At 37.5% G+C, this 72,089-nt stretch overlaps 4 protein-coding genes across 4 annotated transcripts; 3 read left to right on the top strand and 1 right to left on the bottom strand.

The window, feature by feature from the left end:
- The first annotated feature begins 2,941 nt into the window (after positions 1 to 2,941).
- On the top strand, positions 2,942 to 3,895 carry LOC121474885 (olfactory receptor 2T27). The gene has a single exon (XM_041728036.1). It carries the CDS (start codon positions 2,942 to 2,944, stop codon positions 3,893 to 3,895), a length of 954 nt encoding a protein of 317 aa, XP_041583970.1.
- A 12,227-nt stretch (positions 3,896 to 16,122) lies between these two features.
- On the top strand, positions 16,123 to 17,097 carry LOC121474978 (olfactory receptor 2T2). The gene has a single exon (XM_041728127.1). The coding sequence runs from the start codon at positions 16,123 to 16,125 to the stop codon at positions 17,095 to 17,097; it is 975 nt and encodes a 324-aa protein (XP_041584061.1).
- Positions 17,098 to 50,962: 33,865 nt separating this feature from the next.
- Positions 50,963 to 51,922, top strand: LOC121474828 (olfactory receptor 2T11). The gene has a single exon (XM_041727954.1). The coding sequence runs from the start codon at positions 50,963 to 50,965 to the stop codon at positions 51,920 to 51,922; it is 960 nt and encodes a 319-aa protein (XP_041583888.1).
- Positions 51,923 to 61,392: 9,470 nt separating this feature from the next.
- Positions 61,393 to 69,741, bottom strand: LOC121474829 (olfactory receptor 2T29-like). The gene is made up of 2 exons (XM_041727955.1): positions 69,711 to 69,741; positions 61,393 to 62,357 (listed from the first exon to the last, which is right to left on the bottom strand). The coding sequence occupies exon 2, from the start codon at positions 62,353 to 62,355 to the stop codon at positions 61,393 to 61,395; it is 963 nt and encodes a 320-aa protein (XP_041583889.1). The 5' UTR covers positions 62,356 to 62,357; positions 69,711 to 69,741.
- Positions 69,742 to 72,089: the final 2,348 nt, after the last annotated feature.

The raw sequence follows: 72,089 nt of genomic DNA, 5'->3' as shown, positions 1-72,089 counted from the left end.
TTTCTTATATACTGTTCCACTTAATGTTTTGTTCAGTTCTTTATAATTTGCAGTGTATCCAATTCTGGGTGACTCAATCAGACAGAAATACTTAGAGCCACCATATTCTGGGAAAAGGAAAGTACTCTCCAGCAGAAATCTGAAAGAAGCCACAGAGGTAATTAATTTTTTTTTTACTTAAATTCCAGTTAGTTAACATACTGTGTAATATTAGTTGCAGGAGTAGGATTTAGTGATTCAACACTTCTATATGACACGTGATGCTCAACAGTTTAGTCACCATCATCTATTTCACCCATCTCCCTCCCCCCACCCCTGTAACCACCCTTCCCTCTGGTAACCATCAGTTTGTTCTCTGTAGCTAAGAGTCTATTTCTTAATTTGCCTCTCTTTATTTTCCTCTCCTCATTAGTTTTGCACCTTAAATTCTATATATGAATGAAATCATACGGTATTTGTCTTTCTCTGACTGACTTATATCACCTAGCATAATACTGTCTAGCACAGAGATAATTTTACATTTTCTAGTAGCCGTATCAAAAATACAAAAAGAAACACGTGAAATTAGACTTAGTCTATGCTATTGTACTGAATACATCCAAAATATTTTCATTTCAGCACATATCCAATATAGTATTTTTAACGAGATATATTGCATTTTTTTCCATATGAATCTTAAATTCTTAATGTAATTTGTACTCTCAGAATATCTCCATTCATAACACCCATATTGCCGATCTTCAATAGCCTCCTGTAGTTTGTGTCTATCATACTGGACAGGGAAGATCTATATGATGCTAATAGAAACTGTCCAAAAAGCCTACCTGTTCATAAATATGGTAAACTATTATTTAACTGAAATAGCTATATATACATAATTAAACTTTAGGTTTGAGCAGAAAAATCTCTCTTTGGGAGACAATGATCTCTAGTATTATTTAAAATAATTATAGGTTTTTTTCCTCTTTTTTTTCTTTTTTCTTTTGTATATTTTTTTTTACTGGAGTTCGATTTGCCAACATATAGCATACCACCTAGTGCTCATCCCATCATGTGCCCCCTTCAGTCCCCTTCACCCAGTCACCCCATCCCCCTGCCGACCTCCCCTTCCACTACCCCTTGTTCATTTCCCAGAGTTAGGAGTCTCTCATGTTTTGTCACCCTCTCTGATTTTTCCCACTCATTTTCTCTTCTTTCCCCAAAATCCCTTTCACTATTTCTCATATTCCCAGTATGAGTGAAACCATATAATGTTTGTCCTTCTCCAACTGACTTACTTTCACTCAGCATAATACCCTCCAGTTCCATCCACGTTGAAGCAAATGGTGGGTATTTGTCCTTTCTAATGGCTGAACAATAGTCCATTGTATACATAAACCACATCTTCTTTATCCATTCATCTTTCAAAGGACACTGAGGCTCCTTCCACAGTTTGGCTATTGTGGACATTGCTGCTATGAACATTAGGGTGCAGGTGTCTCTGTCTTTCACTGCATCTGTATCTTTGGGGTATATCCCCAGTAGTGCAATGACTGGATCATAGGGTAGCTCTATTTTTAACTCTTTGGGGAACCTCCACACAGTTTTCCAGAGTGGTTGTACCAGTTCACATTCCCACCAACAGTGCAAGAGCGTTCCTTTTTCTCCACATCCTCACCAACATTTGTTTCCTATCTTGTTACTTTTCACCATTCTCACTGGTGTGAGGTGGGATCTCATTGTGGTTTTGATTTGTATTTCCCTGATGGCCAGTGATGCAGAGCATTTTCTCATGTGGTTGTTGGCCATGTATATGTCTTCTTTGTTATTCAATAGTTATTGCTCCCATTTCATTAGTCATGTTAATAAGTGATAGGTATTAATCAGTACTTTTCTGCTAGAAGGAAAATGAATACTACTTGACCCTAAACATTTTCCCTTTGATTATCTTTTTTCTAATAATTCTTAGATTGTTTCTTAGAGTTCAGAGCTTTTATTTTTAGTTCAACATAGAATCATTATTTGCAAATACCCAAGACCTAATAAATATCAGCTAAGCACTCTAAATCTTCAATGTACAAATGCTTCAAGAATAGTATAAATTAGTGCTTATAGCAGCATTATTTACAATAGACCAATTATGGAAACAGACCAAGTGTCTATCCATAGATGAGTGGATAGTGGAATTAGATTTTTTTTTAAAAAAGAATAGTGTAAATTAGGTAAAATAGGTCAAAGTGTTTACCCTTTCATAGGCAAATTATATTCTCTTAATCAATGGTTTTCAAAATGAATTTTGACTGTGAAAACTAGACCCTAATGTAGGGAGATAAATATAATATACATACATATTATATATATAATATATATATATATATATATATATATATATATATATATATATATATATAGTGGGAATTTTGTCCTTTCTTTTCCCACTGCTCCATTCTTATTAAATCAGACAAGTCTAAATTTTTCTCTTGTATATGTATTTTCCTCACTGTAAGATTATGTTTTAGCAAAAATAAAGGCAAAAATATGTTTTTCTTAAATAAATGAAGGAATTAATTAATTCATATTCTTGAGCCAAAGAACATAAAATTGTTTCACCATGACCTCTAAGTTTAAAAGTAATGGTGAATCAAGTCTATCATCCTTGAGGGAGTGGTTGTATGGTGTGGCATACATAATTCTTCAGAGAATGTTCTTCCAGGAAGTTGAAATTTTTGAGCTTCATGAATGGGATAGATCAATCTTAGGGCTCAAAGGTAAAGACTACTATCTCAAAGCAACCCATGGTCCCAAATATTAGGAAAAGGGGGAAATTACAAGATGAGATGTGATGATTTGTCTTGATTTTGTCCATGGATACATCATAATGTTTTAAATAAACCAACTATTTATCTTCTGTGCCCAAATTTCTCTACCATATCCATGTCATCTTAGTATAATTCACAGAGCCATGGAGCTGGGCAACTATTCCATGTATGCTGACTTTGTTCTCCTGGGCTTGTTCAGCAACACCCGTTTTCCCTGGCTTCTCTTTGCCCTCATCCTCTTGGTCTTTGTCATCTCCATAGCCAGCAACACCATCATGATCATTCTCATCCACATGGACTCCCACCTCCACACCCCCATGTACTACTTGCTCAGCCAGCTCTCCCTTATGGATATCTTGTACATTTCTACCATTGTGCCAAAGATGCTGGTTGACCAGATAGTGGGCCAGCGGGCCATATCCTTTGCAGGATGCACTTCCCAGCACTTCATTTACTTGACCTTGGCAGGGGCTGAGTTTTTCCTCTTAGGATTAATGTCCTATGACCGCTATGTAGCCATCTGCAACCCTCTGCGCTACCCTGTCCTTATGAGTCGAAAAGTCTGCTTGTTAATTGTGGTGGCAGCCTGGCTGGGAGGGTCCATAGATGGCTTCCTGCTCACTCCAGTGACCATGCAGTTCCCTTTCTGTGCCTCTCGAGAAATCAATCACTTCTTCTGTGAGGTCCCTGCTCTTCTGAAGCTCTCCTGTACTGACACATCAACCTATGAAACAGCCATGTATGTCTGCTGCATCATGATGCTCCTCATCCCTTTCTCTGTTATCTCAGCCTCCTATACAAGGATTCTCATCACTGTTTATAGAATGAATGAAGCAGAAGGAAGGCGAAAGGCGGTGGCCACTTGCTCCTCACACATGGTGGTTGTCAGCCTCTTTTATGGTGCTGCCATGTACACCTATGTGTTGCCTCACTCTTACCATACCCCTGAGAAGGACAAGGCCGTATCTGCCTTCTACACTATCCTCACACCCTTGCTCAACCCACTCATCTATAGCCTCAGGAACAAGGATGTTAGCCGGGCTTTAAAGAAAACTCTGGGCAAGTGTTTGTCCTCAGGAAGTGTATCTACCTTCTAAAGAAATTTCATTTGCCTCATGCAATTTAAAGAAAAGAATACAAAACATTATCATTACCTCAAGATTTACATATTGGAAACTTAACAAGTCATTCACATGCCAGCAAGCAAAAGTGGGGTATTCTTGGGATTTGAAAAGCTGACTGCAGGATTTTGAGAAGTTAGCCATTTTGGGGGGGGGGGGAGTATAAGTGTTCTGAACAGTGGATAGCTTGAGTTGGAGTTGGAATAAAGTTGAGTTTTCGATAGCCACTGTCTGCTTTCCACAAAGCATGCATGCCATTGGAAATTATGAAGTTGCCTGTTTCTTGCAACGGTCAGTAATGGCAAAGGAAATGCTTATCTTCAGCTATTCCTTTGACTTTCCCACCAGTCTCTCTCTTAGACAATTTACAAATTGACCATTTCAAAAAAAAATCAACTGTCCAAATATTGTTTTTACTGTATTTCAAATGTTATTTCAATCTCTACAAACGATGTTGTTGTTATTCCACATTTAATTCAATCAAGTCAATATTGGCATTATTTGTTGAAAACAACGGTTTGGTTCTATGTTATTAACTTTCTCAACTGAATCTCATAAATAGGCCTGTAAACACAATAGCACACATCAACTTTTGGAGGAGGCCAGCAATTTTAATTCTTTCTCCTTAAAGTTTTACTAAAATCATCCTAGAATAATGAATTCAGTATTTTAAAAGTGTGGTTTTGAAGCATTGGTAAACAGGTATTGCTCCTATATTTTCTACCCCTCCTTGCCTCCGACTCTTAATGATACCATTTTAAAGGAGCAACCAGGGAAATTTGAAATAACATCTTTCTCACTGCATTTAAGTTGTCTGATGGTCTAACTTTTTATTTCTAACAATTCTTATGAAAAATAATAGGACTCTTTTGAGAGCTAAAGGTTGATTATTCTTTTGGAAATTAACATATTTATTATTCAATTATTGTTACTCACTTTTTAATATTCTCATATTCTTAAATTTAGCCTTATTTATTTATTTTAATAACTGTATTTTAACCAGTATTCTTTGGAGGTAGAGAAAATTATTTGTTTCTCTTCTGTTTTTCATGCTTTTTCTTACTTGACAAAATTCATTCTATTTTAGTTTCTCTGCCTTTCTAACATCCTGCTTTCTTATCTTAGAGCTTACTTACATTCCATTATCTATGAAGAAAATATTTTGCAACATAAAAAACAACATGTGTTTATATAAAACCTTATTTGAAAAATCTGTATTAGGGTGGCTTAAATGTGTATAGGCAAGTTCACTGGGAGTTATTATATGTTTTCAAAATTACATTGTTTTCATACTTTGAAAAAGAAAATGAGAAACATCTCATTATAGAGCTTTCAAAGACAACTCATTTTTCTATTTTGGATTTCCACAGATTACAGTTGGATGATGGCACTGTTTCTTATCCTTAAATGTAGGCATCTGTCCTACATTTTCATCAATAACACTCAAATTGGAACCAATCCACTATAATCTGATATCCTAGGATTCCTCAACCTAGTTCTTCACTCTCTTTGAACTTTATTTTCTAACATTTGTGTCATGAAGAGAATGATTTGGATGAGGATTAGTCAGTTTAGGCCATTTTCTGTTTTGGAAATAGTGGGTATGCATTATAAGTGAATTCTTGTAGGAAAGAATTAGAGAGGTTAGGAAAATTATATTCTCATTATGGACAAATTTTACCATTGTAACCCTTGTAAAATTCTAATTATAGATAAGTTTAGTATATAAAATTGAACAAAATAATTTATTGAATAGTTTCTGAATTATTAAATTAGGATATTCTAACCTATTTCTTTTTTAAAAAATATTTTATTTCTTTATTAATGAGAGACAGACCCAGAGAGAGAGAGAGAGAGAGAGAGAGAGAGAGAGAGCGGTGGAGACATGGACAGATGGAGAAGTAGGCTCCATGCAGGGAGCCCTATGTGGGACTCAATCCCGGGACCCTGGGATCATGCCCTGAGCCAAAGGCAGATGCTAATCCACTGAGTCACCCAGGAGTCCCTTCTAACCTATTCCTTACCTCATAATAAATAAATCTAGAGAATATGAGATTACCGGTGCAAAGCAATTTTGGCTTTGGAAGGTGCTATATGCCATGATGTATTATTATGACTAATTCATCACTATAGATCAGGGACAGTGAAACTTGCTTCCCTCAACCACTTCTATTCCAGTCTTGTTTCTTGACATTGCACTTAAAGCGTAATTCTTTCTTGCAGAAATCAGATTCCTTCTAATTCCCACATAAGACCTCTAATAAAATATACAGAAAATCTTTTAAGGACTGTTATTAGTCTGAGTGGTCATTACACATACTTCTGATAGAATAAGTCATTGCCTCTAGTATATCTTGAGGGCTGATGTCCTGAGGTCCCTTTACATTGATTTTCACCTGTCCTCAGAAATTAAAGAACCCAAGCAAAAACTCCTCGACATGAAAATAGTTTTTTGGGGGGAGAAAGCTACTCAAACAACTGTGTAGTGTTTTACTCCTTATTTTCCCAACCTAATGAATCACAAAGGGCTACATTCCTCCAGACACATTTGTCATGTATGTTTCCTTTTTTTTTCAGTTTAGTTTTGGACATATACTTGGTACTCAAAATTAGTAAATTGAAAGAATGAAATAAATGTCAAATGTTCTATAATACAGTTCCTTTCAACATTAGTCTATTTTCTCCCTTCTAGAGTAGTAGTAGCATATTTGCCATTAGTGAGCTCTATCTTTCCTCAATGTAAGCCTTTTTATTTCCTCTCTCTTTTTCTTATACTCCTTCTTCTCTTCCTTGATTTATATCCCTTTCTCTTCCATTCCTGACTAACATGTCCTACCTCCTAACCTTTTTTTCACTTTTCTTTTTCTCACCCTTTGCTCTTGCACTTTTTCCATTTCTACTTTTTCTGTTATGTTGACTATACTCCAGCATCCCCTGGAGGTGGTGTATCTGAAGTGTCACTGCACTTCTGCAGTGGTGGATGAGATTTTAACTAGCCTAGATTAGCAGGATATCCAGGAACAAAGGAGTTTCATCGTCTTTTGAAATGGGCTTCTAAACTGTATTAGCAATGATGTGATGGGGAAAGGTGATTTAGCTAATGTAGAGAAATTTGTAATAGAAACTTATTTAACACAGATGCACTTGTCTTGGTTAGGTGCTTTTATTTTTTTTTTTATTTTTTTTTATTTTTTATTTTTTTTGGTTAGGTGCTTTTAATTGTAGCAAGAGGTTTATGTAAAAGAAAACAGAGGCAAATCTGTATCTGCTCCTTCTATAGTATGCTCAGTAGTGTTCTCTGGTTCTGATATATCAATATAAATATTTTTAGTCTAAAATAAATGAAAATTCACCCAATAGTCCAGAATCTACTGTTCCATAATAAGAGATAACTATAGAGAATTTTGTTTCCCACCATGGGAAGGAATCTGATTCTCAACCTGTGACTGCATTCTCTGACTTGGGTGTCAGATCCATCATGAGTGCTCTGGTTAGGCTCTTTCATCTGCTTGTGACTTCTTATGACATTTTGCTTTAGAATGTAGACATCAATTTTAGTGATTCCCAGTCTTTGTTTATAGGTATCCCAGAGTACCTTCAATAATCTCAGGAGAAATGCTCTGAATATGATTGTCTTCACTTAGTTACTTGTAGGAAATAAATATATTAAGCTGACTTTGGTAATAGTTATAGGATTATTGTAGGTGAAGTAAAAATCATTAAGCAATAAGAATTAAGACAATTATTTTGTTTATTTATTGGAAACATCACTGCAATACTGTATCATGGAATATTGGAACTTGAAGTAACCCTGCAGATGGTTGTGTCAAAACTTTTTATTTAATGGAAGAAACAAACAAATATCTGAGAATGGAAATCAATACCTAATTACACATGAGAAATAGCAAAACTTTAGCTGTAATCCCAGTATCCTTATCCCAAGTACAGGAATCTTTGGCATTTCTTCTGAGTCTTTCAACTTAAATCATTTCTCAGAAAATATGGTTGAAGTCTATAATTTCTGAGCCATTGTTAAGATCCAATATTCTACCAGCTGTGAAATTTCCCTTTCCCAGTTCTCTGAATGTCTTCATGCTTGATTCTTCTGAATTTCCATTTAGGAAACCTTTGTCTTTGTCTTCCAGGGACAAGAATAGAACTAAAATCTTTAGAAATTCAGAAAGGACATTCTAAAAAGATACATTATTGTAGGTCTTATCATAATAAATAGCAGAGTTTTAATCAAACAGAATTCACTGCAAATGCCAGGTAGCCCATTGCAGTGGTGTCAGTGGACAAAATTACTTGAACTCAAACCAAACACTGGGAATATAAATAACCCAGACTTTGGGAATTGATGTTTTGGACTATAAAGACCGTGTCTATACCTCTATGCAAGGCATATTACTGGAAATCTGGAAATTCCTGAAGGCGTGGAAATGAGGAAGGGGAGAGCTAAAAAAAAACAAAGATGAGTGAAGAACATGAAAAGCAAGGTTGAGAGGTCACAAAATATCTATCATCTATAAATAATTTGGGATCTTGTATTTTTACAAAATAACTAAGTTCAACACTAGGTGAAAAATTGTGATATTCACAGGCTGTGCTGCTTACCTTAGCAAATTAGATGCTAATAATAATAGACACCTGACTTAATTGTTATATCAACACTTCCCAATCATTCTCACAACATGGGTATCAAAATAAATGATAGAGTGCTTGGGGTTCTCAGTCAGTTAAATGTCTAACTCTTGGTTTCAGCTTAAGTTATAATCTTGGGGTCCTGGAATAAAGCCTCTCATTGGGCTCTGCACTCAGTAGGGAGTTTGCTTGAGATTCTCTCTCTCCCTCTCTCTGCCCACTCCCCAGCTTGTGTTCTGTCACTCAAATAAATAAGTGAATCTTTAAAAAGAAATAGATAAATACATACATACTAGTCATGTGGCAAACTGGTGGCTGTTGACAACCAGATCAACTCCCTGCTGGCTGTAGTCAGTGTGGGTGCCACAGACCAATCAGAGCTAAGAGGGTCAATATGTGGTTGTACCCCATTGGAGGCTCTATAGTAAGCCACATCACAGTAAAGGGAGGATCCTATTCAAATTGACTGAGCATCTCACTGAGGAAATTTTGTATTTATTGGAGACATAAGAATTATTCTTCAAGAATAATTAGTTTTTAAATAGCATTCTAAATGGCTAGAAACGTGTGTGTGTTTTAATCTGTAATGTAGAGGATGTGAGACTTAAGGTCTAGGCCTAATACATTTGTGAGGATTAGAAATCATGATAGGAATGTGCCCATCACCAGGTGTAGTGCATACAAAGCATTCTATCATGATATTTGTTATCATTATTATTATTGCTATTATTTCATTAGTAATACTTAAGTTGTCCACCTCCCCAAACAAGACCACCTTTTTATTTACTCTCTAGATAAATAAAATGAATTTCATTTTTAGAAACTTCTATTTATTTCACATTTAAGTTTATTAATATATTTATGCAAAGTAATTTTAGAAAATGTATGACTTCTGTTTTACTTCATCTCTTATTCATTTTTCTTTCCTTCCCCTTCCACTCTCTCTTTATTTCCATTAATACATTCTTCTCTTCTATTTTCTTGTCTCTTTACCATGTCTCCTTTATTTCATACTGAATTTCAATTCCTTCTCCACTAATCACTAAATAAATAATTATAAAAAACAACCTCTGTCAAATGCATATTTTTACATAATTTTATTCAAACAAAATAGGCCAGTGACATGAGAGAGAGAAATTTTTAGTTTGCCATAGCTTCTTTTAAATATATTGTTTTCATTTTATTTTTTTTATAAATTTATTTTTTATTGGTGTTCAGTTTGCCAACATACAGAATAACACCCAGTGCTCATCCCGTCAAGTGCCCACCTCAGTGCCCCTCACCCAGTCACCCCCACCTCTGGCCCACCTCCACTTTCACCACCCCTAGTTCGTTTCCCAGAGTTAGGAGTCTTTCATGTTCGGTCTCCTTTTCTGATATTTCCCACTCATTTTTTTCTCCTTTCCCCTTTATTCCCTTTCACTATTTTTTATATTCCCCAAATCAATGAGACCATATAATGTTTGTCCACCATTTGCTTCGACGTGGATGGAACTGGAGGGTATTATGCTGAGTGAAATAAATCAGTCAGAGAAGAACAAACATTGTTTTCATTTTAAATTTAAATGAGATTTGGACAGGGATCCCTGGGTGGCGCAGCGGTTTGGCGCCTGCCTTTGGCCCGGGGCGCGATCCTGGAGACCCGGGATCGAATCCCACATCAGGCTCCCGGTGCATGGAGCCTGCTTCTCCCTCTGCCTGTGTCTCTGCGCCTCTCTCTCTCTCTCTCTGTGACTATCATAAATAAATAAAAATTTAAAAAAAAAAAAATGCCTCTGACTTCTAGGCATTGATAAAAAAAAAAAAAAAATGAGATTTGGACAGCCTTGGGTGGCTCAGTGGTTTAGCGCCACCTCGGCCCAGGGCGAGATCCTGGAGACCCACATCAGGCTCCCTGCATGGAGCCTGCTTCTCCCTCAGCCTGTGTCTCTGCCTCTCTCTCTCTTTCTCTCTGTCGCTCATGAATAAATAAATAAAATATTTAAAAATAAATAAATAAATGAGCCTTACTTTTACTCCTAGGCCACATTTCTTTTATAATTATTCTAAAATGACGCCAGGGTAAGGTAAGTAATTCAATGACAAAATTTCAAGAAATAATTACAGTCTTACTTGAGAAAAGAATTCATACTCTAGAAAGATGGGTTTTGGTTGACCTTCCTTATATTGCACGAAGTAAACCTTGTAAATTTAGATTAATTGCTAACCTGGGGATTCCTCCTGCAAGATGCTGAAATCCATTATTAATTTAAAAAATCTGACCTAGCCCCACCTCCATATCCAAGCATTTAAGAAGTCTTATTTTCCACTGTCACCCTACTAAGGCTTGGACTCCGCTATTCTGAGGTAAGACCTTAAATTTTCATGGAAACCAAATAATATATTCCCCAGAGAGTGAGATACTTTCTTTAGGCATCACTCTGTGACGATTAGAAAGTCTCCTCAAGATTAAAAATGATGAATTTATGCATTCACTTTTTTTACAATTAGATTATTGGAAAAAGGGATATTTTAGTTTAAAATATGGGACACTAAGGGGAACCTGGTATAGTTTGTAAGGATGTGCATGGATTCACTGAAAAGGAAAGGGCTTAAAAGAGCTGACTGGTTGAAAGAAGGTGCTTAGTATTTATTATGAGGAGTTTTCAGGCATTAATGTGTAGGTGTCAAATATAAGTTACCCAGGGAGAAGCATGGATTTCCTTCTGAATATTTTTGAGACAAGGATTACCTTCTTTATAAGTAGATAGGTATAGTTGAAGTCTTTCTGCATGCTTGGGACAAAGCTGAGATATGTTCATTGTCTGCCAGGGAACCACAAGAAGAGACAGAGGCAAGGCTCAGAAAGAAAAAAAGAAAAGAAAGAGAAAAGAAAGAAAGAAAGAAAGAAAGAAAGAAAGAAAGAAAGGAAGGAAGAAAGAAAGAAAGAAAGAAAGAAAGAAAGAAAGAAAGAAAGAAAGAAGAAAAAAAGAAAGAAAGAAAGAAAGAAAGAAAGAAAGAAAGAAAGAAAGAAAGCAAGCTGTATTATACTTACAGGTCTTAGAGACAGGAAGCATGGCACAACACCAAGAGCTAAATGGAAAAATTACCAAGATGGTCAGGAGGCAGAAGGCAGGAGTGAGGCCATAGCTTTTATAAGACAAGGTATGGGAAACAGGTTAGGATTGGCTCCTTTAAGTAATTTTGTCTGGCTTTACTGTGATCTCTAGTTGCCTGGTACCTAGCTCTGGAATGATTAAGGCAGAGAAGTATTTCCTCTAAGGGTGCACGTGCCAGATAGAGGAGGTCTGGGTCTGAATAGGTTAGTTTTCATATCAAAGACATGGCTCTAGCTGAGCCTTTTGCTATCTCTGAAAATTTGGCTAGCCCTGGAAGTGGCAGACCTTCCATGGTTAGAAAGGTTTTTAAGATGGACAAAACATTATAACATGCAGAAAACTGAAAATATATGCATACAGGGTATCAGAAAGGATTGTTCCAAAACTTCTCATTCTTAGACAGCACTTCTTCCTGATAAAATATTGCCTAATTTCACTTGGAATTCTCTTCTTTCAAGAAGCTATGAAGGTTACAAATTACCTGGGTTTCTGTGGCTTTTCCCAGAACAACTGCAGGTCTGTTGTCTTGAAATGTGACACTTCTACCAACTGGCACCCTACACAGGGCTCCTCCTACATCTCTTTACTTTCCTTCATTTAGAAGACCACAGGCAGAATCAACACCCCTTACAAATCTCACTCTTCCTTTCCACACTTTGACTGGATCTCCTCCACTCCCATGTCCTAGCAAGGCTGGGTAGTTAATACTGAACAGTCTATGTGTCAGGGTATTCTGTGACTCAAACAGCAGAAAGGCCTGAGTCTGAGGTCATGCACATATTTTTTTTTTCTTTCTTAGAAAAAAAGAAAACCAAACCAAAAACTCAAATTTGGGAGGAGAATGAGAAAAAAAAAAAAGCGAGGAGCCTTGAATAGAGAAAAATGGTAGTAGGGGAAAGTTTATTTTCCTTGCATTTGTAAATAAGCCAAATAACACATTACCTTAAGCAAGAATGTGAACACTGATATTAAAATTAGATCCTAGGAGCTGATGCAAACAGAAGTTAATCGTTAAAAAATCATTGTAGATATTATCACTGCTTAATTGCCATTCCAAATATCCTACAATACAAATTAATCATGCACTTTGACCATGGTCACATTAGTTTTTATATATTTGATTCATTGACAAAGTAAACATATGTTCCTTTGTGCTGTCTCTTAATGTGCTACTCCCTTAGCAGGGTCTGTTCCCTATATACACATTCTTTCTTCTCTCTCTGTGCCACACACACACACACACACACACACATACACACACACCTAGATGCATTTTAATGCAATGAGTCTACGGTTAATTTTTGAAATAAAAAAAATTGATTTAGAATTATATCTTTCAAAAAAATAAATAAAATTATATCTTTCCCTCAACTTTCATAATCTATCTTTCTAGAATATACACTAAGAAAGGATCCAAATGTTAGAAAAATTTTCATTCCTTAATCAAGGAAATTTGAAGCAATAAGAGTGATTTACATCTATGTAAATCTCTGTAGAGTCTAGTATGAGTGTTCCTATAAAATAAAATAATGTGGCCTATATTTTGATTCAAAAGTAATTAGTTATTTTCTTAGGCAATTTTCAGATTGTTTGGTCATATTCTTTGTTATATCAGTTCTTCACTGTACTTTTAAAGGGATGATTGGGAGCTGATTTGATATTCTTAGTAAATGAAATAAAAAATCCTCAATGTAAAAAAAAAAAAAAAAAAAAATCCTCAATGTACCTCAAAGTGAAAAAATGATGGTTGGTCAAGATAAAATTATTGCCTGCTAGCATGAATATTTTAATATCCAACCAGTTATTGTGGAGACCTATAAACACAATTTCAGTTATAATATCTCAAATTCTCTCTTTGTATACAAGTCAGACCTGTGCCTGTCACAAGAAAATCTTTTGCATATTAAATAAAGCAGAAGTAGCTGACTTTCTTTTTTATTTTTTTTAGTTTCTGATGTAATGTTCAAAAATTCCTCAGTTGCCTATAACACCCAGTGCTCACTTCATGTGCCATCCTTAATGCCCATCACCCAGTTACCCCATCCCCCCATCCACCTCCCCTCCAGTGACCCACAGTTTGTTTCCGAGAGTTGAGTCTCTCATGGTTTGTCTCCCTCTCTGATTTCTTCCCATTGAATTTCCCCTCCTTTCCCCTGTGACCCTCTGTGCCGTTTCTTATATTCCTCATATTAGTGAAATCATATAATAAATATCTTTCTCCAATTGACTTAATTCACTTAGAATAATACTCCCAGTTCCATCCATGTGAATGTAGATGGTAAGATTTCATTCATTCTTTCTGATAGCTGAGTAATATTCCATTTTATATGCCACATATTCTTTGTTCATTCATCTGTCGATGGAAATCTCACTTCCTTCCACAGCTTGGTTTTGTGGACCTTAGAAGTCACTGATTTTCATCAAATTTGTTGAGAGTTAGAGCTGATATCCAGGTATGATTTATTGATTATCCAGACATTTGTTTTTATCCTGCTTAGCTGATAAGGTATAATAAATATAAATTCAACACAGAATATATTTTATATTCCCCCTCTGGATCTCACTTATTTATTTTGAATATTACTCATAGTATAAATCCATCTTTGATGAACATTTAGAAAGAAAAATAAGTCTCTCTATTGTTCTGATTGGTTTTAGTTTCACATAAAAGGATAATTATTCCTTTGCAATGCTTCAGAGACTACATATTTCATTATTATGGAACAAAAAATATCTGGGTATCTTTGCAGTATTTGTAGCCAACATATTTCATAGAAATAAAGCTCTTTAATAATTCTGTCACTGAAAAGGAGAAGAGAAACAATACAATATAATAATAATAATAAACTAATTCCTCAATATCCATGAACATATTCAAAAGATGCACATTTACATTCCTCAAGAATAAAAAGTATGAGAATTGATTCCATCTAGTTCAAGGGAGTTTTAACAGTATTGTATCTTTTTCCTTTTAAATCCATCTGGAGTTATCTTTACTTATAAATATGAAGGACCAGTAAGACAGTACAAAAATAGGGATCCCTGGGTGGCGCAGCGGTTTGGCGCCTGCCTTTGGCCCAGGGCGTGATCCTGGAGACCCCGGGATCGAATCCCACATCGGGCTCCCGGTGCATGGAGCCTGCTTCTCCCTCTGCCTGTGTCTCTGCCTCTCTCTCTCTCTCTCTCTGTGTGACTATCATAAATAAATAAAAATTTAAAAAAATAAGTAAATAAATAAATGTTAAGGAATGAAAAAAAAACTAACAATGGATTCCTAAGATAATATAACATTTTAATAGAATCAGAATGCCTCCCTATCAGAAAAGCTATGTTAATGTTTTGGCTGACCAATAATTTAAGAAAAGTTTAGGTCACTGTAGAATAAAATGATCCAGCATTAAGTCCTAAAATTTCAACCTACTCCACAGTGGCAACCAAAAAGCCTGCCTTGATGAACTTGAACCTCTCCTTGTGGAATGGCTATCCTCATTAGAGAGTTATCATCCCAAATTATCCCATAAGAACAGAGACCGAACTATTTAAAATTCCTATATCAAAAAAGGCAAACTTCTTTTGCAGCATACCTCACAATAGCAGAGCAGACTCTGATCCTCAATTTAAGTTAGTAGCATTTCCCTGCTAACCCCTAACGTTGCAACCATTCAAAAAGCTGTTTACGAATAACGGCAACCCCAGGATGCCTGGGTAGCTCAGTTGGTTAAGTGTCTGACTCTTGATTTCAGCTCAGGTGATGATCTCAGAGGTGTCAGATCAAGCCCCACATTAGACTGTATACTGGGTATGGAACCAGCTTGTGATTTTCTCTCCTTCTCTCTCTCTCTCTTTCTGCCTGTCCCTCCATCTCTCTCTCAACAATAATAAATAATAATAACAATAACAACAAAAACAGTCCCAAATACTAAATTTATTAGATTATTGAGTCTATGTTTATTTTCTATCAATTTATGAAATCCTAAATGTATATATATGGTTTTAACAATGTAATCATCTTAAGAGCAGAGAACAACTTAAATTCAATCAACCCTTGAATATTGGTTGCAAGCATCATGGAGAGGAGGGCACAGTTATCAACCTCAGGAAATATTTAATCTAAAGTAATAAGATTATGAAGAATATAAAGAAGTAGTTCAAAATAAAATAAAGCAAATTCTGAAAGTGAGTCTGTATGAAATATTTACATCACATGTCCAGCCTACAGAAATACAGACCAACAATAACCCTTCACAGATAATGAAATTGTTAATTTATAGATTAATTTATCTGTCCAATATCACATGACCATTAATATTGAAGCTAGAATTCACAATGATTCTGATGTCTATATTCTATCCTTTATCCCATGTTGCTTCTGATACATTGTACATGGTGGGCCCTGCCTAAATATAGATTATCAATTAACTCAGCAATATTTTGCCTTTGGAGCCCTAGGAGCTACCATGTGACATGAGCATGGAGGCCATTCTCCAGAACTCCACTGATTTTATCCTTCTGGGCCTTATCACCCATCCTGCATTTCCTGGGATTATCTTTGCAGTGGTTTTCTCCATTTTTTTGGTGGCTGTCACAGCCAATGTGGTCATGATTCTACTCATCCATGTTGACTCTCGCCTCCATACACCCATGTACTTTTTACTCAGCCAGCTTTCCATCATGGACACTGTTTACATTTGCATCACTGTTCCCAAGATGCTTCAAGACCTTCTGTCCAAGGAAAAGATAATCTCCTTCTTGGGATGTTCCCTTCAGATCTTCCTCTACCTGACTCTAATTGGAGGTGAATTTTTCCTGCTAGGCCTCATGGCCTATGACCGGTATGTAGCTGTGTGCAAACCCCTGCGATACCCTCTCCTCATGAACCGCAGAATTTGCTTATTCATGGTGGTGGGTTCCTGGGTTGGTGGGTCCTTAGATGGATTCATGCTGACACCCTTTACTATGAGTTTCCCCTACTGTGGGTCCCGAGAAATCAATCACTTTTTCTGTGAAATCCCAGCTGTACTGAAACTGTCATGTGTTGACACATCACTCTATGAGACTCTGATGTATGCCTGCTGTGTGCTAATGCTGCTCATTCCCATATCCATTATCTCTATTTCCTACACACACATCCTACTCACTGTCCATCGAATGAACTCTGCTGAGGGCCGGCATAAAGCCTTTGCTACCTGTTCTTCCCACATTATAGTGGTGAGCATTTTCTATGGAGCAGCCTTCTACACTAATGTGCTGCCCCATTCCTACCACACACCAGAGAAAGACAAGGTTGTATCCGCCTTCTATACCATCCTCACCCCAATGCTCAACCCACTCATCTACAGCTTGAGAAACAAAGATGTGGCCACAGCTCTAAGAAAAGTGCTGGGGAGATGCCCCTCTTCTCAGAGAATAAGAGTGGTGGATTTGTCCAGGAAATACTAGAGGGGGCCAAGTACAAACATTGTTTGTGCTTTGACAACTGGCACACAGTTATTCCAGAAAATATGCTTTTGAACCTGAAAAAAAATATTTACTGTGATTTTAATAATCCAGAATTATCGATAGGCAAAATCATCCCTTTCCAACCAACATTTTGGAACAAGAGTTGTAGCCTATAAGAAACAATTAGCCAGTTTGGTAGTCTGGATTCACTAGAAAATATTTTCCAGACAGCATCCTCTTCCAATAACACCATAAATAATCCCAAATAGGCCAAATGCCCCTTTGAACGGTACTGAATAAATATTTTTATGTTAAATGTGTTCATGTTTTTCTGTCTATATTATTGACCAACTTCTGAATAGAAGTTGCAAGGAGCAGTCACCATGTCCTTGAGGATTTAATGTCAAAGATCCAATAAAAATTAAACATTTTCTAATGATAATAATGTAGTAGCTTTATTTAGGAAAATTTTATGAAGACAATTTAATTGTATTTTGGTTTCTGTATTCTTAGTTATCTTTTATGAACTTTTGTATTCTCTAACCACTGAAGTTAAACTGTGGGTAGTTATGCTGTTATTCACATAGAGTCTTATATGTGCCTAGAAATCAATAAACATTTACTAGTTGAATAAAAATTAACCTCTGTCATAAAGATAACAACATGGCTAAAATCTTTCAAAAATTTACATTCATGCCCTGCTAGGGTGGCTGGTGATGTGGGTGGTAAAGAATTGCTAAAAGAGTAGAACCACAAGCAGGCAGAATTTATTCACTCTCCAAGGGAGGAGAGGGCCCAGAGGTCAAGAGAGATATTAGCCCTGAGTTTCTGTCATGCTGGGTTTTTTAAGGGTTTTTGAAGGATGTGAGAAGTCACTCCTGTGTCCACGGGTGGCTGGCAGGTGGCATGGAGATTGACTTTTGTCTAGATAGAGCAGGAGGTGGCAAGTTTTTGAAGGGCTCTGTCTGGGGCTTGTCCAGGATTTGGGTTGTAGTCTGGCTAGAGAAAATTTTGTGGACTCTTTTCTGAGAATGTGGGACACTATGCCATAGAAAAATGAAAAGTTGGGATCAATTACAGACATCTGTGAGTTTTGTCTGTATGTTTGGCTGGGGAAGGGACTTTAAATAGAATCTTTTTATGGGGGAATCCCTGGGTGGTGCAGTGGTTTAGCGCCTGCCTTTGGCCCAGGGCATGCTCCTGGAGACCCAGGATCGAAACCCACGTCAGGCTCCCGGTGCATGGAGCCTGCTTCTCCCTCCGCCTGTGTCTCTGCCTCTCTCTCTCTCTCTCTCTCTCTCTCTCTGTGACTATCATAAATAAATAAAAAAATTTTTAAAAAGAATCTTTTTATGTCCTCCTCTCTTTATTTGAAATTATTCTTGATTGGGAAAATGGGAAAAGGTCATTCTTCTGTAACTACTTCCCGCTGAGTAGGGTCAAAGACTTGTCCCTACCTAGCTGCAATAGAAACAAGAGTGAGGGACATGCTAGTAGCAGACTGCTCTGATAGTCAGGGATTCCCACATGTGTGACAGATTGTTGATTAAGATGAGTTTTGGAGAGGAACATTATAACCTTTGTAATTTTGGAAGGTGAGGAGAGAGGTGGAGCAGAAATAGAAGTGGGAAAAGAGTGCTAAGAGAAGTTCATCTACATATTGGATAGGATACTATTTGGAGGGAGAGGTTACAGAGATCTGCTACCAGAGCTTGTCCAAAGAGTTGAGGGCTATCCCTGAAACACTATAGGAGAATGGTCCAAGTTAACTGCTGGGAACATCAGGTGTTGGGGTCTGTCCAAGTGAAGCGAAAAGGTCTTGGGATTATGGGGAGATGAAAATAGTGGAAAAAAATGTATCTTTAAGATCTAATAAACTGAAGTACATATTGGGGGGGGTGGAATGATGCAGAGAAAGATTACAAATTGGGAACAATGGAATGGATGGATACAACTGCCTCATTGGTAATTCTGGGATCCTAAACTAGTCTATTAAAAAGAAAATCTGGCTTTTTTTACTATAAGGATTGGGAGTATGATAAGGAAAGTCAGTAGGTTTTAATTTTGAGGTAAAGAATTTGGAAATGACCAATCTTCCCAAGCAGAAAGGCGCTAGCAGGGAGTTAGAGCAGGACCCCCTGGCTCCCTGGGACACTAACAGAAATCTGCGCCCCCGGAGAGTGCGCCGAGCTCCCTAAGGGCTGCAGCGCGCACGGCGGGACCCGGAGGAGCTCAGAGGGGCTCGGGCGGCGGCTCTGCGGAGGGGGCTGCGGGGCGGGAGCGCGAATCCAACAGCGCAGGCTCCGGGAGCACAGGGCGCCGGGACACAGCCCAGGATCCGGCCTCACCCGGGACAGGCAGAGGCCAGGAGGGCCCAGGACAGCGAGGACGCTCCTGCCCCGAGCTAAGCAGATCAGCGGCCCCGCCCGGAGCCTCCAGGCCCTGCAGACGGAGAGCCCCGGAGCTACTGCGGGGGCTGACTCCAGGGCTGCAGAGCTGGCCCCGCCACTGCGGTTGTTCCTCCTGGGGCCTCACGGGGTAAACAACCCCCAGTAGGCCTCACAGTGGCATCACAGGATAAACACCTTCAACATCTTTCACTGAGCCCTGCACCAGGCAGGAGGCTGAGCACCTCCCCCAAGTGCTAAACCTGAAAATCAGCACAGCAGGCCCCTCCCTCCCCAGAAGACCAACTAGACAGACAAGTTCCAGGGGACGTCAAGGCACTTAAAGCATACAGAATCAGAAGATACTCCCCAGTGTTTTTTGTTTTTTTGTTTGTTTGTTTTTTCTTTTTTTTTGTTTTTGTTTTTTTTCCTATTTGTTTCCCCCATCCTTTTCTTCTTTTCTTTCTTTTTCTTTCTCTTTTTGTTCTCATTTTTTCCTCCTTTTTTCTTTTTTCTTTTTCTCTATTCTTTCCTTCCTTCTCTCCTCTCTTTTTCTCCTTTTCCCAATACAACTTGTTTTTGGCCACTCTGCACTGAGAAAAATGACAAGAAGGAAAACCTCACCTCAAAAGAAAGAATCAAAAACAGTCCTCTCTCCCACAGAGTAACAAAGTTTGGATTACAATTCAATGTCAGAAAGCCAATTCAGAAGCACTATTTAAAAGCTACTGGTGGCTCTAGAAAAAAGCATAAAGGACTCAAGAGACTTCATGACTGCAGAATTTAGATCTAATCAGGGAGAAACTAAAAATCAATTGAATGAGATGCAATCCAAACCAAAAGTCCTGATGATGAGGAACGAGATGGAAGAACAAGTGAGTAATATAGAAGACAAGTTGAAGGCAAAGAGGGAAACTGAAGAAAAAAGAGACAAACAATTAAAAGACCGTGAGGATAGATTAAGGGAAATAGATGACAGCCGAAGGAAGAAAAACCTACGTTTAACTGGGGTTTCCAAGGGAGCCGAAACGGACAGAGGTCCAGGATATGTATTTGAACAAATCATAGCTGAAAACTTTCCTAATCTGGGAAGGGAAACAGCATTCAGATCCAGGAAATAGAGAGATCACCCCCTAAAATCAATAAAAACTGTTCAACACCTTGACATTTAATAGTTAAGCTTGCAAATTCCAAAGATAAAGAGAAGATCCTTAAAGCAGCAAGAGACAAGAAATCCCTGACTTTTATGGGGAGGAGTATTAGGGTAACAGCAGACCTCTACACAGAGACCTGGCAGGCCATAAAGGGCTGGCAGGATATATTCAGGGTCCTAAATAAGAAGAACATGCAACCAAGAATACTTTATCCAGCAAGGCTCTCATTCAAAATGGAAGGAGAGATAAAGAGCTTCCAAGACAGGCAGGAACTGAAAGAATATGTGACCTCCAACCAGCTCTGCAAGAAATTTTAAGGGGAACTCTTAAAATTCCCCTTTAAGAAGAAGTCCAGTGGAGAAATCCACAAAAACAAGGACTGAATAGATATCATGATGACACTAAACTGATATCTTTTATAGTAACTCTGAATGTGAACGGGATGACTGACCCCCATCAAAAGGCGCAGGGTTTCAGACTGGATAAAAAAGCAGGACCCATCTACTTGCTGTCTACAGGAGACTCATTTTAGACAGAAGGACCATACAGCCAGAAAATAAAAGGTTGGAGAACCAAGTACCATTCAAATGGTCCTCAAAAGAAAGCAGGGGTAGCCATCCTTATATCATATAAATTAAAATTTATTCTGAAGACTGTAGTGAGAGAAGAAGAGGGACAGTATATCATACTTAAAGGATCTATCCAACAAGAGGACTTAACAATCCTCAATATATATGCCTTGAATGTGGGAGCTGCCAGATATATCAATCAATTAATAACCACAGTTAAGACATATTCAGATAATAATACACTTGGTGACTTCAATCTAACTCAAAATGGATGAAAGATTTAAATGTGTCTACCTCGATAGGTCTTCTAAGCACAACATCTCCAAAGAAACGAGAGCTTTAAATGATACACTGGACCAGATGGATTTCACTGGTATCTACAGAACTTTACATCCAAACTCAACTGAATACACATTCTTCTCAAGTGCACATGGAACTTTGTCCAGAATAGACCACATACTGCGTCACAAATCAGGTCTGAACCGATACCAAAAGATTGGGATCATCCCCTGCTTATTCTCAGAACATAATGCCTTGAAATTAGACATAAATCACAACAAGAAGTTTGGAAGGACTTCAAACATGTGAGGTTAAGGACCATCCTGCTAAAAGATGAAAGGGTCAACCAGGAAACTAAGGAAGAATTAAAAAGATTCATGGAAACTAATGAGAATGAAGATACAACCATTCAAAATCTTTGGGATGCAGCAAAAGCAGTCTTGAGGGGGACATTGCAATAAAAGCATCCATCCAAAAACTGGAAAGAAGTCCCAATAGTTCATTTCCGCCTTTATTTCCCTTGCCTTCGTGGATGTATCCTGCAAGAAGTTACTGTGGCCAAGTTCAAAAAGGGTGTTGCCTGTGTTCTCCTCTAGGATTTTGGCGGAATCTTGTCTCACATTTAGATCTCTCATCCACCTTGAGTTTATCTTTGTGTATGGTGAAAGAGAGTGGTCTAGTTTCATTCTTCTGCATGTGGATGTCCAATTTTCCCAGCACCATTTATTGAAGAGACTTTCTTCCAATAGATAGTCTTTCCTCCTTTATCGAATATTAGTTGACCATAAAGTTTAGGGTCCACTTCTGGGTTCTCTATTCTGTTCCCTTGATCTATGTGTCTGTTTTTCTGCCAGTACCACACTGTCTTGATGACCACAGCTTTGTAGTACAACCTGAACTTGGCATTGTGATGCCCCCAGCTATGGTTCTTTTTTAAAATTCCCCTGGCTATTCAGGGTCTTTACTGATTCCACACAAATCTTAATGATTTGTTCCAACTCTCTGAAGAAAGTCCATGGTATTTTGATAGGAATTGCATTAAATGTGTAAATTGCCCTGGGTAACATTGACATTATCACAATATTAATTCTGCCAATCATTGAGCATGGAATATTTTTCCCTCTCTTTGTGTCTTCCTCAATGTCTTTCAGAAGTGTTCTGTAGTTTTTAGGGTATAGATCCTTTACCTCTCTGGTTAGGTTTATTCCTAGGTATCTGATCCTTTGGGTGCAATTGTAAATGGGATTGACTCTTTAATTTCTCTTTCTTCAGTCTCATTGTTAGTGTATAGAAATGCCATTGATTTCTGGGCATTGATTTTGTATCCTGCCACGCTGCCAAATTGCTGTATGAGTTCTAGCAATCTTGGGGTGGAGGCTTTTGGGTTCTCTATGTAGAGTATCATGTCATCGGCGAAGAGGGAGAGTTTGACTTCTTCTTTGCCAATTTGAATGCCTTTAATGTCTTTTTGTTGTCTGATTGCTGAGGCAAGGACTTCAGGCAGAAATGGACTATTGGATCTTCATCAAGTCAAAAAGCCTTTGCACAGCAAAGGATACAGTCAACAAAACTAAAAGACAACCTACAGAATGGGAGAAGATATTTGAAAATGACATATCAGATAAAGGGCTAGTTTCCAAAATCTATAACGAACTTATTCAACTCAACACCAAAGAAACAAACAATCCAATCATGAAATGGGCAAGAGGCATGAACAGAAATCTAACAGAGGAAGACATGGACATGGCGAACATGCACATGAGAAAACGCTCCGCATCACTTGCCATCAGGGAAATACAAATCAAAACCACAATGAGATACCACCTCACACCAGTGAGAATGGGGAAAATTAACAAGGCAGGAAACCACAAATGTTGGAGAGGATGCGGAGAAAAGGGAACCCTCTTGCACTGTTGGTGGGCATGTGAACTGGTGCAGCCACTCTGGAAAACTGTGTGGAGGTTCCTCAAAGAGTTAAAAATAGACCTGCCCTACGACCCAGCAATTGCACTGTTGGGGATTTACCCCAAAGATTCAGATGCAATGAAATGCCAGGATACCTACACACCGATGTTTCTAGCAGCAATATCCACGATAGCCAAACTGTAGAAGGAGCCTTGGTGCCCATCGAAAGAAGAATGGATGAAGAAGATGTGGTCTATGTATACAATGGAATATCACTCAGCCATTATAAATGACAAATACCCACCATTTGCTTCAACGTCGATGGAACTGGAGGGTATTATGCTGAGTGAAGTATCTCAATCCGAGAAGGACAAACAGTGTATGTTCTCATTCATTTGGGGAATATAAATAATAGTGAAAGGGAATATAAAGGAAGGGAGAAGAAAAGTGTGGGAAATATCAGAAAGGGAGACAGAACATAAAGACTCCTAACTCTGGGAAATGAACTAGGGGTGGTGGAAGGAGAGGAGGGCGGGGGGTGGGGGTGAATGGGTGACGGGCCCTGAGGGGGACACTTGGCGGGATGACCACTGGGTGTTATACTGTATGTTGGTAAATTGAATACCAATAAAAATTAATTTATTAAAAAAAAAAAGATTTGTGTGGAATCAGAAAAGACCCCGAATAGCCAAGGGAATTTTAAAAAAGAAAACCATAGCTGGGGGCATCACACTGCCAAGTTTCAGGTTGTACTACAAAGCTGTGGTCATCAAGACAGTGTGCTACTGGCAGAAAAACAGACACATAGATCAAGGGAACAGAATAGAGAATCCAGAAATGGACCCTCAACTTTATGGTCAACTAATATTCGACAAAGCAGGAAAGACTATCCTTTGGAAAAAAGACAGTCTCTTTAATAAATGGTGCTGAGAAAATTGGACATCCACATGCAGAAGAATTAAACTAGACCACTCTCTTGCACCATACACAAAGATAAACTCAAAATGGATGAAAGATCTAAATGTGAGACAAGATTCCATCAAAATCCTAGAGGAGAACACAGGCAACACCCTTTTTGAACTTGGCCACAGTAACTTCTTGCAGGATTCATCCACGAAGACAAAAGAAACAATGGCAATAATGAATTATTGGGACTTCATCAAGATAAGAAGCGTTTGCACAGCAAAGGATACAGTCAACAAAACTCAAAGACAACCTACAGAATGGGAGAAGAAATTTGCAAATGACGTATCAGATAAAGGGCTAGTATCCCAGGTCTATATAGAACTTATTAAACTCAACAGCAAAGAAAGAAACAATCCAATCATGAAATGGGCAAAAGACATGAACAGAAATCTCACAGAAGAAGACATAGACATGGCCAACACACACATGAGAAAATGCTCTGCATCACTTGCCATCACGGAAATACAAATCAAAACCACAATGAGATACCACCTCACACCAGTGAGAATGGGGAAAATTAACAAGGCAGGAAACCACAAATGTTGGAGAGGATGCGGAGAAAAGGGAACCCTCTTGCACTGTTGGTGGGCATGTGAACTGGTGCAGCCACTCTGGAAAACTGTGTGGAGGTTCCTCAAAGAGTTAAAAATAGACCTGCCCTACGACCCAGCAATTGCACTGCTGGGGATTTACCCCAAAGATTCAGATGCAATGAAACGCCAGGACACCTGCACCCCGATGTTTCTAGCAGCAATGTCCACAATAGCCAAACTGTGGAAGGAGCCTCGGTGTCCATCGAAAGATGAATGTAAAAAAAATAAAAAAATAAAAAAGAAAGATGAATGTATCAAGAAGATGTGGTTTATGTATACAATGGAATATTACTCAGCCATTATAAATGACAAATACCCACCATTTGCTTCAACATGGATGGAAGTGGAGGGTATTATGCTGAGTGAAATAAATGAATCGGAGAAGGACAAACGTTATATGTTCTCAGTCATTGGGGAAAATAAATAATAGTGAAAGGGAATATAAGGGAAGGGAGAAGAAATGTGTGGGAAATATCAGAAAGGGAGACAGAACATAAAGACTTCTAACTCTGGGAAATGAACTAGGGGTGATGGAAGTGGAGGAGGGCAGGGGGTGGGGGTGAATGGGTGACGGGCCCTGAGGGGGGCACTTGATGGGATGAGCACTGGGTGTTATTCTGTATGTTGGCAAATTGAACACCAGTAAAAAATAAATTTATTATTAAAATAAAAAAGAATTTGGAAATGAGGGTTTGTATGCCTCACATGTCTCAGGCTTGAGAAGATGCTGAATTTTATAAGGGAAACAAGTAGAATCCTTAAGGCATATGTTCTTGGTGGTGAGTTGAGTAATCTTAACTGGTTTGGAGGTGTCCCACATGGGTGAGGAAATCAAAGTCAAAACTGAAGAGAGTGAAGTGGGGACAGGATATATTGGTTCAGCAAGGAGTCCCATGATTTGGAATTGGGGATGTCTAGGGGGTGGAGATGAAGGTGAGTCCCTAGTTTGGTCATAATATCTCATCCCAGGAAGGGCACAGGACAACATATCCGAAAAAAGAAAGGAATGGCTAAAGATTTGTTCTCCCAAGGCACAAGAGAAAAGCAGGGTAACTAAGGTTTGAGAAAAAAACCTCTGTCAATCAGGACACAGATATGGAGGAAGAAAAGGAGGGCCTGGAAATTTCTGAGAGAATGTTGTAGGTTGGTCCAGTGTTGATAAGAAATGATACGTTCTTACCTTCAACAGATAGTTACCCTGGTTTTGGCCATGGAAATGATATATATGAGAGACTTTGCAGATCCTGGTGGTCAGTCCCTATCCTAAAGAAGTCCCAAGAGATCTGACACTAGAAATATGACTAATGCCCCCAGTTTGGGTCCTAAAGATAGGTTTTGGGAGGTGCCCCCCTCCTTACTGTGAGGGTGAGGCAGTCAGTCTTCCAGTGGCCAACCTGATTACAGGAGAGGAAAGGGGTTTTAAGTGGTGGTTTTTATCAGGACATTGTTTAGACTGGTGATCAAGCTTACTACAGGTGTAGCAAGCTATCAAAGGAGGCTTGTGGAATGTTTGAGTTGAGGTAACAGGGTAAGTCTTTTCCTCAATAGCTCCATTAAAGGCAGTGTGAGGAGCTGGTAAGCCTAAGATCATTTTTTATCTCTTTGTCTCTTTTTCTATATGATTTCCTCATCTCTGCTGTTAAAAATCTTGAAGGCTAGGTTTAGTAGTTCAGATTGAGGGGTTTGAGGGCCTTTATATAGTTTTCAAAGTTTTTTTCCTAATGTCTGATGCTGACTGGGAGATAAAATGCATAGCCAGAATAGATTTTCCTTTATAAGAGTTAGGATCAGAGTTGGTGAATTTTTGGAGAGCCTCAGTCAGGTGAGTGAGAATAAGGGCAGAGTTTTCATCTCATCTCTGAGTCATCTTCCATAACTTTTAATAAATGACCTGTTTAGAAGATGCCCATTTCATGCCTTATATAAGGCGAGTGGCCACGTGGTTGTGTTTGACCTTGTTTCCAGAAAAGGGCTGATAATTTCCATTGGGCTCAGCCAAGGGAACCATTGCCTTGCCAGAAGCATACTGTTCAGGCTGTATTCATTTCAAATCACCAGCATATTCAGTATCCTTGGACAAAATTCTGGTCTTTTCCTCTGGAGTGGTACAAATGGAAAGAATAACAAAGAAGTCTCTCCAGGATAAATCATAGGAAAAGGTTAGATACTCAAATTGCTTAGTGAAACTGGAGGGATTTTTTGAGAAAGAGCCAAGCTTGGATTCTATAGGAGAAAGATCTGGCAGTGAGAAGGCAATATGGACTTGAACAATGCCCTCTGCTCCAGCAACCTCACAAAGAGGGAATTCAGTGGCAGGAGCATCAGGAAGTTGGGATGAGTGGTCTGAATGAGTGTGTATGGGATAAAGGTCAAAATGTGGAGGGAAGATCTGAAGGAGAGGGTAATGGGTGCCAACAGGTCTTGAAGGGAAGGAGGGGAAGTGGGAGGTTGTAGAGGTGCCAAAGTAGGATCAACCATGGGCAAGTGTAAAGGCAGAAATTGGTCATGAGGGTCGAAGTCTGAGTTGGAAGAATCAGGGAGAGGGGTCTTTTGAGGCGATAGAAGGAGCATATGCCAAGCAGAGTGAAGGTCAGGATAACGATTGAGTTCAAAGAAATATTTGACATAAGGAAACTCACATCATTTTCAGAGGTGATGACAACATAAACTCAGCTGGAGAAGAATATTGTGGTTAAGAGAATCATTCTCTGGGGACACCTGGGTGGCCCAGTGGTTGAGTGTCTGTCTTTGGCTTAAGTCATGATCCTGGAGTCCTGGGATTGAGTCCCACATCGGCTCCCTGCCTGTTCTCTCTCTGCCTATGTCTCTGCCTCTCTCTGTGTATGTCTCTCATTAATAAATAAATAAAATATTTTTTTAAAAAGAGAGAGTCATTCTTTAGCCTCCAGAGCCATCTAATTTATATTGGAGCCATGCTGTATTACAGTAGAAAGTAAGACATTTGGGATGAATATCTTGTTTCAATTAGAGGTTTTGAGATTTTTAAGGAGACATCCCAGAGGGGAGTCCTTGGGAGGGGTGAGCAAGGTATTGCCCATCTGGAAATCTAGGAAAAGGTGAGGGGATATTTTGAGAACTGGAACAAAGGGAAAAAACATGAAGGCAGACATCTTAATCCAGCATCCCAAGAAGATGAAACCCGGAGCCTCACTGAGCCCAAGAGAAAGGGACATCCCCCAAACTCAGAGATCCATGTGCGGGGAAGGGATTGAGTATACCAAGACATGGAAAGGCCCAGAGGAGGCATCTCTCCAATGGTCAATACATTGATTGTTGACTAAGCCCAATACTGGAGCTTGAACCTGCTATAGGGAATCAGCCAACGCGTGATGACTGATCCCAATGCTCAAAATCTCAAAGAGCCCTCCTGAAAAATGAAACTTTTGACACACCCGAGATTGGTTGACAAGGAGATCTTGATGAGATGGATCTTGATGAGATGGATCCTGGTAAGCAGGTGATGGCCAACCCCCATATGTAGGGCCACCAAAATGTTGGGGTGTCCTGGTAATGGGGATGACAAACCGTTGCACAAAGAGTAGAGCCACCAGCAGTACAGAGATGATTCGCTTTCCAAGGGAGGAGAGAAACCAGACATCAAGTGAGATGTTGGCCCTTAGTTTCTGTCAGGCTGAGCCTTTTAAGGGGTTTGAAAGATATGTGAGGATTGCCCTGTGCCCTGTGGGGTGTGAGGAAGGAGTTGACTGTTGGCCAGATAAAGCAGCAGGTGGCAGGTTTTCTGAGGTACTTTACCCAAGGGCTCATCCAGGATGTGGATTGTGATCCAGCTAGAGAATATGTTTTATAGCTGTGTCCATTTTCTGAGAATGTAGGTCACTATAACCTAGAAAAATAGAATTAGGGCCAACTACAAGAACCTTTGAATTTTGTCTATAAGCTTGACTGGGGAGGAGTCTTTAAATAGAATCTTTTTTATGCCCTAATAATATGGTATAGATAAACATAGAATAAATCAAGACATTCATGAGTTAAGTCAGTTCTCTTGGTCAATCCTCCTATTCTCAACTTCTTGATCTGAAATACTGGTAGACAAATATTTCTGCTTTTAATTAGCTTTTGGTTAAGTGTGATGTTTTGCTAGATGCCAGACTTTGGTAGACTATTAACTAAACAACCTACCGCCCCTGACTGAACTGTCTTCATCCATTTATCTAATTTTAACTTCCTAAGAAATATATGGTTCTAAAATATGACAAATTTAAAAAAAAGAAGTTTTGATTCATCTGGTGTTTCTTTTCTCTATCAGTAGAAGGCTTAGAAAATGTTGGATCTGTGTTTTAGAGGTTTTATAGTTGACAAATACTAAACAGTTACTTAGCCTTATGTTAATCTAACATCAACATAGAGGGGGAAATGTTTCCCCTATCAATGTTGATGCAAGTAAAACATTCATCAACAAGATTCTTAAGGTTAGTTTTGCCTTGGAAGGTTCCTAATAACTTGATCATACCCAGAAATCAAACAAATAAAAGAGAAATGGAGGAAATTGCTTGGACAGATAAATCTCTTCAAGTGAAGAAACTGACTAGGATTGATCTATGAAATATACTCAGTGTTGTTTCAGTTAAGTTTCCTTCCCTTTTATTCCCTTGAGTCTTTACACCGATACTTCCTATTTTTTCCTGCCTTTGTTACCACCTCTCCTGGTCTTTCCCTTCTCAAAATCTTTTACTTCACAGTTCCCATTTCCCCTCTACTTTGGGTATTTGTGTTTCTTATTTCCTCAGAGTCCTACCTAGACCTGGATTGCTATATATTAATATTGAATAGGCCTTTTGTTTTTAATTTCCAAGACAAATCATTTGCTCCTTTAAGAAGAGTATTTAAGGGCTCAGCAGTTTGGTGCCGCTTTCAGTTCAGGGCATGATCCCGGAGACCCAGAATCAAGTCTTACATCAGGCTCCCTGAATGGAGCCTGCTTCTCCCTCTGCCTCTCCCTCTCTCTCTCTCTCTCTAATAAATAAATAAAATACTTTTAAAAAATCATATTAAAGCAACAGAGTACACATTCTTATTGAATGCACATGGAACATTCTCTAGAACAGATGACATACTGGATGACAAATCAGCTTTCAACTGGCACCAAAAGATTGGGATTACTTCTTGCATGTTTTCAGGCCACAATGTTTTGCAGCTTGAACTCAATCACAAGATGAAATTTGGAAGGAAATCAAACATTTGCAGGTTACAGAGCATCCTACTAAAAGAATGTATGAGTCAACCAGGAAATTAAAGTGGAATTTAAAAAATTCTAAGAAACAAATGAAAATTAAACACAACTATTCAAAACCTTAGGGATTCAGCAAGTGCAGACCTAACGGGGAAGTACACAGCAATACAAGTCTTTTCAAGAAACCAGAAAAATCTAAAATACCAAAGCTACCCTTATAAAGGGGTTGGACCAAGAACAACAAATAGAGCTTAAACCAAACAGGAGATGAGAAATAATTAAGATTAGAGCAGAAATCAAAGAAATAAAAACAGAAAGAATAGTGAAACAGATCATTTAAAATGGAAGCTGGATCTTGAAAGAATTAGTAAGATTGGCAAACCCCTAGACAGGCTTATCAAAAGAAAAGGGTAGAGACGTAAATTAATAAAATCATGAATGAAAGAGGAGAGATCATGAACTACATCGAAAAATACAAACAACTTAAGAACATATATTATGAGCAACGATATGCAAACAAATTAGGCAATCTGGAAGAAAGGGATGTATTCCTGAAAATTTATAAACTACCAAAACTGAAACAGGAAGAAACGGAAACTCTGAACATAGCCATAACCCACAAGGAAATTGAAGCAGTCATCAAAAATCTCCCAAGAAACAAGAGTCCAGGGCCATATGGCTTTCCAGGGGAATTATACCAAACATTTAAGAACTAATACCTATTTTTCTGAAACTGTCTCAAAAAATACAAATGGAAGGAAAACTTCCAAACTCTTTTTATGAGGTCATCATTATTACCTTGATCCCAAAACCAGGCAAAGACCCCATCAAAAAGGAGAATTACAGACTAATATCCCTGATTAAACTAGATGCCAACATTCTCACCAAGATACTAGCCCAATAGCATATTAAAAAGATTATTCACCTTGGCCAAATGGAATTTATTCCTGAGCTGCAACAGAGGTTCCACATTAGCAAATCAATCAACGTGATAAATCACAATAATAAGAGAAAGGACAGAACCATTTGATCCTCTCAGTTGATGCTGAAAAATCATTTGACAAAATACAGCGTCGTGTCTTAATTAAAACTCTTCAAAATGTAGTGATACTGGGAACATGCCTCAATATTATAAAAGCCATCTATGAAAAGCCCACAGCAAATGTCATTCTCAATGGGGAAAAACTGAGAGCTTTCCCTCTAAGGTCAGGAACACAACAGGGATGTCCACTCTCACCACTGCTATTCAACATAGTACTAGAAGTCCTAGCTTCAACAGACAATAAAAAGAAATAAAAGGCATTCAAATTGGCAAAGAAGGCTCCAACTCTTCACACATGACATGATTCTTTATGTGGAAAACCCAAAAGACACCACCTCAAAATTGCTAGAAATCAGACAGCAATTCAGTAATGTGATAGGATATAAAATCAATCCACAGAAATAAGTTGCATTTATATACACTAAAGATGGGACCATAGAAAGAGAAATTAGAAAATTGATCCTATTTACAATTACACCAAAACCCATGATATCTAGGAAGAAATCTGACAAAGAGGATCCGCACTCAAAAACTATAGAACACTTATGAAAGAAATTGAAGAAGACACAGAGAAATGGAAACACATTCCATGTTCATGGATTAGAAAAATAAGTATTATGAAAATGTCTATACTACCCAGAGAAATCTACACATTCTAGGAACCCCTATCAAATATCATGGACACTTTTCACAGTTTTGGAACAAATAATCCTAAAATTTACATAGAATCAGAAAAGATTCCAAATAGCCAGAAGAATGTTGAAAAAGAAAACCAATGCTGGTGGCATCACAATGCCTGACTTCAAGCTATATTACAAATCTGTAATCATCAAGACAGTATGGTATTGGCACTAAAACAGACACATGGATCAATGGAACAGAATAGAGAACCCAGAAATGGACCCTCAATTCTATGGTCAACTAATCTTTAATAAAGCAGGAAAGAAAATCCAGTGGGAAAAGGACAGTCTCTTCAACAAATAATGTTGGGAAATTGGACAGTGACTTGCAGAAGAATAAAGATGGACAATTTTCTTAAACTATACATGAAGATAAACCTAAAATGGATGAAAGACATAAATTTAAGAAAGGAATCCATCAAAATCCTATAAGAGAACACAGGCAGCATTGTCTTTGACTGCAGGCCCAGCAAGTTCTTGCTAGACACATCTCCAAAGGTTAGGGAAACAAAAGCAAAAATGAACTATTGGGACTTCTTCAAGATAAAGACTTCTTCCCAGCAAAGGAAATAGTCAACAAAACCAAAAGACAACCAACAGAATTGGAGATGTTTGCAAATGTCTTATTAGATAATGGGCTAGTCATATTCCCCAAATGAATGAGAACATACACTGTTTGTCCTTCTCCGATTGACTTATTTCACTCAGAATAATAGTGAAAGGGAATATAAAGGAAGGGAAAAGAAATGTTGGGAAATATCAGAAAGGGAGACAGAACATAAAGACTTCTAACTCGGGGAAACGAACTAGGGGTGGTGGAAGGGGAGGAGGGCGGGTGTTGGAGGGGAATGTGTGACGGGCACTGAGGCAGACACTTGACGGGATGAGCACTGGGTGTTTTTCTGTATGTTGGTAAATTGAACACCAATAAAAATTAATTAAAAAAAACAACCCCCCCCAAAAAAAAAAGATAATGGGCTAGTATCCAAAATCTATAAAGAACTTATCAAATTCAACACCTAAAAACCAAACAATCCAGTAAAGAAATGGGCAGAAGACATGAACAAACATTTCTCCAAAGAAGATATACAAATGACCAACAGAAACATGAAAGAAAAATATTCCATATAACTTGGCATCAGGAAAATACAAATCAATGAGATACCACTTTTCAGTAGTGAGGATAGCTAAAATTAATAAGTAAGGAAACAGCAAATGTTGGTGAGGATGCAGAGAAAGGGAAACCCTCTTACACTGTTGGTGGGAATGCAAACCTGTGCAGCCACTCTGGAGAATAGTATAGAGGTGCCTCAAGAAGTTAAAAATGGAGCTACCCTATGACCCAGCAAGTTCACTACTCAGTATTTACCCCAAAGATACATATATTGCGATTGGAAGGGGTATCTGCATCACCAGGATTCAAAGCAGCAATGTCCACAATAGCCAAACTGAGGTTGAGATGCCTATTGACACATGAATGGATAAAGAAGATGTGGCCTCTATATACAATGGAATATTACTCAACCATCAGAAAGGAGGAATACCCACCATTCATATTGACGTGGATGGAACTGGAGGGTATTACGCTGAGCTAAATAAGTTAATCAGAGAAAGACAATTATATGGTTTCACTCGTATGTGCAATATAAGAGAGAGTGCAGAGGATCAAAGGGGGAAAGAGGGAAAACTGAATGGGAAGTCATCAGAGAGGGAGACAAACCATGAGAAACTCTTAAATATAGGAAACAAACTGAGAGTTGGTGGAGGGGAGGGGGTGAAGAGATGGAGTTATTCTGTGATGAGCATTAAGGAGAACATGTGATATGATGAGCACCGGGTGTTATATGCAATTGATGGATTATTGAACTCTCCATCTGAAACTAGTGATGTACTGTATGTTGGCTAATTGAATTGAAATTCAAGAGTGGTTTTTTTTTTTTCAGACTTGTAGTTTTGGGGACACAGATCTAGTAATTTTCAAAGTTAGATGTTTTGCAATTTGTATCTCAATTTTATGTCTAAAAACTTGGAATGTTTGATATGGGATTTGAACCTTTTGCTCTTCAGGGAGAAACTCTGGGTTTTGAGTTCCCTCCAGTTGTGGAACACTGCATTAGAGATAGGTTTTATGAGACGCTGTTCCCTTTCCTATATACTTTGGTGTGGTTTTCTTCTCCTTTGTCCAATATGCAGTCATCACTCAATCAGCCTCTATGTATTTTTCAGAAAAAAAATTTCCATACATAACTATATACTTAGTGTGTCCATAGGAGGAGGAGAGTTTAGGATTTTTCAATGTTGGCATTTTGATCCAGAGTCTATAGCTTTATAATATACCTTTGAAATCAATAAGTGTGATCATTCTGACTTTGTTCTTTTTTAAAGATTGATTGATTGATTGATTGATTGATTGATTGATTTGAGTGACAATGCACCTGAGTGGGGGCAGAGCCAGAGGGAGAGAATCTCCAAGCAAACTCCCCACTGAGTGTGGAGCTTGACCCCAGGCTCTTTCCCATGACCCATGAGATCATGACCTGAGCTGAAACCAAGAGCCAGATGCTTTACCAACTGAACCATCCAGATGTTCCTTGACTTTGTTCTTTCTCAGGACTGCTTGGCTATATGTGGTGTTTTCTGGTCCTACACAAATTTTAGGATAACTTTTGTGTACCTTTGTAAAATTAACATTGACATTTTGATAAAGTTGACATTGAGTGTACTGATAAGTTTGGATAGCATGGGCATTTTAAGAGTATTATTCTTCCAATTCATAAATAATGAGATCAGTGGTTGAGTGCTGCTGCTGAGAACAGTTGGGTAGGATTGGATCCCTGTTTAGCGAGGCTGTAGAAGGTTCAGTAGTGGTCTTGGTTTCTGATAAGCTTTACTGGATTTAGGAACTTGCTACTATTTTCAGCAATAGTCAGGACTGTGATTAGGTGGCAAAACACAGAAATGGAAGCCAGAGCCTCCATGGTGGTTGGTTGAAGACTGTACACCAAAATTTCTGGTAGGTAGAACTTACGGTTTTGTCTTGCAGATGGTGAAAGCCACAGGCTGTGTTCTGAGTTCCATTGGTACTCTAAGCAAGGCTATTGGTGGGCTAAGCAACTTTCTATGTAGTTTGCTTAAGTTCTCTGATTAGGTGGACTGACATTTCTTTTTGGAAGTAGGTTGGGCTTTAAATTAAATTCCTAAACAGGTAAAGCAGGAAAACTGCTTCCAAGACCACCAAGGCTCTTTGTTGTCTTGGCTAAAGGTGATCCATGCCTCCAAGTACCCTGATCAAGTGGGACCACTGAATTTGTCATCAGTATAATCATCTCTTCTTAGTACACTCTCTGCTCAAATATTTTGGGTTACACAGTTTGCCAGGTGTTCCATCCAACCTTTCTGTTTTGGGTGAATCCTGGAGCTACATTCATTGGCGAGTGGGACTAGATTTAGTTCCTCTGCAAGAGCAGAATGGGAAGATCAGGCCCAAGTGGCCTCCTAAATGTTCCCAGTCAGGCTGTCTGATCTAGAGGTGTATAGGGCTATATTTATCAATGGGTGAGACTATAAATTACTTCCCCTCACTGGCCAGGGGGAAAGAACTGACTTATTTGTTTGTGATCTTGACTCAAGCCAAATCACTCTCCAAGTTCTTTGGTTAAATGATGCTACTGGCTTTACTATGTGACTATCAGTTCTGCCTACCATACTCTCTGCTTGAATGTTGCTGAGCTACAGTTTCAAAGTGTTCCAGCCTTTCTGGTTACGTAGGGCCAGGAGCTATACTCATAAGTGCGCCTGGCTATGACTCAGCAGACCAGGCCCTAGATCTAAAAAGGCTATTGTTTGAGGTCCTGAATCAGGGAGACCTGTACCCCAGTTAGTTCACCAGTTAGACTGCACCACCATTCTATCTCTCCAGATGCACATAACTGGTGGTTGGGCACAGCAGGTAGGAAATTGATATGCTAGTATCTGAGTACTGGCTGTTGTTAGTCCCCCACTCTTCTCCATCACAATCAGATTTTCAGTAATCAAGTCCCATTATTTCCCCTACAATCCCTGTGGTGCAAGGCTAAGGTGAAGGATCCCAAAAAATGACCCACAAGACTGGAGAGCTGGATGTCAGTCCTGCACTCTTTTCTTTCTGGAGGACAATAGATTCAGGGGAGCTCTCTCAGTGAGGTGCTCTACATGCCTGGGTGAGGGGCAATGCAGTCAGAATGTAACTGCTTCTCTTACCCTTCTAATGAACTTTTCTCTCTCTATGCGTGGTACAGGGGGATGCTTCAGCCTCCTCTCCATGTTGTAAGGCTTTCTTAATGGTGTCCTCCCCATGAATAACTGTCCATTGTTTTTGTGAAAGGGAGTGAATTGGAAATAACCTGTGTTGCCATCTTATTTTTGTCATTCTCTATAATGTTTTAATAGATATATTTATTGCTATAAACATTCCCTTACATTTCTTTTACAGAATCCCATAGGTTTAGGAATGTTGTACTTCCATTTTCATTTGTTTTGAGATATTCTTTGATTTCACATTTGATTTCTTCTTTTATTCATTATTGATTATAAGCATGCTGTTTAGCTTTCACATATTTGTAGATTTTCCAGTTTCCCCCCATGTTGTTGATTTTCATATCATAATGGTCAGAAATAATACTTGTCAAGATTTTACTCTTCTTAAATTTGGTAAGACTCATTTACAAATTCATATATGATATAACTTAGAAAATGTTTTGTGTGTGTTTTCAGAAGAATGTTTATTTTGCTACTGTGGATAGATTGTGATAGATTTTTCTACTGTTATTTTATTCTAAAGCACAGTTTAAGCCCAATATTTCCATAGTGATTTTCTGTCTTGATGGTGTTTCTATTATTTAGTGGCTTATTGAAGTCTATTACTATTATTGTATTATTGTCTATTTCTCCCTTTATCTCTTAGAATTTACTTAATATATTTTGATTGCTCCAATGTTAAGTGCATATATCTTTCCCATTGTTATATAGCATTGATGGGTTATTTTCCTGTATATTTTATGTTGACATTTTGTGTGTCTTTATAGTTTTGACTTAGAATCTGCTTTAATAATATGATTAGCAACCCATAGTCTCTTTTGGTTTCCATTTGCATGAAATAACTTTTTCCTTCCATTCACATTGAATCAACATTTTTCTTAAAGCTGAAATAAGTCTTTTGTGGACAGCATTATAGCTTAATCTTTTTTCTTGTGCACTTAGCCACTCCATACTTTTTTATCAGACAATATAATCACTTATATCTAAAATAATTATTTTAGTTAAGGACTTACTGATGCTATCTTATTAATTGCTTTCTCACGATTTGTGTTTTCTTTGTACATTCTTCTCTTTCTCTCTTCCTTTATGAAGGATAATTTTCCATAGAGGTATACTTTGGTTCATTTTTCTTTGTTTTTTTGTTCATCAACTGTAATTTTTGCTTTGCATTTACCTTGAGGCTTACATACAACATCCTACAGTTGTATCAGCCTGTGTTAAGGTTATAACAACTTGGGACGCCTGGGTGCCTCAGCAGTTGAGCGTCTGCCTTCGGGCTCAGGGCGTGATCCCAGAGCCCAGGGATTGAGTCCCACACTGGGCTTCCTGCATGGAGCCTGCTTCTCCGTCTGCTTGTGTCTCTGCCTCTCTGTCTCTAATGAATAAATAAATAAAATATTTAAAATAAAAAGGTAGTAACAATTTATCTTGGATTACAAAGAAACACTCTACCTTTTATTCTCATTTACCATATATTTTGTATTTGGTATCACAATATACCTTTTTATATTTTGTATTTATTATCAAATTATAGTAGATTTATTCATTTTAAATATTTTCTTTAACTTTATACTAGAGTTAATTGATAACACACCATCATATTACAATATTAGAGTACTTTGGCTTTGAATATGCAATCGTCTTTATTTTTTAAAGATTTATTTTATTTATTTATTTTAAGTTTTTTTTTTTCATGGAGACACAGAGAGAGAATCAGAGACAGAGGAAGAGGGAGAAGTAGGCTCCCTGAGGAGAGCCTGATGCATGACTCAATCTCAGGACCCCAGGATCACAACCTGAGCCAAAGGTAGAGCTCAACCACGAAGCCACCCAGGTACTCCAAGATTTATTTATTTTAGAGAGAGAGTGAGAGAGAGAGAGAGAGCACATGCACACATGCACACACAACTGGGGGTGGGAGGGAGCAGAAAGAGAGGGAAAGGAAGAAAATCTCAAGCTGACACCTCACTGAACACAGAGCCCAAAACAAGCCAATCTCCTGACCCTGAGATCATAACCCTGAGATCATGAGCTGAGCTGAAACCAAGAGTTGGTCACCCAACCAACTGAGCCACCCAAGAGCCCCTTCAATTGTCTTTAGAACTGACTTTTATATTTCCAAATGTTTTCAAGTTTTTTATTAGTGTTCTTTTTTAAATTTGAAGATATCCTTTCAGCTTTTCTTGTAAGGCAGGGCTAGTGATAATGAACACCCTGTACTTTATTCTCTTAAGTATTTATCTCTCCAACATTTTTGAAAAACACATGTAGTGGTTAAAGTATTCTTGGTTGGCAGGAGGTTTTGGGTTTTTTGTTGTTGCTGTTGTTTGTAGTGGTGGTTGTTTTTTCCTTTTATCACTTTGGACATATTACATTTTCTGGACTGCAAGTTTTTTTGCTGAAATATACACTGATATCTTTATGAGGATTCCTTATATGTGTATTTTTCTTTCTCTTCCAACTTTTACTCTGTGTTTGATTTTAAGGTTTTTATTACAAGTTAAGCAATCAGTTATTATTTAAGTTACTAAATATTAAGATTGCGGACTCAAGAATTTCATGAACTTAGATTAAGTCTCCTTCCCTTCTATCTTTATTTTAATTCTGGGCTCCAAAATTGCATAGATTATTTCTCTTGGTGATTTCTTATAACTCACAGAGAGTGTCTTAATTTTTGTCATTTTTTTCTATTCTGGATGGGTAATTTCAAATAATCTGTCTTTGGCTCATAAATTCTTTCTCTGTTTGATCAAGTCTGCTATTAACTTTCTTTTTTGAATTTTTAATTTTACTTATTGTATTCTTTAGATCCACAATTTTTCTTTGATTCTTTTGTATCTTTAAAGAATTGCCTTTGTGTATTGGCTTCCTGATTTTATTGAATCATCTTTCTATGTTTCTTTTAACTCACTCAGCCTTTACAAGAATAGTTTTGAATTATTTATTGGGTAAATCAGAATCTCCATTTCTTGAAGTTGTGCTGGAAAACCTATATTCCTATTGTTGTATGATGATTCCATGAACCTTTGTGTTTCAAGATGTCTACATGTGACATCTTCATATTTGGGGTACTAGACATTTCTAGTCTTTACCACATTGCCACTTCAATGAGTCTAACCTTAGGTTAAGACTAAGACTTAGACTACTAAGACTTAGTACTACTTTCTTAAATGATGTACTGAGGCTTTCCTGAGGCTACAACCTCACCTAAGTAGTGACTACATTTCTGTGCTTATTCTGTAATGAGTTACTAATTTTTGCCCTTTTATGTTGTATGATGTTTTAATATAATTTGAATTAAAAATTAGTTTATACATATGGTGAGTATTCCTTCCTCTCACTTAAAAGGGATGCTCAGGGATGTTACTCCATAATGTTAACAAATTCCTATATTAGATAATTTGTGGTAATTAGATTTTTCTCTTTATTAAAAATATGTTGTATTAATTTGGGAAATAAAATTAGAAATTACAATAATTTTAAATTAATTTTAAATTGGATGGCTGGGTGGCTCAGCAGTTCAGGTCTGCCTTTGGCTCAGGGCATGATCCTGGAGTCCCAGGATTGAGTCCCACATTGGGCTCCCTGCATGGAGCCTGCTTCTCCCTCTACCTGTGTCTCTGCCTCTCTCTCTCTCTCTCTCTCTCTCTCTGTCCCTCATGAAAAAATAAATAAAAAATCTTTTTAAATGTAATTAATTTGCTAATTAATTTTAAATTACTAATTGTATACTTGCACATACCAGATATTGTCTTAAATGTTTTTTATTTTATTGTTTTAAGCCATATTTGTGTTAAAAATGAAGAAAAATCCTCCAAATTTTAAATCTATTTAAATATATTATCTGGTTTTGATTGTGATTTGCCCAAAGTCCTACCAGTATTATCAGTTAATTAGCCCCACGTGAGTTGGGGAAGCTTATGTTCAGAGCAAAGAAAGTATTGCCTCTTCCTAGCAAGAGGCAGATAGGATCCTCAGAACTATGTCCTCTGAGTTTTTTCTTTTGTTTTTGTGCCAAATCTTGCCATTAATTGATAATGATTTCCAAAGAAGAGAAGCATATAGCACAATGAGCAGCTTCCAGCTTATTAATCCTTATCATAAACTGGGGAAAAATTCCTCTGAGAGTGATATGCTGATAAAACCCATGTTCATTTTCTGCTGGACACCAGCTGGGCTGGTCTACCAAGGAAGTGATGATGCATGTTGAAGGGCAGTCATGACCTCTCTGGTGTCTTTCTACAGGTGAGAGATATGGACATGAAATTAATTGAACTCTTGCTTCCACATAGTTATTTTATTTATACAAAAATTAAAATTTATATTTATATAATGTAAGAATTGAAATAATGGGTGGTGTAAAGTTTAACTATTAAGTGCTTTATTAAACACCTAGGAGTTTTTTAGACATAAAGGAGTGATGAGAAAAACTAAAAAGTGGCAGTAAAGCCTTGCCAACTTAAATTCCTCACTTCAGAAAAAATCCTTCTTATAGGTCTGATAGCAGGGTGAAAACAAAGTGTTTGAAACTTCAGATACTGACTATACAGAAGCTATTTTCATGAGACAGGACTACAATTGTGAATAATTTCATGGCATTGAAACGTTATTTAACTAAAACAAAAGGCTGACTAATAATATACAGTTAGTATTTTTTAAAGTTGGAATTGTGTTAAGTATAGATTGTGTTAAACCTGCATGCCTATCATGGTCTTGCCAAATATTTAGCAAACATCTCAGTGAGTTCGCCTTTCAAAATCACAATTTTGAAATCACAGTCACGTTCTACTATATATCCCTGGTTTGCACAATTAATAAAGAACCTAAAGGTGATAAATATATAGCATCAACTCTTGATTATCCTACATTACTTTATTTCATTTTATTTGATTAGATTTTAAGTTTATTCTATATATAAATTGTATTCATTACATAAGCAAAGGCAGAGACCTTCATTTTAATCCATAATGTATCCCAAGTTCCAAGAAGTATCCCTGATATAGTAAAGGTGCTAAAAATAGTTGAATAAATGAACACTCTTTTACTTAAAAATGATTAGTACTCAGGGATCCCTGGGTGGCTCAGTGGTTTGGTGCCTGTCTTTGGCCCAGGGCATGATCCTGGAGTCCCGAGATCGAGTTCCGCATCGGGCGCCCAGCATGGAGCCTGCTTCTCCCTCTGCCTGTATCTCTGCCTCTCTCTCTCTTTCTCTGTCTGTCATAAATAAAATCTTTAAAAAAATGATCAGTACTCAAAAATACTTGGGTTTGGGGGCACCTGGCTGGCTCAATTGGAGGATTATGTAACTCTTGATCTTGTGGTCATAAATTTGAGCCCCATAATGGCTGAAGAGATTGCTTAGATAAAAAATTTAAAAAATAATACTTGGGGGTTTTTTATATATAATTTTTCCCTTTCTCCTGGGAATCCCAAGCTTGAAGAGTTGTAGTAGAAATTGTATATCAATAGAATTAGGTGTGTTTTATAAGCTCAGGTCTCATGACATGTTGAGGGGAAGGTGTCACCAAAAGATTCACACCTAAATTTTTTCCAACTTCACTGATTCTGATGTTGTTTCTATTTAACTGTTTTAAAATTGTAGCCTCAGCAAAGAAACATAGCTGGATTTTGCTAAATTTCTAAGAGATAACCATTTTCTTTTTGAGCAAGTAGGGGGTATGTGTCATAGATATTTGCTCAGCCGTGGAGACAAAAAGGTGTTTTCTTCCATATTAATTGAAAACTTAGATGTTAAAATGAGGTTTAAGAAAGAGAAATTAAGGAGTCAATCCCATTTACCATTGCACCCAAAAGCATAAGATACCTAGGAATAAACCTAACCAAAGAGGTAAAGGATCTATACCCTAAAAACTACAGAACACTTCTGAAAGAAATTGAGGAAGACACAAAGAGAGGGAAAAATATTTCATGCTCATGGATTGGCAGAATTAATGTTGTGAAAATGACAATGCTACCCAGGGCAATTTACACATTTAATGCAATCCCTATCAAAATACCATGGACTTTCTTCAGAGTGTTGGAGCTCATTATCTGAAGAGATCTGTGGAATCTGAAAAGACCTCGAATAACCAGGGGAATTCTAAAAAAGAAAACCATAGCTGGGGGCATCACAATGCCAGATTTCAGGTTGTACTACAAAGCTGTGGTCATCAAGACAGTGTGGTACTGGCACAAAAACAGACACATAGATCAATGGAACAGAATAGAGAATCCAGAAGTGGACCCTCAACTTTATGGTCAACTAATATTTGACAAAGGAGGAAAGACTATCCACTGGAAAAAAGACAGTCTCTTCAATAAATGGTGCTGGTAAAATTGGACATCCACATGCAGAAGAATGAAACTAGACCACTCTCTTACACCAGACACAAAGATAAACTGAAATTGGATGAAAGATCTAAATGTGAGACAAGATTCCATCAGAATCCTAGAGGAGAACACAGGCAACACCCTTTTTGAACTTGACCACAGTAACTTCTTGCAAGATTCATCATGAAGGCAAGAAAAACAAAAGCAAAAATGAACTATTGGGACTTCATCAAGATAAGAAGCTTCTGCACAACAACAGAAACAGTCAACAAAACTAAAAGACAACCTACAGAATGGGAGAAGATATTTGCAAATGACCTATCAGATAAAGGGCTAGTTTCCAAGATCTATAAAGAACTTATTAAACTCAACACCAAAGAAACAAACAATCCAATCATGAAATGGGCAAAAGACATGAAGAGAAATCTCACAGAGGAAGACCTAGACATGGCCAACAAGTACATGAGAAAATGCTCCGCATCACCGGCCATCAGGGAAATACAAATCTAAACCACAATGAGATCCCACCTCACACCAGTGAGAATGGGGAAATTAACAAGGCAGGAAACCACAAATGGAGAGGATGCGGAGAAAAGGGAACCCTCTTACACTGTTGGTGGGCATGTGAACTGGTTCAGCCACTCTGGAAAACTGTGTGGAGGTTCCTCAAAGAGTTAAAAATAGACCTGCCCTATGACCCAGCAATTGCACTGCTGGGGATTTACCCCAAAGATACAGATGCAGTGAAACGCCGGGACACCTGCACCCCAATGTTTCTAGCAGCAATGTCCACAATAGCCAAACTGTGGAAGGAGCCTCGGTGTCCATCGAAAGATGAATGTATCAAGAAGATGTGGTTTATGTATACAATGGAATATTCCTCAGCCATTAGAAACGACAAATACCCACCATTTGCTTCGACGTGGATGGAACTGGAGGGTATTATGCTGAGTGAAGTAAGTCAATCGGAGAAGGACAAACATTATATGTTCTCATTCATTTGGGGAATATAAAAAATAGTGAAAGGGAATAAAGGGGAAAGGAGAAAAAATGAGTGGGAAATATCAGAAAGGGAGACAGAACATGAGAGACTCCTAACTCTGGGAAATGAACAAGGGGCGGTTGAAGGGGAGGAGGGCGGGGGGTGGGGGTGACTGGGTGACGGGCACTGAAGGGGACAATTGGCGGGATGAGTACAGGGTGTTATGCTATATGTTGGCAAATTGAACTCCAATAAAAAATAAATTTAAAAAAAGATTTAAAAAAAGAATTTAAAAAGGGGGGGAGGGGGGATGAGCAGCCCTGATGGCTCAGGGGTTTAGCGCCGCCTTCAGCCCAGGGCATGATCCTGGAGACCCGGAATCGAGTCCCATATTAAGCTCCCTGCATGGAGCCTGCTTCTCCCTGTGCCTGTGTCTCTGCCTCTCTTGCTCTCTCTGTGTCGTGAATAAATAAATAAAATCTTTAAAATCTTTAAAAAATAAAATGAGGTTTAAGATTATATATTTCAGGTGATATCAAAATTGTTCTTCTCCTAAATTTCCAGCATTTAACTGCAATGAATAGCGATTTTAAGAACTATCCAACAAACTTGGGAAGAAAAAGCCAGGAAGCACGCTTGAAGATAGTTAAATCCATGTCTCTGGAACTTAGCTTCTAGAGAAATGATGAATCAGCAGTAAAGACAGTACTTCCTTACCTCCCTAGATAAACTGGGGGAAACTTCTTTCATGAGAAAAAATAATAATAATATAAATGTAGCCAAACTCAGAGCCACCTGCACATAATGATTCTTTCTAATTTGAAAGACTGTAAAAATCTGTGAGTATTTTTAAGAACAAGATTATATGCTGAGCATATATTAAGTGGTACGACCAGTACCAATAGACAGAACGGCTCCCGATGCTATTGTTTTATTAAAAATAAATGCTTTTGCAATCTTGAACTTATAATCTAACATTAATATGATTAATAATCACTTTTACTATCATGTCTACCTTAAATATAGAGAAAATTAGAGTAAAGGGATTTAAGTGACTAAAACAAATTGCCAGTTACATCCTGGAAATTTTAAAATTCAGAAATTAATATTGTTTTCTTACTCTGAGGCTTGTTCTCTCTCCACAATTACCCAAACTGGAGAGCTACTTGTTTTCAATAAGGAGTTGTTCCTACAATATATAGTCAATACTTTGGTAACATTGTTAGGTGCCTAGTACTGTTCTAAGAGCCTTACACAGACTCCGTGATAATCCTGAGGACAGGGGCTATTCTCATACCCTTTTGGCCAGTGAGAAACTTGAGGAGGAGTGACTTCCCTGGTATCATATGGCTAATGAGTGGCAGACCCTGGATTTTCACCCAGGCCATTGAGGTAAAGTTTCTGTCTAAGGATCAGATTAAATTGCATCACGAGTAATAAAGTGTCATCTTGGAGTTTGAAGTGATTTTAGAAAACTGGGAAATTTGAACTAGCAAATTGCAGTTGTTTATACCAATGTTAAGTCTCAATTATTTGGGGGCAATTTTGGTATGTATTTCTCTTTTCTTTGATAACTATTTTAATTTTCTAATACATTATGTATTTAAAATTTTATATTATCTGACTTTTTGATATGTGTATGTTAGCAAGTCCCTCTGAATTTAGCTTACAATGACTTATGTGCATATTTAAAGACCTTAAAGATGTATTTCAGATGGCATCTTGTAGTACAAGGTTTAACAGTTGGGAGGAATCTGATGAATTTTGTTTTCAAATTTGAGAGCAGATGTGGGCAGTGTTCTGATGTGACTTCATGTCAGCTCAGTCATTCTCCTAATTTTTAAAGACTGAGATGTGAAAACTTACATGTATTAATTGCCCAAGTTTTTAATAAGATTATCCTTTGACTTAAAGTAATTTCTTTTTACATATATAATCTATTCTTATAGGATGACCAGAAAATATGATCCAGAAGAAACTAATATCACTTGAATCTCTACCATCAGTGAAAACTTGGATTTTTTCATAATTTAATATATGCATATGTATGTTTATATATATAAAACTATATCATTATATATGTATATATAGATGTATTTCTATTTATTATATATAGTTGATATATATATATATGATAAGGAAATTGTAAATGTGCCATTTTTTTCACTTAATACAACAAAACTGTCATACCATGCTCATGATTATAGATCCACCTTACATCACAGTAGTTGCTTGAAATTCTATTATGAAATCTAATATTAAGACAAATTTTTTAAAGATTTATTTATTTATTCATGAGAGACACAGAGAGAGAGAGAGAGAGAGAGAGAGATAGGCAGAGGGAGAAGCAGGCTCCCTGCAGAGAGCCTGATGAGGGACTTGATCCAGAATCCCGGGATCATGCCCTGAACTGAAGGCAGATGCTCAACTGCTAAGCCACCCACATGTCCTTAAAACATAAATTATTTCTATGTGTCCAATTGCAGATGCTTAAATTTATTTTGCTTTGCAACTATTGCAAACAACACCAAGGTGAAATTTTAGAATGTTGCTCACTTATCCCTGGTTTCTGTACAAAATTTCCTACAAGCAGAAGTTTATACATATTATTTTTAGGACCCTGATATTGGATTGGTGCTCTCTCAAACATAAAATAATACACACTCCCATTCTCATCAGCAATTTGTGAGCACCTTCCCTTCCTATGATACTCAGTATTGGTACAACCCAGCTGTCAACTAGAGGTTCAAGTTAAGATTGGCAGCTAAAACTGCATTTCTACAATCTGAGGCCTTTGCAATAGAGAGAAAATAACCAGCACCTAGGCTGTTGAGGAAGCTTTCTTGTGCTTGTACTATAGGGAAGTCAGAGTGAGTCAAGCTTAAGTTCCAACCATTTAACTTTGGGCATCCAATGCCCAGCTGTCCACTGTCAGACCAACAACTTCACATTGTATAGCCTTACACAACACGTGTGTTAGAGGAATGTAGCACCAAGTGCAATTCACAGGTATTCCGGCATTTCACTTGGGATAAATTTCACTTTCATTTATCTTTGGGGTAAATCCACAAGTGCAATTGCTGGCTCATTGGGCAGATCTATTTTTAACTCTTTGAGGAACCTCCACACAGTTTTCCAGAGTGGCTGCACCAGTTCACATTCCCACCAACAGTACATCCTCTCCAACATTTGTGGTTTCCTGTATAGTTCATTTTATAATGTTTAGATATAATCAGGGAAGGAAGTAGTGGGAGCCATTTTTATGGATTTACCAACAAAATCTAGTGAGGACCACCTGGTTGGAAACAGGCCAAGAACACCTTGATTTTCCAATGATATTAAACCTAATATCTAACTCTGATCATACCCAAGTAAGGAATAATCATATTGAAAAATATGTTTTTTATGGAACCAATGATCTAGGTAAAGTGTGGGGAAGCTCTCAAAGTACCTCCATCTGTAGAGAGATTTTGATTTAAGACTGTGATGTATTATGTTAGACATAACCATAACAGTATTGAGGTCTGATCACAGAGCTAGCATTTTACTTTGTCTTTTTTTTTTAATCTTGTTTTACTTTTTAAAATTTTTTACAATTTTTTTAAGTAGGCTCCACATCCAATGTGGGGCTCAACTCATGACCCCGAAAGCAAGAGTCATATGCCCCATAAACGAAGCCATCCAGGAACCCCTAAAATGTTAAAGAATTATCATTCCTCCCAATTTAGGAATATCTATATCTAATATATGTATATATATTAGCAAGATATATATATATATATAGCAAGAGAGCAGGAGAAACTGTTTTAAAAACTTGATAATTTAACTCATGATTTTAGATTTATAAATCATTAATAAAATTTCTCTAGTGACATTTGAGTTTATGCCACAGTGAGTTAATTTTCACACCTTCATGTAATTTTTGAAATATCTTTGAATATCTTTGTTGTTTATTCTTCATTCAGTTTTAATAGTCTTGTCCTTATGAGTCATTTATTTAGGAGTTAACTCTACTACTTCCCCCTGACATACACAATGGAGGATTTCTTTCAAATGTGGATCTTCAAAAGGAAATATGATGTCATCTTTACAGAGCTGCATATATAATGATGGTTATACTAGTGAAAGACTGGGAATAGGAGTATTGGGTGGGCATTATTATGTCTGCTTGGAGATAAGAAGTTGTCCTCAGCAGTCAATATTCAGTAGTGAGATTTGTGAGTCTGGTGTTTGGAGGATCTTTCCCAGATTACATTTGATAAGGACTTTTTTTTCCCCCTGTGGACATCAAAATAGGAAATCGGACGGCTACAGGCCAAAATGTGATACTTAGAGAGGTTAGAGAGCACTTCGTATTTCTGGAAATAATGAAATTCATATTTTACTTTGTAACTTTGTTGACAACTTTGACCAGAAATCCTAAATTTTTTAAATGTGATTATGGTTTTGTATTCTGTTTTGATTTGACTTGTCTTAGACAAATGTAAATTTAAAAGATGTTTAAAAGGATATTGTACATTTAGGGTCAGTTGAATGTAACTGTGGAGAGTATGAGAAACAAAGTCCAGCTCCTTGAACCAGGCCCAGATCTACCACTTGCCCTCCCTGTGCCTCAGTTTCTCCAACTGAAAAATAGTGATAATTATAGTAACTGACCTCATAGAGATACTGTGAAAAGTGACTATATCACAACACTAGGCCTGTGGAGTGATGAGTGGCACAGAGTAAGCATTGCAGGGATACTGACTAATCTGTTATTAGCAACATACGTCAATTATACTTACGTTTAAAAGCTGATAAAAATATTTGTTTGTGTGGCTGCTGTACCAAATTACCACTATCTTAATGGCTTTAAATGATACAAATTTATTATCTTACAATTCTGGAGGTCACAAGTCAAAAATTGGTCACATTAGCCTAAAATCAAGGAAGGCTACACTCATTTCTGAAGGTCTTAAAGGAGGGTCCATTGTTTTGAAAGCATTTTTCAGATTCTAGAGTCCACTCAATTCCTTGCATCATGGTCCTCTTCATCTTTAATATCAGTGTTTGAATAATTTCACATATATCACATCTCCTCTGATTTTTGCCTCCCTCTTATAAAAACCCTTGTATTTACACTGAGCCCAATAGGACATTCCAAAATAATCTCTCTTTTTTTTAAGTAGGCTCCACACAATTTTATTGTGGTTTGAAGACAAATACAACGGCCTACTATTTATTTTTTTAAATTTTCCTTTAGCACCTTTTATAGATCATATTCACATGGATTTTAAAGAAATTCTACAAGAAATGAATCATTTAAAGAGTAAAAAGGCAATTTTCATTTCAGTAAATATTTAACAATCATTTATTTAAATATTCAACAAATATTTACCATATGCTAGCCATTCTTTTGTATTCTGGAAGCACACAGTGAACAAAATAGGCAAACTGTCTTACTCATATGAGACTTCTGTCAGTGACAGGAGACAAATACAAAATTAGATGAGTGTGTTAAATGGTCTGAAGGAATATGAAAACAATAGTCATCAAGAGCTATAAAAAAAAATAGGCCCCTCTGAGAAGGTGGATTTGAAGGAAAGCCCTGAAAGACATGCCAGTCACACAAGTGGGCAGGAGACCCAGGCCTGGATCAGAGCAAAGACAAAAGCAACATACTGGAGGCTCTACCAGAGCAGGGACAAAGGATTAGCATGGAAGTCATATGGGATTTGCAGCACCAGGGCAAATGCACTGGAGGATGCAGAAAATGATTTCAAAGGATGAATGTATTACAATATGATGGGCTTTGAAGTGAAATATAAAGTTTTGTAGTAGAGCTTTGAGCAGGAGTTTACCTAAATGAAAATGGCTATGTAGATGTCTTTTGTTATTCATAAAAAGGCCCTCCTACTACACCTGAATTTATGCTAATGAGGTAACTTCTTGAAATCTCCTAAGAATCAGGGCTGGTTACCATGAAACTAATCATAATTAAAGGTATGCAATTTTTAAACCTCTACCTCTCAGATCTCCAAGGAGAGGAGAAGGTCTAGAGGTTTCATTAATCACTGATAGCCAATGATTTGATCATTCATGTCTAAATAATCAAGCATCCATAAAAATCCAAAAGGCAGGATCATTCATGTCTAAATAATCAAGCATCCATAAAAATCCAAAAGTTCAGAGAGCTTCTGAATATATGAAGTTGCCAAGAGGATGGTATACCCAGAGAGGGCAATGATGCTTCTGGCCTTTTCCTTATGTATGTCTTCTACTTAGTGATTCTTTAGTTATATACTAGTCAATCTAGTAATTAAAATATTCTGTACTCTAGAAAATTAATTAAACTGAGGGATAGGGTCATGAAAACCTTCTATTTACAGCCAGTGGTTCAGAAGCCTAAGTGATAAGCTCTATTTGGCAATTGATATCTGCTTTGGGGGATAGTCTTGTAGGACTAAGCCCTTAGCCAGTGAGATATTAAGCTATCTCCATGTAGATAGTGTGGATATTGTATTAAATTGTAGGACACCCAACTGGTTGTCTGGAAAGTTGGACATTACTAATTATGGGGAATAAACCGTCACAAATTTGGTGACTGCCAAGTGTCAGAGATGAAATAATGAGAATAGAGGAGACACATAGAAAATGCTTCTTTCTTTACAGTCTACACTTCCTAAATTATTCGTTTTGCTCACCTTTTGGCCATTCAAATACCCAGGGGATCAATGAGACTTTACACCAACTAGTATTGACTTAGCTCTCCTATAGACTGGACAACATTCTGGCTGCCAGAAATGCAGAGAGTGAATAGGAAAGATATAGTTAAACTCTAACCCAAGTATGGCAAATGCCAATTTTACGGCATTTTATTTATGTAATTAACACAATCTATGTATTGCAGTATGAACATAAAGGCAATGTAAAAAGTATTATGCTGAGAGAAATAAGTCAATCAGGAAAAGACAATTATCACATGGTTTCACTCATATGTGGAATATAAGAAATAGCACACAGGATCATTAGGGAAAGGAGGGAAAAGTGAATTGGAAGTCATCAGAGAGGGAGAAAAACCATAAGAGACTCCTAACTCTAGGAAACAAACTGAAGGTCACTGGAGGGGAAGTGGGTGGGGATGGGGTAATTGGGTAATGAACATAAAAGAAGGCATTTGATGTGATGAGCCCTGGGTATTATACACAACTGATAAATCACTGAATGCTACATCTGAGACTAAGTATGTATTATATGTTGGCTAATTGAATTTAAATTTTTTTAAAGTGTTATTCTCCAACAAAAAGAACTAGATCTACAGTTTCTAACTTAAGATGTTTCTCTTGGTCTGTTCATTTTTCTCTAGCATTTTGCCTTGGAAAATTTCAGCCAACCAGTACTCTCTGAGGTGTCATCCATACTGAAAGTGTCTTCCCTCTTTTTCCTTCCTGATCTTTGTGGCTTTCTGCACTGCTGGGGCTGCCATCAACAATGTCAATGAAGAATATAACTTTATCCTCTGACTTTATCCTCCTGGGGCTTCTGGTGAACAATAAAGCTACAGGGATCGTTTTTGCTGTTATTTTTGCTATTTTCATGGTGGCTGTAACTGCAAATCTGGTCATGATATTCTTGATTCAAATGGACTCTCGTCTCCATACACCTATGTATTTCCTGCTCAGCCAGCTGTCCATCATGGACACCTTTTTCATTTGTACCACTGTCCCAAAACTTCTGGTTGACATGGTTTCTAAAGAGAAGACCATTTCCTTTGTAGGTTGTGGTATCCAGATCTTCCTCTACTTGACCATGATTGGCTCAGAGTTCTTTCTCTTAGGCCTCATGGCCTATGACCGCTACGTGGCTGTCTGTAACCCTCTTAGGTATCCAGTCCTGATGAACCGCAGGGTGTGTCTCCTGCTGGCTGCTGGTGCCTGGTTTGGTGGGTCCCTGGATGGCTTTCTGCTCACCCCCATCACCATGAATGTCCCTTACTGTGGCTCCCACAGTATCAACCATTTTTTCTGTGAGATCCCTGCAGTTCTCAGACTAGCCTGTGCTGACACATCCTTGTATGAAACCCTAATGTACATCTGCTGTGTACTCATGTTACTCATCCCTATCTCTATCATCTCAACCTCCTACTCTCTCATCTTGTTAACTGTCCACCGAATGCGCTCTGCTGAAGGCCGGAAAAAAGCTTTCACTACCTGCTCTTCCCACTTAACCGTAGTCAGCATTTTCTATGGAGCTGCCTTCTACACTTATGTTCTACCCCAGTCCTTTCACACTCCTGAGCAGGACAAGGTAGTGTCAGCCTTCTATACCATTGTCACCCCCATGCTCAATCCTCTTATCTATAGCCTCAGAAACAAGGATGTCATGGGGGCATTTAAAAAGATGTTTTTGCAATACTCATCTTCTCAAAAAATATCCTCAAGTGATGCTTAAGGATTCAATAAACTCACAAAAGGTCTTCCTAAGAACATTTTCTATCATCTTATTTCTTATTTCAAAGACAATTGCTTGGTCATCTGTCAAAGATAATTTACAATTGGTGATTAAGAGGATTTACCATCTCTAGTTTCTTGTTACCAGAGGAGAAAACCAAAGATTTTCCAATAATTATGCAGATAGATTTTGGCTATCAACAATGAGGTATTATTACATTGGTTAAAGAATTCATCTAATTCTGGTTATTGCCTCTCAGACTAAATAAAGGGGGGGGTACCCCATAGCATTTGTGGTAAAAATAGTGACTGTCAAATACTAGGCCACAATAAATAGTGAGTAAACTAAACTGACTGAATTTTGAATGTTCAAGCATTACACAACCATTTAAAAGGAATATAATATTTAACATCAAAGAAAACTACTATGCCTTTTTCCAAGTTATTTTAATAACAGAGTTCTAGGAAAGATGATGTCTTTGGGAAGAAAATTTACATTGCCCAATTCTGTGTGATTCATCAACAGGACTTGGATGCAATTCAGATTTGTTTGGAGTGAGATGAAAAGCTTTTGAAGAATTTTCTGTATAGACATACTTGATAAGATGTAAATTTTTTTGTGGACTATTTTATGCACACTTAGAACAGGGAACTAGATTGCATGCAAGAAGACAATTCAGGAATCTTCAAATGAGAGAAAAGATTGAATTGAGTAGTTACACAAGATTTAGCTCACGGAAAGGATGACTTTAAGGAAAAAAGTGAAATGAAAGATAAGTCAATTGACCTCAAGGTAAAGGAAGCTAGAATTTCTACTTACTGATATTTTGAAAACTTTTAGAGTGGCAGGAAAGAGTAAGAGAAATCAATAATTTAGTTGTTGAGAAACTTTTGAAATATCTAGTAGATACACGAAGCCAATCAGGGTTGAGGTTGTAGGTAAGGGCCGAAGGTTTAAATATAGTAGTCTTCAGAATAGAAAGACTAAAGACATAGGATTAGATGAAACTTAGGTAAGAGTAAAGAGTTAAGACCAAGGCAACTGGAGGCACCTGGGTGGCTCAGTGGTTGAGGGTTTGCCTTGGGTTCACGGGCGTGATCCCAGGGTGCTGGGATCGAGTCCCACATTGAGACCCCTGTGAGGAGCCTGTTTCTCCCTCTGCCTATGTCTCTGCCTCTCTTCTCTGTGTGTGTGTGTGTCTCTCATGTATGAATAAATAAAGTCTTTAAAAATTTTTTTAAAGACTAAGGCAACTGTGTTCCGCTGGAGAGACAGTAATACAAGAGACAGTGATTGATGGAGTAAGGAGAATTCATATCTCAGATAAAAGTGAGAAACTTCAAAACTGGGAGTATTACAACTGCAGTAATTGTTGGGTTATAATGAGAGCTTTGAGTTGGCCACTGTATTTGTCAACACAAACATCAATTATGAACTTAATAGAAGCAATTCCAATGGAGTTGTGTTCCAAGAGGATTCAGAGTAAAATAGAAGGGGAGAAAATGGACAAGATGGGTACAGTATAAGTACCTTTCTTAAATGAGAGCAGATAAGTGGAGCAGCAGCTAGAAAGGGATATATGATATCAATACGTTTTGTTATAAGATATTGCAGATATGTTGTTAAGGGGAATAATCTACACAAAGTATAAATTGATAATGGAGGAAGTTTCTTCCATATGGTAACCTTTCAGAGATATAGAAAGCTTAGAAACCAATTTAGAAGTAAAGAGGTTGATTTTTTTGAGTTAACATGGTCATTTCATTTGCTATGAGAGCATAGTGGATACAGGTTAGTTCTCTGATTTCTATTTTCTCAGTGTAATTGGAATCAAGGAGAGCTTCTACTTGTGAAGGGATGGAATGATTTCTAAAAATTTGTGAAAAGAAGAAAACATCTTGGAGCTCAATTGAGTAAATGAATGAATTAGAGATATTAGGATTGCAGGGTAGTCTTGGGAATGATTTATGATTTAGCGCAGGCATGTTTGTCAAATAGTCAAATAAGTGGTGCCTAGCAAATAGTAAACACACAATGTATTACCTACAATTAATTATGGCAATAGAAATGACTAGAAAAACAAAAAATAACTGCTATCACTACTTCTACAGACTTAGCATTTCTTATATGAATAAAATATGTAGTAATCATTTGTTTTTCCAATGCCTAGACCTTGAAGCATGTATTATTTATAGTTGTTTATTTCAGTGAATTGATCTCTCTCTGAAATTAAGAGTTTTTTAAACCAAAATTATTGGCCATGTGGAGCTTATTGTATAACATGATACAATTTGGAATCATAAGGTAACATACTGTCTCCTCAACATACTAATTATTTAAATATATGAGTTAAAGACACCCCACAGTACATTCAGTCTTTATACTAGTCTTTGTGATGCCTTCTCTGGTGACAAGCTGTATTATCTAATGTATTCAGTGAATAGTCTTTCTGTTACAATAGATTTTATTAAAATGTTTAGACTTCTATCTTTGCATATGCCCAGTAACTGTTCAACTTTTGAGCTGATTTTTTTTTCTGAGTTGATTTTTTTTTTCTTATTCAAGTTTAAATGTTTTAAATTACTTCTACCCTACATGCCAATTTCAGATGCAAAGGAGAGTGAGGTTAAGATTACAGGCTTGTACTTAAACTCATTGGTGTTTGACTCTCGGTTTTTCAATTTCTGTGTTGTGTACCCTTGGACATGTTACTTAACCTCTCTGTACCAAATTTTCCTGTCTTAAAGAAGGACAGCCTGTTAAAAATCAAGTAAGGGAACAGTGTTTTTACAACAGAGATTTTCTGAGTTTGTGACTTCTTGAGGTAAAGGCAGTTCTGCTTTTATCATATGGTAATTTATGATTTTTCTGTGTGTTCTCAAGGCATAATTCTCAACAACAGTCCCTCTTGATTCACTAAGTAACTAACATTTTAAATACCTTAACTTTAAAAATCCCCAGGGTATTTTTTTTTAGATTCTATCTAGCCCCCCATTAAGTATTACTAAACCAAATTGGCATCAACCATCTGCCACCTTGTGGATAATTAATACATTACATTATTCTAAACTAAAATATGTCCTTCGTGTGTCCCTTAAAACATAGAGAAATTAAGGAGTCAATCCCATTTACAATTGTACCCAGAAGCATAAGATACCTAGGAATAAACCTAACCAAAGACGTAAAGGATCTATACCCTAAAAACTACAGAACACTTCTGAAAGACATTGAGGAAGACACAAAAAGATGGAAAAATATTCCATGCTCATGGCTTGGAAGAATTAATATTGTGAAAATGTCAATGCTACCCAGGGCAATTTACACATTTAATGCAATCCCTATCAAAATACCATGGACTTTCTTCAGAGAGTTAGAACAAATTATTTTAAGATTTGTGTGGAATCAGAAAAGACCCCGAATAGCCAGGGGAATCTTAAAAAAGAAAACCATAGCTGGGGGCATCACAATGCCAGATTTCAGGTTGTACTACAAAGCTGTGGTCATCAAGACAGTGTGGTACTGGCACAAAAACAGACACATAGATCAATGGAACAGAATAGAGAATCCAGAAGTGGACCCTCATCTTTATGGCCAACTAATATTTGACAAAGGAGGAAAGATTATCCACTGGAAAAAAGACAGTCTCTTCAATAAATGGTGCTGGTAAAATTGGACATCCACATGCAGAAGAACGAAACTAAACCATTCTCTTACACCCTACACAAAGATAAACTCAAAATGGATGAAAGATCTAAATGTGAGAAAGATTCCATCAAAATCCTAGAGGAAAACAAAGGCAACACCCTTTTTGAACTTGGCCACAGTAACTTCTTGCAAGAGACATCCATGAAGGCAAGAGAAACAAAAGCAAAACTGAACTATTGGGACTTCATCAAGATAAGAAGCTTTTGCAAAAAAAAAAAAAAAGAAGAAGAAGCTTTTGCACAGCAACAGAAACAGTCACAAAACTCAAAGACAACCTACAGAATGGGAAAAGATATTTGCAAATGACCTATCAGATAAAGGGCTAGTTTCCAAAATCTATAAAGAACTTATTAAACTCAACAGCAAAGAAACAAACAATCCAATCATGAAATGGGCAGAAGACATGAACAGAAATCTCACAGAGGAAGACATAGACATGGCCACAAGCACATGAGAAAATGCTCCACATCACTTGCCATCAGGGAAATACAAATCAAAACCACAGTGAGATACCACCTCATACCAGTGAGATTGAGGAAAATTAACAAAGCAAGGAAACAACAAATGTTGGAGAAAAAGTGGAAAAAGGGGACCCATCTTGCACTGTAGGTGGGAATATGAACTGGTTCAGCCACTCTGGAAAACTGTGTGGAGGTTCCTCAAAGAGTTAAAAATAGACCTGCCCTATGACCCAGCAATTGCACTGCTGGGGATTTACCCCAAAGATTCAGATGCAGTGAAACACCGGCACACCTGCACCCCGATGTTTCTAGCAGCAATGTCCACAATAGCCAAACTGTGGAAGGGACCTCAGTGTCCATCGAAAGGTGAATGGATAAAGAAGATGTGGTCTCTGTATACAATGGAATATTACTCAGCCATTAGAAACGACAATTACCCACCATTTGCTTCGATTTGGATGGAAATGGAGGGTGTTATGCTGAGTGAAATAAGTCAATTGGAGAAGGACAAACATTATATGGTGTCATTCATTTGGGGAATGTAAAAATAATGAAAGGGAATAAAGGGGAAAGGAGGAAAAAAGAGTGGGAAATATCAGAAAGTGAGACAGAACATGAGAGACTCCTAACTCTGGGAAAGGAACAAAGGGCGGTGAAAAGGGAAGTGGGTGGGGAGTGGGGGTGACTGGTAATGGGCATTGCCAGATTCTTCTGGCATCTACATCTTCTGGCATTTGATGGGATGAGCATTGGGTGTTATGCTATATGTTGGCAAATTGAACTCCAATAAATATATATATATATATATATATATATATATATGTATGTATGTATGTATATGGTTAGGAAAGTAAAACAAAATAAAATAAAAACTAGACTACAAAATATGACATTAATGGTATTTTTATTTAAATTCAATTAACCAAGATATAGTATATCATTAATTTCAGATGTAGTGTTCAATTATTCATTAGTTGCATGTAATACCCATTTTTCATGCATGTGATGTATTAAGGGTATATTTGAAAAATTCATGTTGATTTGTTTTTCTTTCTGTCATTACGTATTTTCTGCACTGAGCAGTTTTGGTTGACATCATCATCAATATTAGAAGCAGTACTCTGGTTTTTAAAAGCACAGATGAGCTGGGTCTCAACCCCAATTTTGCCACTTACAGACTTGAGCAAATCACCTAAAGTTCTTTGTGATTCAATATTTTTATTGTCTTTATTGTCCTGAGCATTATGAAGTGGAGCTTTCTTTGCTTACAGTTCTTGCTTTAGTTTTTGTCATCAGCATAATCATTATTATTGTCCTCAGCACCCAATGTGTATTTTGGATCAAGAGCTGAAGCTCAATAGTCAGAAACCTGAGTGTAAGTCTAAGGGGATACAAACAGTTTACCATTTTCAGGTGCCTGGACTTGTAGGAACAATGAGCTGATCATGATATCCAGCTCACTGAATGGGAAAATAATTTGTTGGAGTACTTATGTTTTTAGTTGTTCTCTGTAACAGTCATGAGGTGTAAACTGTTGTTAACCCATTATAGTTATGTGTGCAGCTATCCCCTCCATTAGTGCCTGGTCTTTAAATGGTCTGTCTCTTTACATTTTTATAACTAAAAGCAAGATAGTTATCTAAAGTAAAGTTATGTAAAGTTACCTGTACATTGGCGAAGAAATTCTTTGTTGGGCATATTTACTTGTAGCTATTTTCTATAAATTTTCTCCTTGGTTGGCCCATATTTTTATGTGTTTTCCACTCTAGCATATGTATTTAAGGCATTTTTAAACATTACTTATAATTTTAGATGAATTCACACAATCCCATTGCATGACAATGAAATGTCTTCTTAATCTGTCACTAAGATTTTTCTATCATTACTATGAACATTTAAAATTTATGAATCAATTTACCAATGATAAATATGCAGAGATTTTTGGTAAGAAAGTATCACTATCCCAAGTTTTATGCTTCTGATATCAGAAAAGCCCTTAGCCCTGAGCTGTGAACCAGACTTGGAGAAAAAAATCCATAAAGCCAGTTGCCACCACTGGAATCCTGCAGAAGTACGGCAGGGAGTGGTAATGAGGTAAAAGGACTGTGAGGTATGGCACATGGCTGATGTGGAAGGCCCTATTTCAAGTGCAAGAGAAGATCAAGCAGGCAGAGAGTGAATTCTTCCTTCCTCTGCTTTTTAATTCTATTCAGGTCCTGAGTGAATTGGATGTTACCCATCCCCATCAGAAAAGGTGACATGTTTTCCCCAGTCCACCAGTTCAGTTGCTAATTTCATCTAGATACATTCACAGACAAATTCAGGAATGATATTTAATCTGGGCACCCCATGACCTGATCAAGTTGATTGGCTCATATGGTATTTAAAAACAGAATAACATGATAGGCTTGGAGCTCAGAGTCCATAGGGAAATAACTGGCACAATTTTGACTAGATGTAATGTGAATTTAGGTCCCTTCCACTCTTCTGGCATCTACACACAAACATACATCTCCCATGATGCCAATAGTTCTACTGATTTTGTTAAATTGAGATTCAATTTTTATATTAAGATGGTAAAAATATTTACACTAAAGTCTTTAGTTGCATTTTGTTACATTTCCTTTAAGATGGCATGTTATTGTTTTTTCCAGAATAAATCAGATCTCGGGGTAGTTTATTTGCTTAATTTATTTTTTTTCTGCCGTATGTATCCATTCCCTTTTGATAAATATCCCCTGGGTATTGTGACTGCTTTAGAATTCTCCTAATCTCTTCTTTCTGAGCGATCTCTTCTGTAGCTCGTCTTCCTGCTCCCATGTACACTATATCTGCTTGCCTGGAACTTAGCTGCACAGAGCTCCTCCTGAGAGGTTTCTCCAACATTAACTTTTCTCCTTGTACCCCCACCCTCACCCGGATGTCTGTATTCCAAGCCCTCCTCTTTCTGTTTTTTTTTTAAGATTTTATTTATTTATTCATGAGAATACACAGAGAGGAGAGAGAGAGAGAGAGAGAGAGGCAGAGACACAGGCAGAGGGAGAAGCAGGCTCCACGCAGGAAGCCCAGTGTGGGACTCAATCCGGAACCCCAGGATCACACTCTGGGCCAAAGGCAGGCGCTAAACTGCTGAGCTACCTGGGCTACCCTGTTTTTGTTTTTTGTTTTTTGTGGGGTTTTTTGTTTGTTTTTTTTTAAGATTTTATTTATTGGTTCATGACAGACACACAGGGAGAGGCAGATACGTAGGCAGAGGGAGAAGCAAGCTCCATCTGGAGAGCCTGATCTGCTATTTGATCTCAGGACCCCTCCCAGGATCACTGCCTGAGCCAAAAGCAGATGTTCAACCACTGAGCCACCCAGGTGCCCCTCTACAGTGCTTTAAATGGGACCATTAAATGTGTGTCATTATGGTCCAAGAAAAGTTCTCAATTATTTTTAAAGAGTGTACTATTTTATTAATTCCATTTCACTGCAACAAAAATATTGTAAACTAATTCTTCAACACAGTTTGCTAAAATACTGCAAAATCCATATTTTCTAGCCATGAAAGAATTGAGTGTGTCAAGAAAAAATGGGAGGGGGAATCTCTAACTTTGAAACCACCAGATAATTCACAAATTCTCACAGCTAATTAGAAACTGAACATGCAGTGAAGCTCGTGGTTTTATGGTATAGATTCAAGAAGGCCCCACTTACATCCCAAAATCCCATTATTCCACTTTGGATGGTCCATCCACTTAGACCTACACTATCAAGCTCATCGTCCTCATTCACCGGGTCTCCATACCTACAGTGTTGCTCTTCTCCAATTATTCCCAATTATTTAACTTTTCTAAAATCCAGGTCTGGTCATTTTATTATCATTTGTAAATACCTAGCGCATAAAAGGGCAAGAAATGAGGGTACAAAGTGAACCTGGAAGGAGATGCCATTGGAACATTTCCCTCCTGTTTGGCCAACCACCTGAACTTTGCTTATCATGTTACTGTTCTGTGGCATCATATCCTTGAGCAAAAGCTCTGGACCTACCCAGGTTCCAGTACTCGAATGAAGGTAGCATCTAGTCATTCATTGTTCAACATTGAGATCTTGGGTCTCCTTTCAGCCTCTTTGTTCGGCTGAGCTCACATGTCATAGGTAGAACTGATGTGTCCTTATTAGCTGCACCCTTTGTACATGAGGCTCAAAACAATTTGTGTATTTTATTACAACTATTTCCACAAAGTGCACCTACAGATCAAATTCTTTAGGGCAGTAGGCATTTGTTATTTATATGTTAAATTCATTAGCAGTTTGTTATTATTTTTATTATAATATGGCATTGGGTATGTTTTTTGAACAAGTGAAGGATTGGTTGTTTGATGGTCTTCCTCTGCCTGTTGGAATAATAAGTTATATACTTCAAATCTCAGCTCTGATGCCACCTTATGCTGGAAAGCTTCACTATGCCCTCCTCCTCGTGGGGTTAATATTTTTCTCACAGTACCTTCAACCACAATGAACTAATTATTTCAGAGAGGAAACAGCCACTGGATGTATTCAGGTTTGGAACCTAAAGAACAAAATCACCTTAATTTTAAAAAGGCCAACAAATGGATGATGGGCACTGAGTGGGGCACTTGATGGGATGAGCACTGGGTGTTATTCTGTATGTTGGCAAGTTGAACACCAATAAAAAATAAATTTATTATTTAAAAAAAGGGAAAAAAAAGGCCAACAACTGGATTGTTGCAGTAATGATGAGTCATGTTAATATGTGCATCATTCCCAAGATTTGTCACTTACACTACCACCATACTGCAAGGACAAATTATTAAAATAGACAAAAGTCCAATGTTTTATGTTTTATTTTTATGTTATTTCAAATTTGCAGGAAATCACTGTGATTAAAATAATAATAGTATAATTAAAACTCATATACTTTTGCCTAAGTTCTCCAATATCTTTATATCCATTTACATTATCATTTCTCTCTCTATTTATCTCTCTCATCAGTTACACAGCTTATTATATTGTTTGTAAATATTTTATTATGTATTTCTTAAGAATATGAATATTCTTCCACCAAATCACAGTGGAAACTTCAGAAAATGTAACATGGATACAACACAATTATTCAAATATTTTGAATGCAGAAGTGTAAAAATGAAGAGCCTTTCCGTACAAGGAAATGATTCCTCCAAAAGACTGAACAGGTGATAACGCAGCATGGTGTGACAATCTGAGGAAAAACGTTGGGATAGCATCCAAAAGTTTTAATTTGTAGAGTGAAGGGGAAAAAAACATTAGTACAAATATTTCTTACTTTAGAGTTTCCTGAAAGACAGATCCCACATTCAACATTTTTTTTAGAGCCCTTGTGACATCCTTATTTCTAAAACTATAAATTAAAGGATTTAGAACAGGAGTGAGTATGGTGTAAAAGACAGATACAATCATGTCCTTCTCAGGGGTGTGATAGGAGGTGGGGAGCATGTAGGTGTAGACAGAAGCACCATAGAAAGAGATAACCACCATCATGTGGGAAGAACAAGTGGCAAAAGCCTTCTTCCGTCCCTCTGCTGAGTTCATCCTGTGGATGGTAAAGAGGATGAAAGAATAGGAGCTTAAAATGACTGTCACAGTGATGAAGAGCATGAGGACACAGCACAGGTACATGAGTGTCTCATAGAGGGAAGTGTCTGAGCAAGAGAGCTTCATTACAGCAGGAACCTCACAGAAGAAATGGTGAATCTCTCGGGATCTGCAGAAGGGGAAGGTCATGGTGACAGGAGTGAGCATAAATCCATCCACAGATCCCAAAATCCAGGAGGAAGACACCAAGAGAAAACACACTCTATGGTTCATGAGGATAGGATAACGGAGTGGATGGCAGATGGCCACATAGCGGTCGTAGGCCATGGCAGCTAGAAGAAAAAATTCTGAACCTCCTAGTGTCAAATAGAAAAACATCTGCATCCCACATTCAGGGGCTGAGATCTTATTCACACCCATGACCTGGTCCATGAGCATCTTGGGCACAGTGACAGAAATGTACATCACATCCATGAGAGACAACTGGGTGATAAAAAAGTACATGGGGGTGTGAAGGTGAGCATCACAGTGTATCAGAAGGATCAGGATGGTGTTTCCAGAGAGGGCCATCAGGAAAGCCATGAAAATGACCACACAAAGGACAGCTGGGTGTTTGGATTGACTGAAGAGTCCCACTAGTTCAAAATCTGATTGTACAGTATAGTTGGCCATCCAAGTAGTGTTCTCCATTGGTTTTTACCTGGTTCACCAAGGAGAACCTTGGAGTTAATAGATTACTCATGAGATATGACCACCTGAAATAAATGTTAGTGAGCTTGTATGTGTGTAGGGTGTGTGTGTGCATATATATGCTTGTGTGTATATGTTTGCATACATTATATAGTGTATATGCCACTATAATAGTGAGTGAAGTTCTGCTCCTTTTTACAACAGGCCCACCAGGGTATTATAGTAAATGAAATAAGTCAGACTGAGAAAGACAAATATACATAATTTCACTCATATGGAATCTAAAAACACAAATGAATAAATAATAAAAATAAAAACAGTATGAGACCTAGAAATATAGAGAAGAAATTGATGGTTACCAAGGAGGAGTGCTATGGGGTGATGGGCAGAATGGGTGACAGAGAATGGGATGTACAGTCTTCCAGTTATTGAATTAATAAATCACAGGAATAAAAGACACAGCATAAGGAATATAGCCAATAATATTGCCATAGTATTGTATGATAACACATGGAAGCTACACTTGTTGTAGGCATAGCATAACATATAATTTATTGACTATCTACGTTGTATACCTAAAACTACTGTAACATTCTTTGTCAAGTATATTTAAATTTTTTTTAACTATTGCTAATCTACAATAAGGTTGCCTCAGTTCAAAGTCATGAAGTTTCCTAATGATAGTATTTATCAATGAGTATAGAAAATTTCAGAATTGCTCTCATATAAAAACACATGCAAAAACGTGAATCATTGAAAAAAAAGAAAAGAAAATCTCTTATTTATTGACCTTTTTGGTTATGAAAGTCAAATTTGAATCAGCTTTTCTGGTGTAAGGATCTAATTGGTTCTTAAAAACTCCTAGAGATACATTCTATTTAAGAAAGATTTAGAAAATAGTTGAAACATAGCTTGGGAGGATATTTATACCAAAAATTTCAACCCCCATTGTATGTACAATCAAGCCAGACTGTGATGCTCTGTGGTTTTGCAGGGTGATCCATGCACCCATAGCAGCAGATCAGGGTCTTCACCAATGACTAACACCTTAGATATCCCAAGGCCATTGATTTAGGAGCTCTAACTTTGAGGTTGTACTGTGTGGGTTCAGATTATCCTCTATCCACAATTCTTTTGTCCACTTTACAGAAAAACAGGATAAGAAGGTTAGATCTCAGGTGTGTTCAGGATATTATATTTTAAATGATATAAAATAATGAAAGTGCTTAGAACATTACCAGTTACACATGAATAAGCACATATATTCTTTTTTTTTATTTTTTTTTTTAATTTTTATTTATTTATGATAGTCACAGAGAGAGAGAGAGAGAGAGGCAGAGACACAGGCAGAGGGAGAAGCAGGCTCCATGCACCGGGAGCCTGATGTGGGATTCGATCCCGGGTCTCCAGGATCGCGCCCTGGGCCAAAGGCAGGCGCCAAACCGCTGCGCCACCCAGGGATCCCAAGCACATATATTCTTAAAGAGTTAATATCTATAGTCACACAAAATCTATAAGAGATGGAAAGCATGGTTTGTGTTTTATAATATAAGATGGATTACTTCAGTTTGCCAGTTTTAGTATTTATTCATACACATAAGAATTGAGATTTGATCATTTCTGCAGTCCCAGACTTTATACACACACACATATATATGAATATGTAAATACAAATAAATATACACAATATATTTATTTATTTTACCCAGTTAAGTAGATCTTTATGGAAAATCCTATCTTAGGTCTATCGGGTACATGCTTCTCCAACTTCATCTACTTAAATCTACCATTTGTTCTAAATCTCAGGAAGAAGAATTTAGGTATTAACAAGATCATTGCCATTTACAAATCAAGGCTCAATTTCCTTGAAAAAAAATGCTTACTATAGACAATAAAGTAGATTATGTTTGTAAAAACAATGGAGTTGCAAGGAGTAACACTGAAGAACACTGACTTTGTCTTGGCTATAATAGAACCCTCCCCTCCAATCTCACTACAGAAAGCCTGACAGTATATGTGTTAAATGCTGATAACAAAAGAAAAATTAAACTGATTGTGCTAAAGGAGGTCACAGTCCATCTATTCAAGCAAAAATACTGTGCGTGTGTGATTAGAGTAGAAAATTAAACTAGCTCAAAATAAATAAGAAAGCACAGCAGAAGTAAAACATATCTGTTCTTTCTGAAAAGGATAACTTCTTTTCTATTTTCACTTCTAGAGAACAAACATTTACAACTTCTCAATTACTGACATATTAAATGCTAAATTGTAAAACTCCTTAACAACAAAACAAGAAACATTGGCTCTTCTCTCTAGGAAGAATTTAGGAATGGTTATGATACAGGGATATTTCAGGAATAAATTCTGACTTTCAAAACACTCTATGCTCTTGTCATGATTCCAAAGACTATTACAATATTCAGCTTATTAATAGTCCCAAGTTCTGGGCTGCTAAAGTAGTGGACAATACCAAAGATTAATTTGATGTCTTAATATAAATCTGGTACACATTGCATCGAAAGATGTAATCTTATTCTCGTTCTCCACCCCCACTGGCCCATGAAAGCTGACCTTTGTGCAAAAATTTAAAACACCCCAATTAAAATCAAAACATACCTGTTGTCCCAGTTAATGTTTGTGGCCAAATGAAGCAAATCTCTGCTGCTTTTGGGTAAATGGCAATCAGTGTGATCAAGCCCCTCTGAGCAGCTTACCTAGCACACCAGGCAGACAATTAAATGCTGTTTATATCATGCAAAGTAGCTGGCCACCTGCTCATTCTTATTTTCTCTAACCAGTTGATAGAGTTTGATGTAAGCAGAACAGTGAATATTTAAGTTGGAGAATTATTAATAGTGGTGGTAGGGGCACCTGAATGGTCTGTGGTAGAACAAGTGACCCTTGATCTTGGGGTTGTAAGAACCCCATATTGGGCATAGAATTTACTTTTGTTTTAAACAGTGGTGGTACAATATCAACTCTTTACCTGAAGCTGACAACATCCCAGAAATTGTTCTATTGTTCTATATCATTATATATTTTACCTTCCCCAGGTGTCAATGAAGTGTTTAATTATCTTATCTTCTCCTTTTTACAAAATAAGTAATTCAAATTCCCAGGGGAAGCATTGTAACATAAGATTAACGAAAGAGCAAACTCTTGGAAACAAAGCAAAACAAAACAAAAACAGGGGAACCTGAGTGGCTCAGTCAGTTAAGTGTCTGCCTTCAGCTCAGGTCATGCTCTTGGGGTCCTGGGATTGAGCCTCAATTTAGGCTCCCTGCTCAGACAAGAGACTGTTTCTCCCTCTCCGTGTGGCCCTCCCCCTACTCGTGCCCTCTCTTGCTCTCAAATAAATAAAATCGCAAACAAACAAACAAAAAATCCACATCATTGGTGTAACTGCCTCACATCATACAACTCACCTGAAGGAGGATTTCTGTCACAGTCTCAAATCATGTGATGGAACCCAAAGCCTATAATGTTGCCTTACCTCTCTAGACACTATCTTCCCTCCACAGTCTACAATTTAGGTATCATCACCCACTGTCACTTGCATCTAAGAAACATCAATATAATTGAGACATTAGTTTCAGTTTTCTAACTACCAGAAATAATGCCCACACAAAGTAAAATCAGCCTCATTTCTTCTATAAAATTTCAGCTTCAATAAAACAAGCCTATTACTCAATAACGTGGGAGGCATGCATATTCTCTTGTCCATACATAAATGGAAATCAAAAAGCCATTTCTAGGGCAGCCCAGGTGGCTTAGTGGCTTGGCGCCACCTTCAGCCCAGGGCATGACCCTGGAGACCCTCTTCGGGCCCCCTGCATGGGGCCTGCTTCTCCCTCTGCCTGTGTCTGCCTCCCTCTGTGTGTCTCTCATAAATAAATAAATAAAATCTAAAAAAAAGCCATTTCCTATGCTTCAGTAAATTATTGCTACCTGAAAGATTCAATCAAAAACGGACAATTAAGACTACACTGATCTTGAGCACTAGAAATGTATGGAATTGTTGAACCATTATAACATAAACCTGAAACAAATATAATGCTGTATGTCAATGATACTTGATTTTTTAAAAAATCACCTTTGTTTTTCTTCATAAAAATAGATGACAGGAAAATTAGGGAAATATGGTCAAGAATTAATAGCATGTATCAAAAGGAGAACAAGTCAAATCATCAATTACCCTTTTGCTCCCGCAATTCTTTCTTATAGGATTTAACTCAGCATGAGATGACACTGCAGCCCTTATCCATCTGGGTAATGGAGTATGACTGTGGTTGACTGTATAAACAGGACAGTGACATCATCCTGGTTTCACTATGTCCATTATGGGAGTTGATGAGGTTTGCCATTGATAAATTCCTTCTGGGACTTTAAAAAAAAATGCAATTAAGAGACTTAACAATAACAACAAGGTAATAGGTATCTCTTTCACACTGTTCTGCTTCTCTCCTCGTGTCTTTTTAAAATGTTTTCTTATTAACTGGAAATCTTGACCAATAGTAACAGTAATCTCAAATTTCACCATCATCAATAAATCTCATCTGCAAGATGTCGGTTTTATATGTGGTCTTAGCCTTTTTCACGTTATAAAATATGTTCTTTACAAAGTGTATATCTATCCTCATTTAATTTTCAAAAATATTTCCTGAAGTATTAATATACTTATCTGTTTCTTATCTGGAAGAAAAGAGAGTTGCATCCGCAACTCAAAAACTAATGTGTCGAGGATAGCACCCCTATCAGGGCTGGAATTGATAATAAAATTGAAGGGGTTTCCTTAATATTTTATCTCAATCACTCTTCATTGGATTACTGAAAAGTATAGATTATACATTTTCTTGTTACTCCATTGTAATCAGTGTTGCTTTAGTATTGCATTTTAAGGAAATTGTTTATAATTTAAAAGTTGAGTGCTGGGCACTGGGTGACTCAGTGGTTGAGCATCTGCCTTTGGCTCAGGTCATGATCCTGGGGTCCTAGGATCGAGTCCTGCATCGGGTTCCCTGGCAAGGAGCCCGCTTCTCCCTCTGCCTATGTCTCTGCCTCTCTATGTGTCTCTCATGAGTAGATGGATAAAATCTTTTTTAAAAAAGTTGAGTGTTAATAATAAAAAATATGAAACATAAACCATTAAGAAGAAAGTTTAATCAATGTATTGTTTACCTAAAATTAAAATAACATTATATGCCAGTTATATTTCAATTATACAAAAGAATTCTTCTGAAACTTTTTCTGTATATGTGTTCTGGACTACACTGATCACTGTCTCACGTTATCTTTTTTTCTTTAATGCAATACGACGATGAAATGTAATTGATCAACTCTAGATTCAAAACAAAGGAACAAATTCCTGGGTATAGTACTTTCATTATCACAAGTACCTTATTTGCTGAGCTGATCTTTGCTCTTTTTAAAGAATATAAAATCCATTGAACAAAGGAAAGCTCATTTCTCAATACATTGACCTACTTTTCCCTCACTTTTCTTCATTTTAAAATGTCAGTGAATACTTTTTTATTAATGTATAGCCTTGATAGAACAATTGAATCATTACTCAAAATAATGACTTTTTTTGTCTCTTCAGCTAAGTGTAGAATTTACATACAATGCTTATTTTAGGGACACCTGGGTGGCTCAGCAGTTAAATGTCTGCCTTTAGCCAAGGGCTTGATCCTGGAGACCTAGGATCTAGTCCCACATTGCACAGCCTGCATGGACCCTGCCTCTCCCTCTGCCTCTGCCTATGTCTCTGCCTTTCTCTCTGGGTGTCTCTCATGAATAAATAAATAAATATTTTTTTAAAAAATAATGCTTATTTTATTATTTTATTTTTTTATAAATTTATTTTTTATTGGTGTTCAATTTGCCAACATATAGAGTAACACCCTGTGCTCATCCCGTCAAGTGCCCACCTCAGTGCCCATCACCCAGTCACCCCCACCCCCCGCCCTCCTCCCCTTCCACCACCCCAGATCGTTTCCCAGAGTTAGGAGTCTCTCATGTTCTGTCTCCCTTTCTGATACTTCCCACTCATTTTTTCTCCTTTCCCCTTTATTCCCTTTCACTATTTTTTATATTCCTCAAATGAATGAGAACATATAATGTTTGTCCTTCTCCGATTGACTTACTGCACTCAGCATAATACCCTCCAGTTCCATCCACGTCGAAGCAAATGGTGGGTATTTGTCGTTTCTAATGGCTGAGGAATATTCCATTGTATACATAGACCACATCTTCTTTATCCATTCATCTTTCGATGGACACCGAGGCTCCTTCCACAGTTTGGCTATTGTGGACATTGCTGCTAGAAACATCGGGGTGCAGGTGTTCCGGTGTTTCATTTCATCTGTATCTTTTAATTTAAATTCATTTTGCCAACATGTAGTATAACACACAGTATTATGTGTATTATCGCATCAAGTGCCCGCATCATTGCCCATCACCCAATTACCCTATCCCTCCACCCTCCTCCCCTCCTGCAACCTTTTGTTTGTTTCCCAGAGTTAGGAGTCTTTCATTTTTTGTCTCCCTCTCCAATTTTTCCCACTAAGTTCCCCTCCTTTCCCTTATAATCCCTTTTTTCACTATTTCTTATATTCCACGTTTGAGTGAAACAACATGATGATTATCCTTCTCCAACTGACTGACTTCACTCAGCATAATATCCTCCAGTTCCAAACTTGTTGAAGCAAATGGTGAGGACTCCTCCTTTCTGAAGGCTAAGGGATATTCCAATGTATATATAGACCACATCTTCTTTAACCATTCATCTGTCATAGACACCGAGGCTCCTTCCACAGTTTGGCTTTTGTGGACATTGCTGCTATAAACATTGGGATGCAGGTGTTCTGGCGTTTCACTACATCCGTATCTTTGGGGTAAATCCCCAGCAGTGCAATTGCTGGGTTGTAGAGTAGCTCTATTTTGAACTTTTTTCTTTTAATTTCAAACTTCTTTAGGAACCTCCACACAGTTTTCCAGAGTGGCTGCACCAGTTCACATTCCCACCAACAGTGCAAGAGGGTTCCCCTTTCTCCACATCCTCTCCAACATTTGTGGTTTCCTGTATGGTTAATTTTCCCCATTCTCATTTGTGTGAGGTGGTATCTCATTGTGGTTTTGATTTGTATTTCCCTGATGTCAAGTGATGCGGAGCATTTTCTCATGTGCTTGTTGGCCATGTCTATGTCTTCCTTTGTGAGATTTCTGTTCATATCTTTTGCCCATTTCAAGATTGGATTGTTTGTTTCTTTGCTGTTGAGTTTAATACGTTCTTTATAGATCTAGGATACTAGCCCTTTATTTGATAGGTCATTTGAAAATATCTTGTCCCATTCTGTAGGTTGCCTTTTAGGGTTTTTTTTTTTCATTGTTTACTTTGCTATGCAGAAGCTTTTTATCCTGATGAAGCCCAATAGTTCATTTTTGCTTTTGTTTCCCTTGCCTTCATAGATGTATCTTGCAAGAAACGCAGTGACCAAGTTCAAAAAGGGTGTTGCCTGTGTTCTCCTCTAGGCTTTTGATGGATTCTTGTTTCACATTTAGATCTTTCATCTGTTTTGAGTTTATCTTTGTGTATGGTGTGAGAGAATGATCCAGTTTCATTCTTCTGCACATGGCTGACCAATTTTCCCAGCACCATTAATTGAAGAGACTGTCCTTTTACCAATGGATATTCTTCCCTATTTTATCAAAGATTTGTTGACATATAGTTGAGGGCCCATTTCTGGGTTCTCAATTCTGTACCATTGATCTCTGTGTCTGTCTGTTTTTGTGCCAGTACCACACTATCTTGATGATCACAGCTTTGTAGTACAACCTGAAATCTGCCATTGTGATGCCCCCAGCTCTGCTTTTCTTTTTCCATGTTCCCCTGGCTATTCAGGATGTTTTCTGATTCCACACAAATTGTACAATTTTTGTTCCAACTCTCTGAAGAAACTGCATGGTATTTTGATAGGAATTATATTGAATATGTAAATTTCCCTGGGTAGCTAGACATTTCACAATATTTATTCTTCCCATCCATGGGCATGGAATATTTTTCCATCTCTTTACCTCTTCCTCAATTTCTTTCAGAAGTATTCCATAGTTATTAGAGTACAGATCCTTTACCTCTTTGGTTAGGTTTATTCCTAGGTATCTTATGCTTTTGGGTGCAATTGTAAATGGGATTGATTCCTTAATCTCTCTTTCTTCAGTCTCATTGTTGGTGTTTTGAAATGCCACTGATTTCTGGACATTGATTTTGTAACCTGACACATTGCTGAATTCAGTATGAGCTCTACCAAACTTGGGATGCAGTTTTAGGTTTTCAATATCCAGTATCATGTCATCTGTGAAGAGGGACAGTTTGACTTCTTCTTTGCCAATTTGAAAGCCTTTTATTTCTTTTTGTTGTCTGATTGCTGATGCTAGGACTTCTAGTACTACGTTGAATAACAGTGGTGAGAGTGGACATCCCTAACATGTTCCTGATTTTAGGGGAAAGGCTCTCAGTTTTTCCCTATTGAGAATGCTATTTGCTCTGGGCATTTCATAATGGCTTTTATAATACTGAGGAATGTTGACTCTATTCCTACACTCTGAAGAGTTTTGATCAGGAATGGATGCTGTATTTTGTCAAATGCTTTCTCTGCATCTATTGAGAGGATCATATGGTACTCGTCTTTTCTTTTATTGATGTGATCTATCATGTCGATTGTCTTACGAGTGTTGAACCGCCATTACACCCCAGGGATAAATCCCAGTACGTCATTGAGAAAAATACTCTTAATGTATTGTTGGGTCCTATTGGCTAGTATCTTGGTGCAAACTTATGCATCCGTGTTCATCAGAGATATTGGTCAATAATTCTCCTTTTTGGTGGTGTTTTTGAATGGTTTTGGGATCAAGGTAATGCTGGCCTCCTAGAAGGAGTCTAAAAGTATTCCCTCCCTTTCTATCCTTTGAAACAGCTGTAGTAGAATAAGTTTTATTTCTTCTTTAAACATTTGATAGAATTCCCCTGGGAAGCCCTCTGGCCCTGGACTTTTGGATCTTTTGAGGTTTTTAATGACTGCTCCATTTCCTTCTGGTTATTGGCCTGTTCAGGTTTCTATGTCTTCCTATTTCAGTATTGGTAATTTGTAGGTTTCAAGGATGATATCCTTTTCCTCCAGATTACCTAATTTGTTGACATATACTGGCTCATGATAAGTTTTTAAAATCATTTGTATTTCCTTGATATTGATTGTGATCTCTCCTCTTTCATTCATTATTTTATTAATTTGAGTCTTTTCTCTTTTCTTTTTAATAAGACTGGCTAGGTGTTTATTTATTTCATTAATTCTTTCAAAGAACCAGCTCCTGGTATTGGTGCTCTGTTCTATACTTCTTCTGGTCGCTATTTTATTGAGTTCTACTATTTATTATCTCTATTCTTCTGCATGGTTTAGGTATATTTGATGTTCTTTCTCCAGTTCCTTTAGGAGTAAGGTTACCTTGTGTATTTCAGTTTTTTTCAATTTTCTGATGGAGGCTTCTAATGCGATGTATTTTCCTCTTAGGACTGCTTTTGCTGTATCCCAAAGATTTTGAATAGTTGGACTTTCATTTTCATTAGTGTCCATGAATTCTTTTAGTTCTTTTCTAATTTCCTGCTTGACCCATTCATCTTTTAGTAGGATGCTCTTTAATCTCCATGTGTTTGAGATTCATCCAAATTTCTTCTTTTGATT

Source organism: Vulpes lagopus, chromosome 13, assembly GCF_018345385.1.
Source record: "Vulpes lagopus strain Blue_001 chromosome 13, ASM1834538v1, whole genome shotgun sequence".
Taxonomy (NCBI): domain Eukaryota; kingdom Metazoa; phylum Chordata; class Mammalia; order Carnivora; family Canidae; genus Vulpes; species Vulpes lagopus.
The sequence above is the reverse complement of the archived record's forward strand: the minus strand, read 5'-3'. Positions and strand labels throughout refer to the sequence as shown.

Bases quoted from the DNA above. Each gene is read 5' to 3' on its own strand.
- LOC121474885 (XM_041728036.1), top strand. From the start codon at position 2,942: ATGGAGCTGGGCAACTATTCCATGTATGCTGACTTTGTTCTCCTGGGC.
- LOC121474978 (XM_041728127.1), top strand. From the start codon at position 16,123: ATGAGCATGGAGGCCATTCTCCAGAACTCCACTGATTTTATCCTTCTG.
- LOC121474828 (XM_041727954.1), top strand. From the start codon at position 50,963: ATGTCAATGAAGAATATAACTTTATCCTCTGACTTTATCCTCCTGGGG.
- LOC121474829 (XM_041727955.1), bottom strand. From the start codon at position 62,355: ATGGAGAACACTACTTGGATGGCCAACTATACTGTACAATCAGATTTT.